The sequence below is a fragment of the Leiobunum rupestre genome, chromosome 4, assembly GCF_980474605.1.
Source record: "Leiobunum rupestre chromosome 4, qqLeiRupe1.1.hap1, whole genome shotgun sequence".
In the NCBI taxonomy this organism is placed as follows: Eukaryota; Metazoa; Arthropoda; class Arachnida; order Opiliones; family Sclerosomatidae; genus Leiobunum; species Leiobunum rupestre.
The window spans coordinates 14643944-14716032 of record NC_143387.1 but is presented as its reverse complement, the minus strand read 5'-3'; the positions used below and the strand labels follow the sequence as shown (position 1 = coordinate 14716032).

General features: G+C 38.9%; 3 protein-coding genes across 3 annotated transcripts in view; 1 reads left to right on the top strand and 2 right to left on the bottom strand.

The window, feature by feature from the left end:
* Positions 1 to 22293: 22293 nt before the first annotated feature.
* On the bottom strand, positions 22294 to 23271 carry LOC149946446 (uncharacterized). Its single transcript, XM_090170761.1, has one exon. It carries the CDS (start codon positions 23269 to 23271, stop codon positions 22294 to 22296), a length of 978 nt encoding a protein of 325 aa, XP_090026887.1.
* A 2515-nt stretch (positions 23272 to 25786) lies between these two features.
* Positions 25787 to 31141, bottom strand: LOC149946445 (uncharacterized). Its single transcript, XM_090170760.1, has one exon. The coding sequence runs from the start codon at positions 31139 to 31141 to the stop codon at positions 25787 to 25789; it is 5355 nt and encodes a 1784-aa protein (XP_090026886.1).
* Positions 31142 to 70569: 39428 nt separating this feature from the next.
* The window catches only part of LOC149946444 (beta-1,4-N-acetylgalactosaminyltransferase bre-4-like), a 3559-nt gene continuing 2039 nt past the window's right edge, over positions 70570 to 72089 (top strand). The window contains exons 1-3 of the mRNA XM_090170759.1: positions 70570 to 70585; positions 71234 to 71454; positions 71937 to 72089. The exon at positions 71937 to 72089 is cut by the window's right edge and continues 47 nt beyond it. Of these exons, the coding sequence (XP_090026885.1) occupies positions 70570 to 70585; positions 71234 to 71454; positions 71937 to 72089 (390 nt within the window). The remainder of the gene's footprint in view (positions 70586 to 71233; positions 71455 to 71936) is intronic.

Genomic DNA, 72089 nt, shown 5'->3' with positions numbered 1-72089 from the left:
AAACGTTTTATGAAACATTTGCAGGAAAACCTATTTCAAATCAAAGACGTTCGACTGTAATTTATTCAAATTTTATACGTACATATTACAGCTTTCCTTATAAAATATGTCCGTTATATTTACAGAATTGTTTTTCAAACAATTTACAAAAACCACTGTAAGTTTTACAACGATTTGTATAATGTACAGTTGAACCAGTCAACTGTTTCTGTGAAAGTGACAGAAAAAACTTTGTTGATAGATTGCAGGAGCATTTCTGAAATTTCATCAGTAAGTTATAAAATTATCAGAGCCCATAATAGAACATACAGACGAATATTGCTTTTCGTAAATACCATTTCACTGCTTTAACCAAATAAGAAAAAGTACCGTAAAATTTGAAAACAATTCAATACTGTAAAATATTTCAGTAAATTCTACCTAAATTTCTCTCAGTGTGAGTAAAGATGTTTGATTGTCTTTGTCGAATAGGAAAAGCGCTAGAGAGCGTTATAGTTTGGCCTAAAAACGCCTAAATGTAAGCTTTCAACGAACATAAGAACCCAGATAGAAAACCGGTTTTAATGGGGTAGTAGGAAATTTTACTTTCAAAAGAAGCCCTAAGGCTAACTCAAATAAGCAGATTCTAACAAGAGTGAAAGACGCGATAGTGCATTACGGTCGAAAGACGACCTAGTGCCTAACGGTCGAAGGACGCAATAAAGCCTTACGGTCGAAGGACGCTATTACTTACATTGCTAGTGCCTTGTTAGCAAAGGAAGCTATTACTTACATTGCTAGTGCCTTGTTAGCAAAGGAAGCTATTACTTCCATTGTTAGTGCATTGTTAGCAACGGATGGTATTACTTCTATTGTTAGTGCCTTGTTAGCAAAGGATGCTATTACTTCCATTGGTAGTGCATTGTTAGCAACGGATGCTATTACTTCCATTGCTAGTGCCTTGTTAGCAAAGGACGCTATTACTTCCATTGTTCATGCCTTGTTAGCAAAGGACGCTATTACTTCCATTGTTCGTGCCTTGTTAGCAACGGACGCTATTATTTAGTAATGTGAAAAGAAAAAAAACCACCAAGGTTTACGACAGTCCCAAGAACGTATCAATTCCCCAATGGCTCATAAGCCTTAAAAGCAAAGGTGAAATAAAAATGTTCGCCAAGAAATTCAAGAATGCGATAATATTATTTAGTGCTACACTTATTTATTACTTCTGGCCATGCACGGCTTCGATAAGTAAGTGTCACACTTATTTTTTACTTCTGGCTTTGTTTTGAAGCCCGCGTGATAAAAAACATGAGCTCATGGCGCCGAGAAAAACGTTTTTAATTTTTATCATTTCATCCTAATATTCCGCCTACCTATCGAAACCCAGATATCAGTTTGGTTTTAAATCTCGTTAATTATCATACTTACCGTTATTATGTTACTTATGCTTCTGGCCATACATGGCTTCGATTTCAACCAAATAACGGAATTACACGAGTTACGTTTCGTGGTTTTTGCTCTCAAATACTTCAAACAAACAACCGAACTACACGAGTTACGTTACGTGGTTTTAGTTCTCAAACCGCGAACGGCCCGCAGATTCCTATGCAAGCGGCGTCATCCGAATCCATTTTTCGATATTTCGTTCTCCCTCCTCCTCGTATAGCGTGGGGGGGACATATGAATTAAAAATTGGGATCGCCTCTTTTTTTCGATCTGGTCGGACTTTGGGCCAAGGTCGGACATGGAGAACGTAGTCCCCAATATTTCATTCCCCCTTTTCCACCCACTAGCTAAAGCATAGCAATGACGGGTTATAAATGATAATAACGTTCAGAAGTTCGGAACAAATCGTGGCGTAAAGTTTTAGTTTTACTTTCAATTGGAATGTATTTTTTTCGGAAATTGGTTAGTTTTGGAAGACCAAAAGTTATAGAATAGGGTTAGTAGCCAAAGAGAAGAAGACGGCAGTTTCGTAATTTTTTAGCCGGTTTGTAAGGAGTGTAAAATTGCGGTTAATTTTCAAAAACAAATCAGACCACCGCAATCTCAATCGCCTTCGTCTTTGTTTAGAAATGACAACGAGCGGCAAGTTCAAACAAAGGTAACTATTTGGCTTTTCAGTGTATGGGCGCCCCCCTCCCACTTTTTATGAGCTATAAATGCACTAATAAAGGTCCTTCCACCTTTTGACCAAGTATGAAGATTGCCCCCCCCCTTTGAAAACTTTCTGCGGGCGCCCCTGTTTCAGTGGTCGCTATAACATATACTAGCCGAGAAGCCCGCCGTTGACGGTTGACGAACGAACCCACCACCCAACCAACAGCTTTTTATTATATAGACTAGCCGAGAAGCCGGCCCTCAGCTAGTTGTGTGTTTCGAGGCACTCCACCCCAGTACGCCCCCCAACCCCTTTTTCCATGGGATAATTTCCGTGGCACCCTTTTCTCCATAGTCAAACAACCGCAGTAAGGCACCCTCCCCCTTTTACCCATGCGAGAATTTTCATGGCACCCTTTACCCCTTAGTCGAACCACCGCAGTAAGGCTCTTCCTTCCCTTTTTTCCCATGTGATAATTACCGGGGTTCCCCCAGTAAGGCCCTTCCTCCCCCTTTTCCCCATGTGATAATTACCGGGGTACCATCTCCTTATTTTTCCCATGTGATAATTACCGTTCCTTCCATTTTTTCCCATGTTATAATTACCGTGGTACCCAGCTTCCCCTTTTTCCCATGTGATAATTACCGTGGTAACCACCTATCCGTTTTCTCCATGTGATAATTACCGTTCCTCCCCCTTTTTTCCATGGTATAATAACCGTAGTACCCACCTCCCCCTTTTTCCCATGTGATAACACCGTGGTACCCTCTCCCCCTTTTCTCCATGCGAGAATTTTCGTAGTACTCCCCTCCCTCTTTCCAATGCGAGAATTTCCGTGGTACCCCGCAAGAATAACTCAAACTCGTAGTCGTACCAAACCCCCCCGTACCCCTTTAAGCCCCCTGTATCCAAAGGCTGAGGCAAAAAGGCCACGGGACTAACGTACGCCGAGAGAGCCACGGGACTTCCAAATCGGAACGACCCCGAAACCCCACCCCACCTCCCACCTCCCCGTTTCCGAAACTCACAGGCCTTCTGAAACTACCCCATACAATCCCCCCATCCGAAATTAGCGGCGGAAAGAGAGAAAATTTCGGGTGTATTGCGGGTTGGTACAAACACGGCCGAATTCTCAGGGGCGACAGATTTTGAGCATTTTTGAAACTGACATTTGTGTCACTTTTGAAAATTTGTAATAAAGAATTTAAAAACCAAATCGGAAATCAAAGCCGACTCGATGTCAAAAAGCAAATCGCAGCTTACGTAAATAAATGGCACGCGACCCTCGCGCGATTAACGCGCGCGCGAAAAGCGTCAGAAAATCGAGAAATAAATCTCCAAAATCCGTTGACGGTTGACGAACGAACCTACCACCCAACCAACAGCTTTTTATTATATAGACTAGCCGAGAAGCCCACCTTACAGGCGGGCCCTCAGCCAGTTGTGTGTTTTGAGGCAATCCACCCCAGTACGCCCCCCAACCCCTTTTTCCCATGGGATAATTTCCGTGGCACCCTTTTATCCATAGTCGAATCACAGCAGTAAGCCACCCTCCCCCTTTTACCCATGCGATAATTTCCGTGGCACCCTTTTACCCATAGTCGAATCACAGCAGTAAGCCACCCTCCCCCTTTTACCCATGCGATAATTTCCGTGGCACTGTTTACCCCATAATCGAACCACCACAGTAAGGCCCTTCCTCCCCTTTTTTTCATGTGATAATTACCGAAGTACCTTTTCCCCATGTGATAATTACCGGGGTACCCCCTCCCCATTTTCCCCATGTGATAATTAACGTTCCTCCGCATGTTATAATTACCGTAGTACCCACCTCCCCCTTTTACCCATGTTATAATTACTGTGGTACCCACCTCCCCCTTTTCCCCATGTGATAATTACCGTTCCTCCCTTTTCCCCCGTGTTACAATTACTGTGGTACCCACCTCCCCCTTTTACCCATGTGATAATTACCGTGGTACCCACTTTCCCCTTTTCCCATGTCGTAAATACCGCGGTACCCACTTCCCCCTTTTCCCCAGGTGATAATTACCGTGGTTCCCACTTCCCCCTTTTTCCCATGTAATAATTACCGTGGTTCCCACTTCCCCCTTTTTCCCATGTGATAATTACCGTGGTAACCTTTTCCCCATAGTAGAAACACCCCAGTAAGGCCCTTCCTCCCCCTTTTACCCATGTGATAATTACCGGGGTACCCCTCCCCCCTTTTCCATGTGATAATTACCGGGGTACCCCCTCCCCATTTTTTCCATGTGATAATTAACGTTCCTCCCCTTTTTCCCCATGTTATAATTACCGTGGTACCCACCTCCCCTTTTCCCCCTTGTGCTAATTACCGTGGTACCCACCTTCCCGTTTTTCCCATTTGATAATTACCGTGGTACCCACCTATCCCTTTTCTCCATGTGATAATTAACGTTCCTCCCCTTTTCTCCATGTGATAATTAACGTTCCTCCCCTTTTTCCCCATGTTATAATTACCGTGGTACCCACCTTCCCCTTTTCCCCGTGTGCTAATTACCGTGGTACCCACTTCCTCCTTTTTCTCATGTGATAATTACCGTGGTACCCACTTCCCCCTTTTCCCATGTGATAATTACCGTGGTAACCACTTCCCCCTTTTTCTCATGTGATAATTACCGTGGTTCCCACTTCCCCCTTTTTCCATGTGATAATTACCGTGGTACCCTCTCCACCTTTTCAACGAGAGAATTTCCGTGGTACCCTTTTCCCAGCAAAAATAACTCAAACTCGCAGTCGTACCAAACCCCCCTGTACCCCTTTAAACCCTCTGTATCCAATGGCTGATGCATAAAGGCCACGGGACTAACATACGCCGAGAGAGCCACCGGACTTTAAAATCGGAACGAACCCGAAACCCTCCCCTTCCCACCTCCCCGTTTCCGAAACTCACAGGCCTTGTGAAACTACCCATACGATCCCCCCGCCCTCCGAAATTCGCGGCGGAAATAGAGTGTTGGATACGTCCGTGACTTATATATATCTATAAAAAAAACCTTAATTCGATGTACTAAAAAAATATAAAGGTGCAAAATTGGGCTGTAAACCGCACAATTGGGGTATTTTAGATCGATTGGAACTCAATGTTAAATCGTTTTCCAACGAATTGGATTTCGGTCGAATGGGCCCAAAGCAAAATTATTGCATTAAATTACTATTCTTAATTACTATTCGAAAGGAAAGGCTTTCGAGTGAAAAACAAAAACGCGCGCGCGTTCAATTTCTTGTGGGGTGTATATTTTTTGCCCTTTCAATGTTCTTGTTTTTATATTTATTTTTAACAGATAATGCCAACATAATTTTGAGCTCCTTAATATATACTTTTTAAAAGTAGTTTTTTTTAATGTGTACTTAGTCCACGAAAGTGATTTTTTTCAGCTTTTTAAAAATATATATTTCAGTCCGTTGAAACCTTCTGCAATTAACTCATAAAAAAGGAATTTTTTAATTTTCGGTCGGTTAGTACTTTCCTTCGATTGGATAAACTTCGGTAGAATAATAAATGTCTGTCGTAATACTCTGTAATTCTTTGAGATTTGCCTGGAAAATGTATGGGGATGAGGTTAATTTATCGCCTGGGCCATCTTTTATCTTCTAAATTTTATGCTGAAAATTTTGTTATGAGCCCATGTGGAAATCGGTCTTAAGACTAAACTAATATCCTAAATTAGACCTATTTTATTTAGTCTTGGCAATGAAGTATAGATTCCTAGATTCTTAGCCTTGGTAATGAAGTTACTAGTGTGGCGAGTAAGTCTATAGCGATAAGAAAAGTAACGTTTATACCAGTGATTTTCTTCGACGCCTCGAAGACGACGTGTCTTTTCAACCGAGTATTTCTCTGTTGGGGTTCTAATAATTGTTAAGGAAGTTTCCTAGGCCAGTGGCAAGTAAGTCTATAGCGATAAGAAAACTAACGTTTTTACCAGTGATTTTCTTCGACGCCTCGAAGACGACGTGTTTTTTCAACGGAATGTTTCCTGTTGAGGTTCTTATCCTTGGTAAGGAAGTTTCCCTTGGCAAGTGGCGAGTAAGTCTTTAGCGATAAGAAAACTAACGTTATACCAGTAATTTTCTTCGACACCTCGAAGACTACGTGTCTTTTCCACCGAGGTTTTCTCTGTTGGAGTTCTAATCCTTGGTAAGGAAGTTCCTCTTGGCCAGTGGCGAGTAAGTCTTTAGCGATAATAAAACTAACGTTTTTACCAGTGATTTTCTTCGACGCCTCGAAGACTACGTGTCTTTTCAACCAAGTTTTTCTCTGTTGGGGTTCTAACCCTTGGTAAGGAAGTTCCTCTTGGTCACTACTAATTATCGTACAAGAGGGCATCAAGCTAATTAATAAAGCCACTTTGTAAACATCATCAACTCGTTATATGTCAACTAATTCGTGGTCCGGTTTTTAATATAAATATACCACAAGGGTTCCTAGCCTAAGGAATAAAATATCCATTTGACCGTGGTGAATGTCTACCAGGGATTTTCTAAGATGCCTGAAAGACCTACTTTAACCACAGAAAACAACCAAACCACAAGAGTTCCTAGTCTTGGCAATCAAATAACAGTTTCTCGTTGCTGAATACGTCTTTAGTGGTAAGCGCACTAATTTTTCTACAGTCGATTTTCTTTTACATGCGTCGAAGACAACATGCTTTTCCAGCGGAAATCAAGTATTTTATCATTTCGGAAGTTCTGGGAAATAATAACGGCGGTCAGGTGGTCAAAGACCAGTTTATTTATTTATGAATTAAAAATTTGGTGGATCACTGGTCACCGTGTCTAGTTAATTAATTCGTAAATAACAACAAAATAAATAGGTGACGAGATTAATAATTCGAAACATGACAAAAAATGGGAGTTTTTATTAATTCTAGGCTTCTACCTCAATCTTCTAGTTTAGCTTCCCCTAGTTTTATAATTCATAAGCTATTGATTCACTGTTCATAAGGACCAGTTTAATAATTCATAAGCTATTGATTCACTGTTCATAAGGACCAGTTTAATAATTCATAAGCTAGGGTTTCACTGTTCATAAGGACCAGTTTAATAATTCATCAGCTAGGGTTTCACTGTTCATAAGGACCAGTTTAATAATTCATCAGCTAGGGTTTCACTGTTTATAAGTACCAGTTTAATAATTCATAAGCTAGGGGTCACTGGTCACCAAGACGAGTTGTAATAATTAAAAATATTGGGTCATAAAGACCAGTTTAGAAAAAACTTTATTTCCAAGGCTGGCTCAAGTAAGTTTTCGCAGAAATTTAGTATTTGGGCCATCTCTTGTATGAAAGAAACTAAAACAAAGTGCTCTTTATAATATTTAGAGGTCGGTAACGGTTAATCATTATCCATGATTAAATTGATTTTTTTGGGGAAAAAATGTAAACAAAGAAATTTACCGGTTAATATTTCGAAAAATGATTAAAAAACATGTATTATTCGTAAAATTTGAGCTTTTTATCGAAAAAAACGTCGTTTTTCCGATTAATTTTACAAATTTATCAAAATATTAATCGGATAATACAGAAATATAAATTACTTGATCAAAACATTTTACGAATAATTTTGAGAGCTTTATCTATTGAATAAAAGTTAACCATCCCCGACCTCTAATAATATTTTGTATATAGTATATAAAATCTTCTGCATTTGTTTTCGTAAATAAATTTATTCTTTGATATTCAGGGTACAGAAATTTATAGTTTCAACACGTGGAAATACAAAAGAATACATTCAACATTCACGTTTCTTTCGCAAAATATATTTTTATATCAATAATAAAGGAAATAAACTAGTATAAATTGTTGAGCTTTATTCTATATCTTATTTTTAGCGTACAATTTCATTTGCAAGACAAACTGTTTTCAACTTGTGTTAATTTCTTTACCTTCCAAAAATTGATATGGCAGCACGATAAATTTCAACAAAAAGTGGGCTTAATCAGATTGTTTTTTTATTATGTTGGTACCGAATCTCAAGTCCAGATGGCGATAGTATTGCTTTTAATTAGTTTCTATTTTTAATACTAGGTGGCAGCACATGCCAAGAACATCTTTTTTTCCACTTTTTTTTACTTGTTTTGATAGAGCCTAGACTTCCTTTAAGTTTAATTCAATTTATAAACATTAAACATGTTTTAGTATAAATTGAAGTTAATTACTTTATAGAAAGCTAAAGAACTTTCGCCGAATCTGTTTCCGAAATACGTAGCAGCTTATCAAGCATCGGTGGTTCTGTGGTAGAACCCCCGCCTGTCATGCAGGAGGGCTCGAGATCGAAACCAACCCGATGCGATCGCAAATTTACATTAAGTCTTATACCGTGAACATTTGGTACAAACCCGGCCATTTGGACGTTGAGAAGTTTAACGTAACTTTACCCTCAGCACCCGATCCGTTACAATCGTTAAAAATGCGTCACGTACAATCACAAATGGCAAAAGAAAATTATACTACACCCAATGACAACAAAAGGAGAGCGCTTTTCGAAAAACCATTTCCCTAATTCTAAGAAACTGCGTACGGAGCGATTACACTTTGCCAGGAAAATGCGTACGCGCTCGCAGCCCAGACAGACACACACCCCACCCACAGACACGGTGATTGTATAACCCCTCCTAGGGGCTATGTCCCCTCGGAGAGGTAAAAACGGAGTTTACGCGTAGATTTTTGCGTATTGAATAAAATTACGAAGAAAAACGCCTATCCGTTGCCATTGATCGGAAATCAACGGCTAAGCGGAAACAAGTTTGGATTTGATTTTGGGCGATTACCAACTTCCCGTTCACAATCGAGAAGACGGGATTTGTAACCCCGGACGGACATTATCAGTTTGTCACAATGCCGTTTGGTCTGTCGAATGCGGGCGCAGTATTTTAGAAGGTGATAGATTCCATATAAGGATCATTGCAGTGCTTCCACTTTGAGGGTATTTTACCCTTTTTCGCGTAAAATTGACCCCGAGAGGGATTTTTTTTCGAGGTTGAGGGTAATGGGTAAAATTAGGGTATTTTGAACATTTCATGGGAAATTTAAGGGTATTTAAATTTTTTTTTAAATAATCTACCATGAAATATAATTTCCCTTTTTGACAAAGTGTAACTAAGTTGGCCGTAAGTGGAAAACGGATTTTGCTTATGTCGAGACCCTTTTAGGTTCTTTCTCTGTTGTCAGCTTTTGCCGATTGGGGCAGACAAATATATTGTTTTCGTCCCTTAGTAAGCGAATTGCATACCTACCATTAATATTAGTGTCTTTTTCTTTGTAAAAATTAAAGAAAAAACTGTGATAATTAAACTACATTTTTTATGGTGTTTTTTATGGGAATTTTCAGGGTATTTTTAAATTTAAAATGGGTAAAAGTGGGTATTTCATTGTTTGATTCTTGTGGGAATTTTAAGGGTATTTTTGAAATTTGGAAAGGGTAAAAGTGGGCATTTTTCAGCTTATGTCTGAGTAAAATGATCTTTTGGAAGTGGAAGCACTGGATCATTGAGATACGCTATAGCTCCGACCTATATGGATGATGTTCTCATTCCGTCGGTGGATGTCAAGGAAGGACTCGAAAACTAACGTCAAGTTTTAGATGTCATACGAAACGCTAAACTCACTTTTAACTTGAAGAAATGTAGATTTTTACTAAGTGAAATCGACTACCTCGGATTTGAAATAAATAGCGGAAAGTTGATTGCGTTCAAAACTTCCAAAACCAAAAAATTTGCACGAGCTTCGGCGTTTTCTCGGACTTTGCAGCTATTCCCGACGTTTTGTAAAAGGCTTCGCGATAAAAGCCACTGTTCGAATTTAAAAAACCCACGGTTTTTTTAGGTTGGACCCACCTTAAAAAACCCACAATAAAGCCCACTTAAAAAAAACCTTAAAAATGTCGAAAAAATATTACATTTATAGTTTAATAATTAAACTATATTGAAGAATTTAAAGAATTAAACTTTAATTCTTACATGAGTACGCCACTACTCCCGGCAAGTTTTAAACTTCTGTAACTTTAAATCAATATTTAGCAGAACATGGAGCAGACGATACTTTACGTCTACGAAAGATAAGAATAAGGGCAAGAAATAAGTAGTGTTAAATTGAAAATAAAAAATAAAAATGAAGTAAATCATCGATTTAATGGTATCATTTTAGGTAAAAAATCCAATAAAACCCAAAAAAACGCAATAAAACCCCAAAATCCCAATGGGCTTTGTTTTTTTTAAACCCTGATAGAAGCGGAACCACTACGATTTTGCGGGAAAACGTTGTTTGGGATTGGAATGCCGAACAAGAACGGACATTTGACTTTCTCAAGGTCAAATTTACGGAGAGACCCATTCTCGGATTATATGATGTTAACGCAAAAAACGGAGGTCCATACCGATGCGAGTTCCGTTGGATTGGCGTCTGTACTTTTGCAACCAGCTACGGACGGAAGGTGGCACCCGATTTGCTTCGCTAGAAGAAAAACCACAAGGGCCAAATACCATTCCAGCGACCTCGAAACCCTAGCCGTCGTTTGGACTCGCCAAAATTTCAGAGTTTACCTAAAAGAAATCGTTTTCAACGTCGTAACGGATTGTATTTCTGCGCGTTGCACCCTTACGAAGAAACACCTCGTTCCACAAAAAGGCTGACGGTGGCTAAGATTACAAGAATTCACGTTCTCGGTAACGCATCGATCAGGAAATCGAATGGCCCACGTAGATACGTTAAGCACAACACCATTGTACGAAGCCGAAGAAATTGATGCGACTGAAGGCATTCAAATTCTCCATGTGAAAGTAACTCACGAAGATTTCCTTATCGCCGCTCAGAACGTGGATACGAGGATCAAATTAATTAAAGAACAGATACAGAAACCTGGAAAACCCTGAAAGGAACAAAAGCGCCTCCACGGCGAATATGAACTGCGAGATCGAAAGCTTTTCCAGAAAATTCTACTTGCCAACGAAGGTCAAGATGAAACGCTACTTTGGGAAGTACCGGACAGCGCTCGTTGTCACGTATTGAAAAGCAATCACGACGACATAAGACACTTTAGGGTCGACAAAACTTTTGCGAGAAGATTAATGATAAGTTTGGGTTCCCCGGTTTGAAACGTTACGTTCGTCGATACATTTCGTTCTGTCTCGAAAGTTTATATAACAAACGACCTTCCGGTAAACGATGAGGCATGTTACACCCGATCGATAAAATAGTATTCCCTTTCACACACTCCATCTCGATCACCTTGAACCATGCGTACGGAGCGTGAGGGGAAACAAATTTTTTATCGTAGAAATTGACGTTTTTACAAAGTTTACGGGAATGAACCCTATGGACGAGTTAATTGGAATTTTTGGTGAACCCAAACGCATCATACCTGACCAAGGAACGCCTTATGCTTGTTTTCCACTGGCACGCGCAACGACGCGTTTCTCAGCTTTGAAACGTTCAAATGTTTTTACGCGCGTAAAGAAAATAACATTATGACGTGCGCTAGTGGAAAAGCGTTCGAAAACGCTTGTAAACAAGCTAACATTACACACGTTCTGAACGCGTTGCGGTAATGGCCAAGTTGAAAGGCTGAACCGTCTTTTAACCCCTGCCTTAGCAAGTATGATAACGTGCGAAGATGACAAAGATTGGGAAACGCATAGCTCGCAAATCCAGTTTGGGTATTAACAAAACTCTTCACGAGGATGCCATTTTCCCTTATCTTCAACTTTTCGTCTCGAAATCCGAACGACAACGTCCTCGAAGATGCCGTAAAAGAAACGTTTGACAATGAAATACTTCAACTCCGAGAAGATGCAATAGAAGCAATTCGAAAAGACCAAGAGATGCAATGGAAGACGTATAATGCTCGAAGAACGAAGGCAGGAGACCGCGTGGTTGTGGAACGAAAACCCCAAGCCAATGGAAACCCACGAAAAACGGCGGCAATTTACAAAGGCCCTTATATCGTTGCCGATAAATTGAATTACGATTGGTATATCGTCGAAGATCTGCTGGAGAATCAAAGAACTCAGGCGTTTTACAGAAACACGGCTCCAATGGACAACTCTTTCGGGGGTTCGGGCGAGGAATCCGAACACGAAAAGGAAGTCACAACCGCTATTCATCAAACGGACGAACCACAAACAATATCGAAGTTATCACGCCAGAAATAGAGGACTCTAAAGAAAATCCTCTAAGAAGAAGTTCCAAGGCTAAACCAGGAGTTTTAAAATTACTGGATGGCCGAGTGTTAGCGGTATTTTTGTGTTACCTAGCATTCTTTCTTATAGCGTTGTTTAAAATATAATTAGCACGAGATCCGTCGCGAGTATAGGCGCGATTAATTCGTTTGTCAGTTAGTTGTCTTTTGCGCAACGTCTCGGTAACACGTATCGTTGTTGTGTTCAGGTATTTTCGGAATATTAGGGATATTAAACCATTTAAACTCTTAACCGAATCGTATAATTTATAATCGCAGTGATCGCTTGAGAATTGGAGCAACGAAGAGGCGACTCTTACAGTACAGTTTTGTGAGGAATCTCAACAAGACTAAATGAACTAATGCATTCAATTCATTTACGTACGACGAAATTTACGTAAGGTTCAATTTAAAATAAAATTTTCATTTTTGTTAATTAAATAAATCATTAACGGGTTTAGCCAAACGAAGTCTGGTAAATGTGGAAGTTGCTTCTCTGAGGTTAAGGTGAGAGATAGCAAATGAAACAGCTGAGAGATCTAAAAGCTTCGCCCAAATTTTAAAGATATTTTTCTAAATTGTATTAACAAAATCAAATTATTAACAGAATAATGGTTTTTAATTATTTCTATCATCCTATTTAAATACCTTTCTAGGTGTACAACTGGTTCACGAAAAAACTTTCTCAGAATTAATTCATTGCGTTTTCGTTAATTAAATAATATATCTGAAAGGTACAGCTTTTAAACCGAATTCCATCAAAAGAAAAACACTAATGCTGCATGTAAAGACAGCGCCGAGCTGTATTTCCAAAAGAGTTGAGCTTCTGCCTACGCGTTGCATTGGGCTGTTGCACCTTTAGAAATCTATCTTAAATTGCCCTATTTCCATGGTCGCGTCACTCTGTTTCAAACAGATATTTTCCGCTTACACTAAGCAAACCTGCCACTAGAGTTAAGAAATATTTTAATGCTGGAAAGTAGCGTAAGCAGATTTTGAGGCTTTGGTGCCCCAAAACAACGAAATAGCTAGTACTGTGAAGCTCAGTATCTGCCTTGAACCCAATTCTTCCAATTTATTATTCATTTGTTTTTAATGGTGAAGCAATAAAGACATTAGCAAATTCCAAAAGTGCATTATTAAACTAACAGAAGACTGCTTAGTCCTACCAAAAGAATCGAGCTTAATTGACACAGTTGGTCAGATATTTTGTTCGAGGCGAATGCCAATTCAAAGTATTTTCCCCGGTGATAGTGCTTCTTATTTTGGAAAGCGCACAAGAGTGAAATACGAGGGTCAAGGAAACGCAATGGTACTTTAATTGTTGAATACACGGAATGTTTACAATTTCTTCCATTTAGTAATAATTTGTTTTTTAACGGTGAAACGATAATGACCATACCTGATGTCATAAATAGACTTGGGTATTAGGTGTCAAAAGACTTACAATGGATTTAATAATACCTAGATAGTGGACCTCTCGGATGACGCTACCAGTCTCCAACTTAATTGGCTGGAGAAGTAAGCCTGCCAAGAAATCTTTGCGGACTCACTGTGGAGCAATCGGAAGCGTCGCCGGTAACTTTACCCACTTTTAACCCTTCGGGTTATAGGTCGCCACTTTCGGAGAATTCCTTAAGTGGACGACGCGAGCGAGGATAAGTGATCTTCCCCAGCAGCGAGGGCCCAAAACAACGAGATAACTGTCTGAAGAAAAGGGAAAGGTTGCTTTACATTAGACCGCGAATGTGGTTTTTGTACGATGGAGCGCCACCAAATTTTTGCCGTGTCGTAAGAGATCATCTTGATGCAACCTTTTCTTTGAGGTGGGTAGGACGAGGAGAAGCCATTAAATGGCCAGCACGATCTCCCGATTTGAACCAATTCGATTTTTATCTGTGGGGACATCTCAAAGACTTTGTTTAGAAAACCGAAGTACGAGATATCCCCAGGTGCGTGGTTCAAGGCTGTATACCGGCGTTCCTGCTTCCTAGGAACAAAGGTTGGCCAGGGTGTGAAAGCGAAACGGATAGCTTCCATCACATTCCAGACCGTCCGGTTATCCTCCCCGAGGTGACCCTGGAAGGAGTTATACTCCTACAGATGCCGTGCTTGTCATCTGGAGAAACTGACTTAGCTTTCGGACTGCGAGTTTAGATTGTCTATTCCCTCTCGCCAACATGGTGTAGGTTAAACCATGTTAAGCTTCTAATCCATAAACCCAGGGCTAAAATGAGTCAAGCGATGGGATTATCTGGTTCATCTTTTGACGGGTAATACCCTCTATCGCAGGGTCTGAGTGAAGCGAACAAACTTCTTAAGCCTCTCCTCGACCGTCCAGGGCAGTAATCGATTGATGCTGCTTCCTCCCGAGGTGACTCCGGGTAGATAGTTTTCTCTAGCTAAACTGGCGGATCTAGAGTAGAGTTATTTACTCGATAAATTCTGAGCTAAGCATGTCATTAAACTGTCGTGCTCTCCGCATAATGTGTTTATGGGACCAACTGCATGTTCGGTCTGTTAGGTTAAGTCGCTTCGGCGTATGGGTTTCTTAGATCTTCGGAGCTAGTAGTTCCTGACAAGGGGAAACCTATCTTCGTTACTTCGGCGGCTGGTTCCTTAACTCCTCGGAGTTAGTAGTTCCCGTCAGGGGCGAACCAGGTCGTCCGCAAATCGCTTTAAGGACATCCCAGAGGTCTTGCTTGTGTTTGGGGTCTTATTTTTAAGTTGAGAGATCTTCGTTGGAGTTACAACAAGGCTACTCTCCGGGGTACAATGGGCCGGCAACCCTCCTGGAGAGGGTGTTGTAAGCTTGTTTTGGTGCTTGGTGCTTATGAGCCTTAGCGTTAGGTTTTTTGGTTCCACCGAAGTGCCGTCGTTTGTGGTGGGTCTGGCACATAGTCTAATCCCCTTAAAGTCCACGCACGGGGATACATGAAGTACTGTTAGTGACAGCTACCTTCCTTGAGTATTTCATGGGGATTTTAAAATATTTACGAATACGTATAATCCCCTTAAATTCCACGCAGGGAGATTCATGAAGTACTGATGTGGTAGCTCCCTTCCTTGAGTATTTCATGGGGAGTTCAAATAATTATGAACACGTATCATTCGCTTGCTTTTCTGGCGTGACAGACTTCCTTCCTTGGAATCGTATTTCTGGTGTTTTTGTCTTTTGACGACCTGTTTTTCAGGTAATTAGGTTGGACATGCTGTTTTCGCCCTTTCGTTTGACGTGAAAGGCATTCTGTTATGCATGAAAAGGAGTCCCTGGGAGTTGAGGGGATAATGCGCTGTGGAACAACAATCTTCAACGCTCTTCTTTGGTTTCGGCCTGTGTTGGGACAGATGGTGCATGCTGACTGGTACTGCATCAAGCGGCTCTCCTTTTGCAGCTCAGTTGCTAAGGAGTAGGTCAATCGGTATCCATGGTAGGTTTATGGCGCTGAGTATACATACATCCTATCTCTGGCTTTCAATTGAAAGTCCAATGGTGGGGCTCCGTGGTGGGTGGGGAGGGATGTGTGCGAAAAATTAAGTCTTTTCACATGGCTAATCACATAAACCAGTCAGAGGTATTACTGAAAACCAACTAACTGGTGAATCAAGTAATTCTAGTTCAGGTAATGAACGCAAGCGCCCCCGTACTGAGGGTGAAAGAGTGGAAATAACTGAAGATCGTATAGAATATCAGCTAGCTGCTGAGGTTGTCCTCAGAGTTTGACTCTATCCTTACAAATGGTAGTAATAAGATCACAATTGGCATAGGCACCAAAATAAGAACAGTTTATAAACAGATCGAGACATTGGTCATTGCGAGTAATTTGAAAATAGCTCAGCTGTTGGGTTCCAGCGAGCAAAAAGACCGTACAATTGCAAAACAAGAGCACCGAATACCATCTTTCGCCGAGATAGCCTCAGAAGCTGATCCCACACTGGCAGAATCTATGGGACCCGCTGGGCGACCGCGTCTAAAGTCCAAATCCAGACAACAATTAAACAAAAATTGCGAAAATTAAATTACCTCCTAGGCAAGAAAATGTAGTCTTGCTTTACCCTAAAGATAAGGAGGAGACGGCAGATAATTTTAGGCACCGTCTCGAAAAGGAGTTGAATTCGAAGGACCATAAAATTAAAACAGTTAGACCCTGTAGGGGCCAGGGTATGGTCGTCCAGCTCAATTCCATAGAGGACGTCGAGAAATTTAAGCATACTATTGAAGACTCAGCAAGTCTTAACGACAACTTAGTTTTGCGTAATCCATCCTTGGGAAGACCAAGGATAATTATTTTTAATGTCGATCCCGCGACCTCGAAAGAGGATCTCGTAAGCAGAATAATTGAGTACAATCATTTTGAATGTGAGGAGAATGAAATCACAGTCAAATATTTTATTAACACTAAAAAAATGGTAGATAAGGAACCAGGAAAGGATTGGGTCCTGGAGGTTCCTAATACCATTCTAAACGTTCTTAAACAAAACAAGAAGAAACTCCGTATTGGGTGGAAAATACACGGTTGGAGGGAGTATCTTTTTATCCCGAGATGTTTCAAATGTATGGGTATTGGACACGTTCTGGCATCCTGCGACGAAGTTAATAACATGTCTGTTCTCTTTGTGGGTCTGAGGAACATAAGTTCACAGAATGTAGCGATGCGATCAGAGGTTGCATCAATTGTGTCAGAAGCAATAGGGATAAAAAGACTAAATTCAACACGGAGCACTCCTCTCTGGACAACCTCTGTCCACTTTACATGAGGGAACTGCAATATTTGCGATCGAGAACCGATTTTAGAACTAAGCCCAATGGACAATAAGATCAAGCTGGTTCAAATTAATCTTGGCAGAGGGAAGGTTGCCACATCTACTCTAAGGCAGACTTGTCAAGAGGGCGGTATCGACATCGCAATTATTCAGGAGCCTCATGTGATGGACGGTAGGTTGGCGGGTCTCCCACTCTCATCCAGGGTGGTGTGCTCCGACGAGAACCCAAAGACAGCTATTGCCATCTTCAATACGAAGGTCCATGCCTTTAATCTTCTCAATAACGACTATATTACTATTGTAGGTATAAAGGCGGGGGAATTATCTTTTCTAGTGGTCTCCATTTATATACCTCCTCCCCCGTCGGAGGTCTTGAATTTTATCTCTGACAAAATTAGAAACTTTGCTGGCCGTAGAATAATAATTGGCGGTGATTTCAATTCTCATCATACTCTCTGGGGCTCAAGGGACAATTGTCCTAGAGGTGTTGCCTGTGTTGACTTTGTCGAGTCTCTGGATCTGGTCGTGTTGAATGATCCTGGTTCAGATCCCACCTTCTCAAGCACCAACGGAAATAGTTGGATAGATCTAACGCTAGCCACTATGAATATGTTTAATATGGTCACTGGTTGGGAAGTGTCTGATGATATTACCAATAGTGACCATAATTTTATTTTCTTTAATATAACCGTAACGAACTCTGTCCATGGTGAAAGGTATATCAATTTAAAGGATCTGGACTTGGATCGTTTTCGTGACCAGATCGTTCTGCCTCTTGAGGCTCTTAGTGAGGTAACATTTGTCTCTAGAGATCAGATCAATGATGTTGCGTCCTCTATTGGGGAAATTTTTTAAGATGCAAGTAAGGCTAGTAGGAAGCGTAATGACTAAGCCAAGACATATAACTCGGCTCCCTGGTGGAACGAGGGTCTTGGCATAAAGCGAAATTTAGTACGCACAGCAGGTGGCTAGGGATACCTTGTTGAGGGAACGCTAAAAACATGATCTCTTGACTCTTCAACAAGAGTACGAGAGCCTCATCAGTTCCTCTAAGGTGGAGTCTTGGCGAGACTTCTGCTCTTCTGTGTCGAAGGAGGATCCTTACTCTCTTCCTTATAAATTGGCAACCAGCAAGGCCAAACGTAAAAATATGGTCTCCTGTGTGGAACGAGAGGATGGCACACTGACTGAGGGACTCACCGAAACATATGAGACTATTCTTAATTCTCTTTTTTTAGACGACTCGCAGGAAGATGACCTTGAAGGCAACAAGGAAATCAGAGAGTCAGTTGAAGCTCCTTACGTCGAGTCAGACGATGTAGAGTTTAAGTAGATGAAGTACTCAATGTCATTGATTCCTTCAAAAGGGGCAAGGCTCCGGATTTCGATGGCATTACTATCGAAATTTTTAAGATTATGTTCTTGGTCTGCCCCTTGGTTTGTGTGCGCCTCTACAATGCATGTTTGACTCTTGGGCACTTCCCTGGAATTTGGCCAGGATTGCATCGATTTATAAGGAGGGGAGAGATAGGCGGAATGCTCCATCATACCGTCCGATCTCTCTTCTGTCTGAAGTGGGTAAGGTTCTTGATAAACTCTTGTCAAGAAGACTGTACTACTCTATTCATAATAGAGGTCTTACACTCTTAAAAATGAATAGTTAAAAAAATTGGGTTGTCTCACTGCAGCCCAAATTTGGGTTAATAACAACCCAACATTAGTTAATTTTTTTAAATTTGTTAATTTTTTATGGGTTGTTTTATTAAACCAAAATTAGGTTAAAAATTTGGGTTGAAATCCATATAGAATCTTTGCAAATCTCATTTGGTTTCAAAATTTTCAACAATGGTTAGCTTTTTCCTACCGATTCTCATATTTGTTGAAAAGTACATATTTTGTTACTTTAATACTTAAAAATAAAATGTATTGAAAATACAAAAAAATGCATAAAAATAAAACAACGAAACGGACATAGAAATTTTCAGTATGTACTCTCTCGAGGGAGATCGTTATTATTTGTAAATTTCAGAAAAAATCGTGAAATGTTTCACGGCTTTTGAAATGTTAGTTTTGGAACGCTACGTGGTAGACGAAAAGTTACAAGAAGCAAGTTGTAGAGCATACTCGAAAACCTTGAATGGAATTGGTCTGGTGGAAATCGGACATTTCGTAACTGAAATAATTAGTCATGAAAAACAAACACGCTGGTACTAGCACGTAGCGTTCAAAACCTAACACTTCTAACGTCGTGATAAATTTCATGATATTTTTAAAATTTACAAAAAATAATGATCTCCCCCGAGAACGTACATACTGAATATTTAAAATTTCTAGAGTGTATAGATTTTGAGAAAAATTCCTGGGCCGATCAAATGATGACATCCTGTATACGAAAAATTAAACGTCCCTCTTAGATATGAAGATTTTTTCATGGATAAATTGTAGGAGTAAAAGTTAAATGGAGGACACACATGGATTATTATGTATCAAGGCAAAAACTGCCTCGAGTTTTCGACCCGCGGGTCTTTGTCTAACTAACTTAAACGAAACCAATTTTCTTATATATATCGTTTCGTAAAAAACCTAAAAAGTTATCAATCGTTAAAAAAATTTATTTTTATTTTAAACAAATGATAACTTTGTAGGTTTTTTACGAAACGATATATATAAGAAAATTGGTTTCTCTCAGACTAGTTTAAATAACAACGACCTGCGGGTCAAAAGCTCAAGACAGTAATTTTCTTGAGGATTAGTAATCCATGTGTGGCCTCCGTTGAAATAATATTCCTGTAATTTCTCCATGGATCCTTTTTTTGTTATAGTCGATAAAAGCATCAGGTCACAGGGGACCCATAGATTCTCCGTAGCCTAATAGAAAGGAGCGGGGATAGCGGCACAAATGCTTATGGAGGAGAAATGGTGAGGAGATTGAGAAGTTTGAACAAAAAGATAGCGAGCACGCGCAAGAGCGGGGGAGCACTGTCGGGGAGGGAGAGTATGAAAGGCCAAGACATGATGCAAGGAGCAACTATTAGGGCAAAGCGGGGGCAGGTAAACATAAAATGGGTGAGATCTCCCAGGACGGCACACGTCCTGCAGAGAGGGGTAGGTGACCTATGGAAGCGAAACAAGACCGCCGGAGATGGGAAACGATCCACGAGCGCCAGAAACAAGGGCGCTCCAAGGGGCGACGAAGACGCAAGTTCCATAAGGTCGGGTAACCAGGGGAGGGACAGACCGAATATAAGAAACGACCCACCGAGAGCGAATCCCAGTGGGTCTGCCAGGACGAGAGAAGGCCCGTGGCAAGGATTTTCCGACACTGAAAGCCATCGGCGGGGGAAAAAACAAATGGCACAGTCGGTGACTCCACCGCAGCACGAGCAGCCTGATCTGCCAACTCATTCCCGAGAATTCCGACATGCGCCGGAGCCCAGAGGAAAGTAAAGAGAGCCTGGGGGAAACCACGAAGGCGGCCCAACAGAGGGAACAGCAGGGGATCGGAGTGATCAGGGCGGCTGAGTAACGCCAAGGCCGAACGGGAGTCGGAGCAGATTACTGCTTCCAGGATGTTGTGATCGAGAAGCCATGAGCTCGATCCGGCAGATTGAGAGCATCGCGGATGTACGAAAGGAGCATGTGACGTCATGATTAAAGACATGGAATGCGAGACCGGAGTAGGCAGCCTGTGGAAGGCGAGACCCATCCGTGTAAACTACACACATCGTATCCGGAAACTGGTGAAGGCGATTCAAGAAGTCCGCCGCGAGTGCAGGAGGCAAGCAGGTGGATTTAGCATGTCGGCACCAATCAAAGTCAAAGACAAAGGGGGCCCTATTCCAAGGGGCATACATCGGCGCCAAAGGCTGGCGCAGGAGCGATTGGAAGACTTCAGGAACACTATGGATCAAGGCAAGATGAGCCAACGTACCACGAAACGAGGTGGACGTGGTATTGGTAGGCGCCATCCAGTCGGTAAGACAATGAGTTAGAGGACAAGACTGGCAGTGAACGCCATACCTCAGGGTCAGGAAATCACGATGGAGGGATAGGGGTGGAACGAAAGAAACCACCTCCAATGCCCCAACAGCCGTAGAGCGAGGAGCGCCAGTAATGAGACGAAGGCAAGCGTTCTGTAAGGTGTTCAGCACGGCGAGTGTTGTAGCAGATGCAGTGCGATACACCACGGCCGAATAGTCTATTCGGGAGCGGATAAGCCCAAAATAGAGAAGGCGGATGTACTTGCTCGAAATACCCCAGCGGGAACCCGCCATAGTACGGAGTAGACTCAGCAAACGCAGACAGCGCGTGCGCAGCAAAACACTACCCCAAGGTAACGAGCCGTACGAGCGAGGGGCAAGTCATGGCCATCCACATTGAGGGTGAAGTACTCAGCTGGATTTCTTTTGCGAGTGAAACACATAGAGATACACTTGGCTGGAGACAGGGGGAAACCCCGACGTCGGAGATAGTTAGAGGTGGCATTAAGCGCGTCTTGCATGTGGTCATTCAGGATCCCTAGCGACTGACCCGTGAGAAAGAGCACAATATCATCAGCGAACATAGCAACCTGGATGCCAGGAGGCAAGACCGAGGGCAAATCATCTAGGAGTAGGCTAAAGAGCAGAGGGCTAAGGACCGCGCCCTGCGGAACTCCACGGAGCAGCGGGAAAGAATCGGAGAGAGAAGTGCGAATACGCACTCGAGCAGTGCGCCCAGATAGGTAGGATCGAAAGAAGCTGATAACACCGGAATCAAGGCCCAAAGCCGTCAGCTTGCGGAGGATGAAGTCATGATTGGCGTTTCCAAAAGCATCCTTGATGTCTAAGAAAACGGCAACACAGGAATTCTTGGACAAGACCTCATGGCGAGCAACACCACTCAACAGGACCGCATTATCAATACTTCGGCGGGCCCGCCGGAAACCACTCTGAAATGGCGAGCGCTTTCCAGCCGATTCCAACCACCAATCAAGGCGGCGCTGAATGAGGCGCTCCAAAATCTTCCCCAAGACCGACAGGAGAGTAATGGGTCGGTAGGATGATGGGTCCTCGGGACTTTTCCCGGGCTTCAAGAAAGCGAGGACGATGCCGGACTTCCAGGAGGATGGCATGTAGCCATTCAACCAACAGTCGTTATAAATACCAAGGAGAATTGTGAGGACATTAAGGGGGAGGTTTTTTACCAGCAGGACCGAGATCCTGTCAGCTCCCGGCGCCGTGTTTTTCGGTTTAGACACACCAATATGAAGCCGACGGGGCAGTGACTGGGTCGGGGACACTAAAGCGATCCCCTGCCGTGGCGGCAGTTGAAAAATGAGACGCTAAAACATGAGCGGCGTCCGCCGCTGTAGAGACTGGACCATCAGGGGTCTTCAGCGGAGGAATAGGAGTAAGAGAGGGGGCGGCTTCAAACCATCGCACCTTTTTCCACAATGAATTAATTGGGACTGAACCTGACAAGGAGGAACTGAAACGACGCCAGGAAGCAGTACGGGCACGCCGGACCAATAATTTCGCCCTGGCTGTCATTAGACGAGCAGAAAGAAGGTCATCAGACCGGCGAGTACGAGAGGCGCAACGACGAGCCGCAGCGGCGGCTTTAAGGGCAGTAGAGCACTGTGTGGACCACCAGGGAGGGAGAACGGGACCGGAACCAGAGAGACCGGCACCTCTAATGGGAATAGCCATCGTAGCAGCGGAGACAACTAAGCTGGTAAAAAGCTCCACCGTATCCTCGAGCGACCTGGCAGGAGTCCACTCAGCAAACGCCCTGACAACCAGGGTCCTGTACAGTGGCCAGTCGGCCTTAGCATAGTCCCACTGAGGGGGGGAGTCAACCAGACGTGGAACAGTCATTGAGCACCTTATACAGATAGGAACATGATCACTACCATAGTCGGCGAGTGGGGTCCAGGAGCAGAGCGGGGCTAAAGTGTTGCTGACGAAAGTCAAGTCGATTGTGGAGTCATTCTGTATTACATTACCCGTGCGGGTAGGGGAGCCATCATTGAGCAAGACAAGACTATCGGAATGTTCGTACCACTCAGTTAACAATACGCCCTGGGCATCCGCGGTAGGACTGCCCCATAAGGGATGATGGGCATTGAGATCACCCAACAGAATACAGGAGGTACCCAGAAAAGGTTGTAAAAGGTCAAAGTCAGCTCTAGGGGCCGAGCCGTGGGGGTCATAGATACTAGCCACCATCGTCCAGGTGTTATTGAGGAGACAGGAAACCGCCACCACTTCAAGAGTAGTGAAGTTCAGCAACAAGATGCGAGATTGGGGGATAGAGGACTGAACCAACAAAGCCACCCCACCTCCCTGACGACCCTGCCGATCACTGCGGTAGACGGAATAACGACCAAAGCGAAGATTAATCGAAGAAGAATCAGAGAGGTGCGTTTCTTGTAGGCCCGTAATTACTGGTTTGTAATACTGATATTCCACTGGAGAATGTTGGAGTCAGTGGGATTCATTATCACAAGTGTAGTCGTCCATTCCGCTCACCTCATCGGCCCAAGCGGACTCGGGGAGATTTGGGAGGTCACGTAACGGCGCTAGGACATCGCCATCAATGCATGGGAGATCGGCAAAACAAGTTTTAACAGATGGGAGAATGTAAGCTGCCAGGTTACGGTTGCGGCGGGGGTCTTTAAGGATGGTAGCAAGATCTGCAAGGAAGGTGATAATGGCATCTGTCACAACGGTGGGAGCACCGGAATTCATGGAGGGGGATCCGACAAAGCTGTCAGAGGGGGCGTAAACGGATGAGAGGCGGGAACTGGGGCCAGGACTAAGTAAACCTCCCAGCAAACACAAATCGTCCCTGGGACGTCCCAGCATGGTCCTTAGAGCCCAGCTTGGTCCCGTTCAAAATTCGTCCTACGGGACAAATAACGGACGTCCCATTTTAGTCCTCGTAGAACCAATTTCGCGACATCCGATATTCAGCCCAATCGACGTCGCATGGATCTCCACTATTCGTCCGAAATGTTTCGTCCATCAATTAGGGTTCGGCAAACGGGTAAAAGTTATTATCGTATAAAGTGTATTTAATTTTTCCAAATTAATTTACTCAACACCACAATGTAGTATCGTTAATTTATGAACTATTAACTTTCTTGTTTAAGTTATCAGTTAACGGCTACTTTTGACAACAGGGTAGATAAACGTTTTTACCTCTGTGGGTGGGTCTGTGGGTGGGTCTGTGGGTGGGTCTGTGGGTGGGTCTGTGGGTCTGTCAGGCCTGCGAACGCGTTCGCATTTTCGGTGCAAAGTGTAATCACTGCGTACGCAGTTTCTCAAAGGGTTGGCAAAACCACCGTGTGACGGTGAGCGTTAACGGATGCATTTGCGGTTTGGTTTGGATGGTGTTTTTTCGCTCACCGTCGTGACGGTTTGGTGTATTACGTTTTTGTAATGTTTATGCGTAGGTTGTGAGTGTTGAATTTGTTGTGTTTGTGTTCTGATGGTTGTGCATGTTGAGTCTGTTGTGTTTATATGGGCGTTTTCTCTCCAACTTCTTCTTAATGACTTTGGGACGGACCGAGTGCTGAGTGTAATGCTACCTCTCAACGTCCAATGGCAAGGTTTCCACCAGTTGTACACGGTATTCGTCTTAGTATCAATTTGCGATCGCATCGGGCGGGATTTGAACCCGAGACCTCCTGATTGACAGGCGGACGTTCTACCACAGAACCACCGACACTTGTTACGCCTTATTGAAAATTAGACCTTCAGCTTTATCGGAAGCGTATTTAATAGAGTACGAAATTTTGGTTTAATTGAAATAGAATTGAAATTGAAATTATTGCATCGAAGAAATTCTAATTTAACGTTTCTCTATTGATTAAAAACAAATGCGCCACCCAGGTTACGAACCCAGACCATTCGGCTTGGCAGTCGAGCGCTCTACCACAGAACCACCGATAGCTGCTTAGATTCACTGAAATTAAGACAGGCATCGTAAGCATAATAGGTAATAAAGTCTTTTTTTATTAATGAATTTATGAAGGCCTAATCTTTTTTTTTTAAAGGTTAAATCTTGTTTTAACGCAGTCAGCCGAGATTAGAGGGTTAAAGGGTAGACCCTGTGGGTGGTCCACTTTCTTAACGACCTATATATAGTTCTGTTAATTCAAAGGAGATAATTTAACGTTAATTGCTTTGTGGATTCCTTCCGCGATCGGATCGGGTTTTATCAATTTGGGAGAGCGACTACAGCTTAAACCGCGTCAGCCGACTGAAAAACTAACGGGTTTGTTTTTATAGCGCGAATTATTGTGGAATAGCTATTACGAACTTTAAAAGTGAAACACAAAACTATTTATTAAACGAAATACAATTATGTTCTATACGGGGGAAATAAAACGGACCTTTCGGCTCCAAGACAACTTCTCTAGCCTAACATTTAAATATATTTTTCGGTTAACATATCCCTTTTTATATTAATTTTCACGTGAGCGAGCGCGCCTTCTCCATCTACCTTTTTTTCTCATGTCACGCGTTACGCTCCGCTCACGGTACATTTTCAAATATATAATCTAAATGTGCCTGAAACTCGGCTTAAAATATATATACAACAAAATATACATAATTATGATGATACAAACATTGAAATACCCCAATTCAAACGCGGAATAATTAACACTCCCCCCAAAAATGATACAAAGTGTTATTTTTTTTTAAAGTGAATTTTTTTCGCGCACGGTTACTTTTCCTAGTCATTATTTACTTCTATAGGATACAAGATTGAGATTGGTCGTTTTATCAATTTTCCGTTTGGCATTCGTACCATGCACGAACGGATGTAACCATCGGTTCGGTTTACAAAGGTTTTCGTTATTATTCCAAGCTTCCACAAGCTTCGGGGTGTCTTATCGCCGTGGACCATAACCACGTCATTTTCTTTCATGGATAACTCTTGACCCACAAGCGGCGAGTGATAAGCCGATCTAAGTTCCTTCACGTACTCGTTTTTAAAGCGATTCCAAATACGTTCCATTAAATTTTCGCGATATTTAATCCTATTCTCAAAATCGCGTTGCGATTTTGGGAGATCTCCTTCTTTCGGACGTTGTGGCGGTAAATTCGTCAGGCAGTCGCCAACTAAGAAATGAGCCGGCGTTATCGGCATTGGCTCTTTCACTCCGCTATAAACGTAGGTGATTGGGCGGGAATTGGTAATGGCTTCGGTTTCTGCAACCACGGTTTCTAACTCTTGATAAGTGAGACTGGTCCGTCCCAGGACCTTCCTAAGAGTTGTTTTGACGGTTCTGACCATCCTTTCCCACCAACCGCCAGCCCAGCTGGCACGGTCGGTAATGAACCTCCACTGAATGCCTCGATCTCCGTAGAACTCGCGAGCTTCTTGACTGTTTATATTCTGCCATATAAGTTTGATATCTTCATCACCTCTCTGGAACGTCTTAGCATTGTCCGAGAATATGATGCCTGGAATACCTCGTCGACTGATGAACCTTCGTAGCGCAAGTAGGAATTCATGGGTGGTCATAAAAGGAACTAGCTCGAGATGTACTGCTCTGGTTACGGCGCAAGTACATAATATAATGTAGCATTTTTCGGATTGATCTGCGATTTTAACGTACAAAGGACCACAAAAGTCGACCCCGGTGTTCTGAAATACACGGGTTCGGTCGACTCTTTCCTTCGGTAAAGGTGCAATAGGTGCGGCGCCCGGCTTCGCCTGCTGTCTTCGGCATGTTCTACAGTTCTTGATGACCCTTTTGGCTAGTTGCCGCCCGGAAATTATCCAGTATCGCCCTCGTGATTGCGAATAAGAACTTTGAATTCCCGAGTGGAATACTTCGGCGTGGCTACGGATCATAATCAGTTCGGACAATCTGGACTCCTTTTTAAGAATGGCGGGATGTTTTTCGTCTTCGTTCAGGTTTGTTTCATTCAATCGGCCTCCTACTACAATAATACCATCTGAATTTAGAAATGGGTTCAAAGTAGCGATACACGATCCCCTGTCGACGGTTTCGCCCTTTTGCATCGCCTTGATCTCTGCTCCAAAGTCATGGTATTGACTGCATCGTACCCAGGCAAATTCCGCGTCTCGAATTTCTTCGGCTGAAATTGGTCCGGTTAATAGTGGTTTGTTTCTAAGTTTAAAATCGACAAATCTCCTAACGTAGGCGGTAATTCGGAATATTTTCTTCACGGAGTTGTGTCTTTGAAGATTAATTAGTTTTGATAAGCCCCTCTCTTCGACGTCTTTACAATTGACCAATAGAACAGTTTTCCTTCTCTCCTTTTCTAATTCTCCTGGATTCATTTTCTGGTTCTGCGGATCTGTACTAGGCCAGTTAGATTTCGGCTCTCTCAGGAACGGAGCTCCTTTCCACCATAACTTGCTGCTGGCAAGATCGTTTGCTTTACATCCTCGAGTCGGTAGGTCGGCTGGGTTGATGTTTCCCGCGCAATGACCCCAACTGTTTGAACTGACTAGAGCTTGGATGTCTCTTACCCGGTTCTGGACAAACGGCGTCCATTCCCTTTCTTCTCCTCTCGCCCAGTGGAGCGCTATGGTAGAATCGGTCCATAAGTACATCGGAATGTCGGGGTATTTTAGCGCTTTTTTTACGGTCGTTATCAGGTGGGCTCCGAGGTAACATCCCATGAGTTCTAAACGCGGTAAACTTAACTCCTTGTTTAGCGGTGCGACTCTTGCCTTTGACGTGACAAATGAGGAGTGGATTTTGTTGTCTGCGGTTACGTAACGGATGTAGATTACGGTAGCAAACGCTTTAAGACTGGCATCACAAAATGCGTGTAATTCTTTGTGAACAACCGCTTCTCTTCCACTAAAATAACATCTTTCTAGTTGTATTTTCCTGATGTCCGGCATTTCGGTTTTCCATTCATTGTACTGGTCAGTTACTAGTTTCGGAAGCTCTTCATCCCATGTGGTGTTTTCTTTCCATAATAGTTGCAACATCAACTTGGCTCGGATAGTGTACGGTGTCAGCATACCTAGCGGATCGAAGATTTGCGCTACGGCTCCTAGTATTTGACGTTTCGTTCCCTTTGTCTCATTGACGGATTGAGCTATCTTGGTGAGATCGAATGAAAACTTGTCGTTCGTCGGCTCCCACAACAATCCAAGAATTTTCTCACTTCCGGTACTGGCTCCTCCCTCGAATCGTGCTTCCTTATTTTTCGAGTAGTTTCCCTCTCTCGTCCATCTTTCTCTCAATGCCGGCGAATTCGTCTTCCACTTGCGCAGTTTCATATTAGCGCTCCCTAAAATTTCCGAGACCTTTGTTGACTTTTTGTAAGCCATCTCATCGTCTGGGCCTCCACTCAAGAGGTCGTCTACGTACAGATCTTCGTTAATGCATTTTACGGCTTCCGGTTCTGTATCGGAGTATTTTTCGGCGTGTAGGCGAATTGTGGCTGAGAGTAAAAATGGCGAGGTGGTAATTCCGAAGGCGACTCGGGCCATCTTCAATACTCGGAACTGGTCCTCTTCGATTCGACCTTGGTTTTCTTTCACCCAAAGGAAACGCAAAAAATCTCGTTCTTCCTCCGCCAGAGAAACCTGAAGAAAGGCCTTCTCTATATCGGCCATAATAGCTACGCGGTGACTTCGGAATCGGATAAGAAGATGAAGAATGTTTGGATTGAGATTTGGCCCACTTGCTAGACACGAATTTAGTGAAGGCTTTCCCTTTGCGTGGGATGAAGCGTCGAACACTACTCTCAGTTTTGTGGTTGTGCTCGATTCTCTTTTGACTGGTTGATGAGGGATGTAATAGCCTTCGGTGACGTTGAGTTCGCTTTCGTCTACCTCTACGGCTATGCCTTTCTGCAACTGGTCCTCGACAATTGCCTTGTAGTCTAGGTATAGTACTGGATCTTTTTTGAAGGTTTTTACTAAACTTCTCATTCGGATCTCCGCTATCTGACGGTTATTCGGAAGTTCACTTTGATCTACTCTCCATGGAAGGTAGACGTGGTATCTTCCATCCTTGAAGAATGTTTCTCTACGGAACTGCTCCCAAACATCATTCCCACTGAGTTTCTTCTCCTGTTTATCTTGTATCCCCAGAGATTCTATTTCCCAGAAGGATCTTAGCGTTCGGTTCAATTCTTCGTTGTCGTCCGCTACTCCAACTTTCTTGCAGATTACTCCAACGTGTTTGACGGATACGGCTCTTTTGTCTATAGGACCCTGTATTGCCCATCCTAGTTTGGTATCGATAGCTACCAACGGTCCATTAATTCTTTCAATACGGTCGTTAACTACGTCGAAATAATAATCCGCTCCTATTAGGATTCCAATGCTGGAGACGGTCGGTGTATCCACGGAAGGTTCGTCAGCTAAAATCAATCCCCTTTCTTTAACGAATTTTTCGACTTCGTAACAGTTGACCAAAGTAGCGGTTTTGCATAAATAAGGCACTTCTATAGCTATTATCTCTATTTTCTTTCTCGGGTCTCTCTTGTTTTCTATGGTTAAGCGAACTGTATTTCTCTGGACGGCTGTGGGCGATTCGTTGGCAAAGGTTTCTATCGACACAATTTGACTACCTACCACCGGCAATTTTAGCTTTCTGGCTACTTCCTCCTTTATAAACGTGGCTTGGCTACAGCTGTCTAGAATACAACGAACTACTTCTTCTCTTCTCGGATTATCGGTGCTTTTCACTATTGCCTTAGCGGTACCCAGTAAAACTTCTTTTCGACAGCCAACCATCGCTGAGACGACGGACTTCGAATTGGTGTTAGCCTTGAAATCGTTATCGGTAGTGACTTCATCGGTTACGGCGGCTTTCTCGGGCTTGTGAGCGGGATTCTTTTCACAAAGCGCCGAGTTGTGTCGACCACTGCAAAGCTGGCATTTACGGAATTTCGACGTACACGCGGAAGCTTTATGTTGTGTACGGGTACAGATAAAACATCTCTCCATGGTTCGGATGAGTTTTCTTTTCTCTTCTAAGGTGTAGCTACGGCAGTTCACGGACGCGTGGGTGGCGGATTTACAGAAAATGCAGTAAATTCTCCCCGTGGTAACGGTGGTATTCAGCGCGGCAGCGGTAACAGACGGTGAATTTTGACGATGATTAAATCTTGCGGTTCTACTTTGATCGCGTGCGTCACGTGGTTTATAAGTTTGCGATTTCGTTTCTTCACCTTTTAGAACAGCGCAAGTCTCACGGCCTTCTACCTCACGTTTTATAAAACTCACCAACTCACTCAAATCGAACTGTTTACTTTTATTGCAATCCATACTATATCTTAAGCAAATATCATCTGGTAGACTTGCAATAATAACGGAACACAATGAAACGCTGTTTGCAGTGGTATCAACGCCTAAAGCCTTTAAACTCCTTAAGTTTGTCTCTATCGAGTTGTAAAGTTTTCTTAATGCAAAAATGTTCTTTGAGTCTTCTACTTTAGTTAATGCGCGTATCTTATTCATTAGTTGGTTAATAACTAAATGTGTTTGGCCATATCTTTCTTCTAGCAATGAAACGGCTACGTCGTAATTCTGATCTGATTTTTCAAAACCCTCTAACAACTCTAAAGCTTCTCCTTGCAAATAAGATAACAGATATCGGAATTTTTCTACCTCGCTTAAGCCTCTTCGGTCGTGTATCGTTGACTTGAACTGCGACCAGAATCCCGGCCATTTCGTATAATCTCCTCTGAACTTGTGAAGTTCAAGGGTTGGTAATTTCGACTCCACCCGAGTGGTTGATTCGGTTATCGATGAGCCTTGGGTGCTGCTCGATACACTAGTAGCTCCTAACTGGCGAAGTCTTCGTTCGGCTTTCCTTTCGGCTAAGTGAACTTGGTCATCGTAGGTCCTTTCCTTGTACTCCTTTTTGATTTCTTCTTCATTATCTGGTAGGAGTTCGGTTATTTGGTCGTCCAACTCTCGCAGTTGCAATCTCTTCATCATTAATAGGGAAAGCTGATCTGATATCTCTTCGGCATCCTCGAGTTTCAACCGTCCTTCTAATGTTGTTAAATTCGTCGTGGTATCACTCCTCACAACGGATCGGATGGCTCTTAACTTGGTTAAATCGGATTCGGCTGCCATGATTCACTAACGGATTTCTTGTTAAGTCTCACAATAATGTACATACGATTATTTCTCAAGTTCCAGAATTCCCGGGTTTCGGCACCAAAATGTGGATTCCTTCCGCGATCGGATCGGGTTTTATCAATTTGGGAGAGCGACTACAGCTTAAACCGCGTCAGCCGACTGAAAAACTAACGGGTTTGTTTTTATAGCGCGAATTATTGTGGAATTGCTATTACGAACTTTAAAAGTGAAACACAAAACTATTTATTAAACGAAATACAATTATGTTCTATACGGGGGAAATAAAACGGACCTTTCGGCTCCAAGACAACTTCTCTAGCCTAACATTTAAATATATTTTTCGGTTAACATATCCCTTTTTATATTAATTTTCACGTGAGCGAGCGCGCCTTCTCCATCTACCTTTTTTTCTCATGTCACGCGTTACGCTCCGCTCACGGTACATTTTCAAATATATAATCTAAATGTGCCTGAAACTCGGCTTAAAATATATATACAACAAAATATACATAATTATGATGATACAAACATTGAAATACCACAATTCAAACGCGGAATAATTAACATGCTTTAAGAGCTGGCGGTTAGTCAAGTGGCTCTCTGTGCTTTGTTGATGGTAAGGTTTTTGCTTCTTGTAAATACATTTGGTGTGGATATTTGGATATCTACGATTTCTAACGCAGTCAATGATTTCTTGGGTGTGCGAGTCATTATATGATATTGGAAATTGGACGGCATTGGTCTTTTTCATGTGGTATGTGTCACAACGTCAACAGGAAGTGAACGAGTCGTCCACTACCAGATATCTACGGTATCTTCATCAAGGGCGAGTGTTGAAATAAAATGAGCGTTAAAGATGCGGCAATTATTTCGTAAGCGAGTAATTCCAAAAAGCCTCTGTAGATATTTCTTTCATTAAAATTTGCTTCGTATTATATTTAACTGATAAACTTGTTCTGTAAAAGGGTTTAATTCAATTGTGCATTGTTATAGTACGTCTAACTTACTGTTGTAACTACTTAACTTAAATTAAAATTGGTCGTTTCGTCTCAATTATTTTAATTATAATTAAAATTTTATACCGGGCGGGATAGAAATGGGTTAATATTTTTAACAAATAACTCTAAATTGCGGAGATATATCTTTAAGGGTTATCTCGAGAAATTAATACCACTAGGGACAATTCTTCCGAGGAGAGGTATATTTTGGCTTGCCAACTTGTTCAAATACATTTTTATTCACCAAGAATTAATATTAATAATTTGAACTTTGTCCTTGAAGATTAAATAAAAATGATAAATTTTTTTTTTATAAAAATTTAATATTTTATGCTAAGCAAAATTTTATCAGATATAAACTACCACATAACTTTTAAAGTAAAAAACCAACCGAGTAGTTTTACAATCGTTAAAATGCAGAGATGTATAAGTAAGCAAATTATTTTTTATTCGTTTTTTTTGTGGGTTTGTAATATAAAAATTTAAACTTTAAGCAATTGTATTTTACAAGGTTAATGGTTTGTACATCGAATAATTTCAAAGAATTTGAACTAGTGAACGTTAACTGAATCTATAGCTTCCATAAGTCAGTTAGTAGAGACTGATCGCCGGGAGTAGTGGCTCACTCCTGTAATCCCAGGCGTCCGGGAGGCAGAGTTTGTGGATGGCCGTGTGAGGACGACCACCAATCCCCTAACGGGTGGTCGGAATACTTCCGCCAAGGGTGTCCCCACCCCTGTCCCCACGTATCTCCCCGTTGGCGTGGCCGTTACACATATCTCGCCCTGCTTAATCAGTTATTGTATGTGTGCTGGTGTCTAAGGCCTCGGGTCGACACCGATGTGTGTGTATCTCAAAAAAAAAGTAGAGACTGATCGAAGGTTCCGCTACGCGCTAGCGTTAACATTTCTTGATATTAAGACTAATATCATGGCAGAAGGTCCAGGTCCAGGACGAGAGAACAGAAAAACCCGTAGTTTTGTGTGGGAGCATTTTAAAATTGAAGAAAGAATGGCTCTTTGCAATTATTGTGAAACGTAAGTAAACCAAATTCCTATATTTTCTTTAAAACATAAATAATTGAACCAAAGGTATCAGACCGATATTCCATATACACTTTTTCATCAAATTCGTCGTCACGGCGAGCCTATCTTTCTACTTTCGGCCCTTTACCGCCTCAGAACTCGGTTGCGTCTCGCCAGGTCCGACGAGAGAAAGGGGAACCCTATTCAAATTCCCGGGGCCCATGCGTCCTGAGGGCAGGGCCGTAGCTAGGGCTGGGTGGCCGGGGCGGCCGCCCGGGGCTCCGTGCGCTCGATAGGGTATAGGGGCGCCAAAATAAAACGCTTTTGGAATAATGTCCTGGCTCTCGGTATTACTACTTCTAGGCAAATCACTGAACAGGTTTTATTGAAGCGTCTATTGGTCCATATTATTATATTAGGGGGCGCCAAAATTGTAGCTCACCCCTGGCGCCATTTTCTATAGCTACGGTCCTGCTGCTGAGGGCCACGGATTTGGATTATTTTCTCAAGTTTAACCTGAAAATAGATATTTCTCTTATATATAGGGTGTTTCGGGAACCTATGTCACAAATTATTGAGCGTATATTTTGGGCCATTCCGAGTCGAAAATGTCTAAAGGGCTTCGTTTCATAGATATGGGCTCCCAAAAAACTACCCCAAAAACCCGGACCAAGGGGTGATTATTCCTCGTTTCGGTTTGTCTCTCCGTCGGAAAATCGAGAGCTCCTCTAGTCGCAGTCGCGTATGACGTAGTTGGATCCCTTCTTCGAAGCGCCTTCGATCTAGACACAATAATGAGGCGGCTTACAATCTCAAAACCATGTATAAACTATGTCTGTCATTTTAAAAACTTCAATCGTTTTTATAAGAATTTAGGACTATAAAGGAACTTATGACACACCGTTCAGGACAAAATTCAACCAAAAATATTTATATATTTTTTGTAAATATAAAGCTGTTTTTAAAATATACAGTCGTTTTTGAAATATAAATTACTTTTCAAAATATAAGGCGAATTCGTCTAAGACATTCGAGGCCAGTTTAAGAAATGTACTACCTACCTGAAAGGTACAAACGCACTAAAGTAACACATACCTCACAGGCAGTGGCGTAGACAAGGGGGATTTCCGTGTCACCACCCCCATTAAGCCTACGTTTGACTGTACTAAATTGTCACCCCTCCTCGACCCCCTTTGACGAATTTCTGACTACGCCACTGCTTACAGCCTACAAGGATAGTTTTTTGTTTATTTCCTGCAACTATGTATTAGGAGACAGCAAATAAACCAAAACTTCCTCCTACAATGCAGGAAAAATGGAATACACCCTAAATCATTTCTCCTAAGCATACCAATGGAAAAAGGACAAAACCAGAGACCCTATATTTTAAAAACACCTTTATATTTTAAAAGAGTCTTTATATTTTAAAAACGCTTTATATTAAAAAAGATACCCCCCTATTTACAAAAAATCTCTATTTTTATTGAGTTTTGTCCTGAACAGCGTGCCATAGGAACTCTTATTTGTTTTCATAAAACACTTTAATTTAGACTAAATCCAAAAATAGTTCTCAAGTACAGAAATATTTATCACACAGGCATGTAAAATGATAAAACACCTTTCAATTAAATTATTAATAGTATTTAAGTGACACCTTTCAATATATTAACGCTTTTAATATTTTATACATTCAGTAACTATACATGTATAACGTAATGTGATGCCTTTAGATACAGTTGTTAACAATAGCAGTAATTAATCAAATTATAGATTTTTACTTTTAAGTATTTTAAAGTATATTAATTATACATATTCAAAATTTACATTAACAATCAACTAGAACTTTAATTATCAATTTTATAATATAACACCTAAAATTTAAAATTTTAACATTAGCAGAAATCTATACATACCTGTTACTTTAGTAAGTTTTAAATTTGTACATATTTAAACTTTAAATAACACGCTACTAATACTTTATCACTTTCTTTATACTATATTTCATTTCTTGTTCTTTTTTGAAGGAATGGCAGTGGGTATTCAGAGCATCTTTGTATTGGGTTCATCAATTCTACTCTCAGATCTCTTGGATAATCTTTTTCATAGAAATGTTCTGAGCAAATCCTTGCATATTTCACATTTATTATGTCTTGGGAACGTCCGCAAGCGGTTATCCATTTTTGCCTTATAGTTATTTGAGATGGGACTAGATGGTATGACAAATTCTTCTTCCGTGTGACAATTAAGGAATTATTGCACCCGAGAACCGAGCATTTTAATCCGTGCATTACTGTATTATGTTGAGTTCATGACAACTTCACAAGCCTTTATTAACAAAATTCAAAATAACCGCCTTTAAAATATTAAAAGTTAAGCCTCGGCTATAAAATTCATGTTTTAAAATAATCAAAAATACTATTATTATATAACTATACCATTTAACACTAGTAAAAATGTAATACTATAATGGATCTAATTTATGGGTAAACGATTAATGCTTACCTGAATTTTAATCCACAAAGGAATTTTATGATAGCTTCTACGTTTTGAAGGTGATTTTGGGTGGAATTGCTGTTCATATTAAATGAACTGAAAACCTGAGAGTGTTAATAATTTGCAAATCGTTTAGACTAAACCGTTTTCGGAAGTGATACGAAAAACCAGTAATATATAATTATTAACTCATTTAATAAAATGTAAAACAATTACAGTAACTTTTCCAAATTGGCAATTTCGTACAAAGGATTGTCGAACATTTTCGTAGAATTCAGGCGTGTTACGGATAGTCTCACATCCATAAATAAAGCGCTGACGTAAGTGTTTTGTGGACAGAGTACATAACGATCCAAAGTTTCAAAATTTTATCCTTGACCGTACAATAAGCGCATATCGGCGTATGAGTTATTAGCCAAATGTGCCATATTAGCTACAGATCGTATAAGAAAATTTTAAACCAATTCCGCTTTATAATTTAAAGCATTCGTGACGACTAAATATTATTTTTAGCATTATTTGGAAGCGTATCAGACCTTTAAAACTGTTCGATTTCGTCTTCAAACTCAATTTACCTTATCAAGTACAATAATGAACTTTTGTCACTTGTTATAAATGTTATCGCCTTGCTGATAAAAAACAACTGATCATTTAATGAAAACAATTTGGTTCAAGGCAGAATATCGTTTTCCAGATTTAAGGCTTTGTCCGGGTTTTTGGGGTAGTTTTTTGAGATATCATATATCTGAAACGAAGCGCTTTAGGGCCCATGTTAAATGACATTTTCGACTCAGAATGGCCCAAAGTATACGCTTAATAATTTGTGACATAGGTACCTGAAACAACCTGTATACGCAGCTCTTATGGGACCTCTTTTGTCAGCCCTGCGTGACTGCGTCTCGCTGAGCGTGTGAAGTGTTTTTTAACCCAACGTGTAAGTCGTGTATGTTTTGTTTCGTATCTTTAAGCGCGCGTGTTTTATATTACGAGATTACGTATGGCTTCAGTGCGCGCTCTTTCTTTCTATTAAACAACGGAACTAAAATCCACTGTAAACGCTAGAAACAACAAACCCGTCCAAAGGCGACCATTTGGGCACAGTTTTTATTGCCTAGACGCTTTAGCACCTGCGGCCGTATAATAGGAAGGGGGAAGTTTGGAAATTTGCACCCCCGCTGAACCATGAAACTTTAAGCGTAAAGGCGCGCTCAATGAAATTTGTACATAACCAACTAATAGCGCGTTTGAAGGCTAGCTGTGTTCGCCTTGTGTCTGGTAGTTTGATTGTTGCTCATAGGTCCCTCGTGGTTTGTTTCTAGCCAAATTTTATCCCGTGCGCTAATGTTTGACCTGCGAACTGAGGATGAACAGTTAACTACAGTGCACACAATTCCCTAGTTAAATTTCTCATAGCAATAGGCATAGCTGTGTTTTAGCTTTGTTTTGAGTGTTTAACTAGCTTTTGATGTTTTCACAAGAAAACAGATATCGCGTAATTAAATTTTATTTATTTCTCGTTACGAGTTATCAAAAGTTTCGGATTATTAGTTATTTAATTTAATATTGCCAATAATGAATGAACGTCAACTGAGTATATGAAGGCAGTACCTTGTCCACCCTCGTCCCATTCGTAAAAATAACCACACCTCATGTTTTTCCGACGCTAGTGCGTTCTGTTTCATCCCCGCAGCGCGCTAACCATGCATGGACACTCTATCTCTAACCATGCCAGCCTAAAGTCGCGTTCCCACGTCAATGGACGGATCCATTGTCGAACGCGGGAAAGCAAACTCGCCCTGGGACCTTTTTTTGCGACCAACTTTACCCCCACGTACGTAGCGAGCTCTCCCTCAACGCTAAGAACACTTCGTATAAGCAATCAACGTTTGACGTGCAAACGGTTACGATCGCATTCGCTGAACCGCTTCGTCGAGCAGTTTGAGCTTTTGCGCACCACGTGACCATAAAAGCTCACTCAAAACCAAACGAGCGAACAACGCGTTTTCGTAACGATGCGCAACGTTTCTGAGGGTACGTGAGGATGCAGCTTTATATATCCCGCCGGTGGATAAGGCCGTAGGGTGGCCGAGTGGTTAGCAACTTAGTACTTTAGCCTCGCAGCAAGGAGCCGGGTTCGATCCCAGCTTGTGGCACTGGGTGAAAAATCCGGAACCACTCCTTCCACGTAAGAGTTTGCAAGTTTTCTCCCCACTGGTTATTAAAGTTAGTGGTTAGCAGTGGCATGAGGACTAGCCACCACTCTCCCACGCAGTTTAAAGGGACTATTTTAAATCAGCTAATAGCTGAAGAGAATATTCCGTCGTAGAAGAAAGTAGTATTATTATTAGTATTATTATTAGTAGTATTATTATTAGTATTATTATTATTAGTATTATTATCATCATCTTCTTTCGAAAGTGACGAGGACAGCTGAGGCTATAGTTGGGCTTTAATATTCTCAGTTAACGTCAATTCATTCTTGTTATTGTCATTTCCTTATTATTTAGCGGAAAATATAAGATGAACGAAAATAAAAAAAACCAGGGAACTACTCAATTAAAGTACCACCTCGAAAAAAAACATCCAGAGCTTTTAACCCAATTGGGTAATTCGGAGGTAAATTTAAAACCAAACCTAATCTAATAACCTAAGCGGATAAATAAGTATTTTCTACCTTACGCAGAATAAAACATCTGCCATAGAACGCGCAAATAACTGCCTTAAGCACTGGCTCGCCGAAATCGTTTACAGTTGTCGAGCACCCAAAGTTTAAGGAGCTTATGAAATCTATCAATCCAACTAACACGACCATCGCTGAAAGTTTACCGCAATCGGCCAAAAAATTAAAATCAAGTCTTATGGATAGTTACGAAAATGAAACCTCACAGATTTTGGACATGTTTAAGGTATGTATAAAAATGTGAAATACGTTTTGGCAAAGACGTTAAGCGAGTCAACGTTTTAGCCGCCAAGTGGCCTATGAAAAAATTCCAAACGGCTTCCTTTACGTCTGATTACATTATAGTTACATATAATTTAAAAATTGGAAACAGACGATATACCGTAGTTTCGCTAAGTTTTGGCGTAATACTTGGATTCTCTATGCCAATTAATGGCAATTAAAATGCCTATTAGTTAATTAAAAAGTTATGTATATTTTAGTCTATTCCGGGTGAAGTATCCTTCACTATTGACGGGTGGACATCCACAAATCGGATTCCATTTTTGGCCGTTACTGGGCGCTGGATCGATAAAAATTGGAATCTTCAAAACAAATTACGCACTTTCCCGCGAGGCACACCGGAAAAAATATTTGCGACTCATTTATTTCAATCGTACAGAAGTTTGATTGCAAAGTTAGTGTATCCCATTTTTAGAAGTATAAGAATAGATTTCCTATTGTTATATCTGTAACATTTAGGTTCTCGCGATAACAATGGATAATGCGTCGAATAACGACACATTCAGTCAAGAGCTCGAAAAGAGAAGTGGCGGTGAAGGCTTTCGCTATAGCGAGCAAAATCGCATCCGTTGTTTTGCCCACGTATTAAATTTGGCTGTGCAAGATTTACTCTCGCACTTAAAGTCACGCCCAAAGTACGAGACTGAAGAGGAATACGTAGAAATGAACGATGATAATCTTGATTCCACAGATAGCAATGTTGGTAATACAGTTGCAAAGGTAAGTAAAATGAAGCGAATATGCTTCTTTATTTAACGCGACACAGCTGTACTCGCGAGTTAAACGAGAGCTAAATCTCAGGATTTAAGATACAACGACTAACAAAAATAATACTTTGGTTATTTCAGATCAGACAGGTAGTCACGAAAATTCGATTATCCGTTCAACGCGAAAAACAACTCTCCGAATTAAATATCTCATTCGGTCTGACAGACCTGAAAGTTATTCTCGACGTGAAAACACGGTGGAATTCAACTTACGCCATGCTTAGCCGAGCTGTATATTTGAAAAAGGTGCTAGTAAATTTGCGGTCGTTTACAAATTATGTATCGAACAAAACACTCGTTATTTTCGACAACGCTCTTCCCTTTCGTAACAATGAGTAACTATTGGAGAGTCACCTCCCCCTTAATTACGTACAAACAATATGACCCCCTATCATTTTTAACGTAAATATATTAAAAATTTCATATGAAAGTATGTTTATTGTCATAAGTATGACGTAAAACGATTTCGGTTAATAATAGTCTGTCGTAGAGCGATTGCGTAATCGGAAGTTTTCGAACAGAAAACATGCCTTTTTACAGTAGCGTAGCGTCATATTTTGCACCCACCCGCGACCGTAGACGATGGGTCCCCTAAATTATATCGGGAGGGGGACGATTTTTGTTGGAGTGAGGGAGATTTTTGGTAACTGATGGATAACGATCATTTGGCTTGAATTAAGTCCTTAAAGATTTAATTAAAATCGTAAAAATATTGATCAACTTCTGAGCTATATAAAATACACGATACAGGCCTTCCTTCGCTGGGAAAAGGAAGCTGGTTCAGAGCGGCTTTAATTTGCATCTAGGCTAAGTAGATATACATTTCAAAAGGGTCCTTTATCGTTCTGCCAATTTCGAATGGTAATCAATACCAGAGAAAACGCGTTTACGTTTCAAATGATTTACGCAGTCATTGGTGAAACAGGCTACTATTGAAAAGATTCTCGTTGAAAGAATAGTGTCATACTTATGTTTATTATGTTATTTATGGTATGTCATATTTCTCGTTCTTGGTTGAGCTATCATGTTCTTAAAATAATTGAACTTATTTGATCGTTTTTTTGAAAGTATGTTAAATAATATTTCAGTTAACCTTTTCCCCATATCCCCTGTAAACATATAATATTAGAGATACGAATTGCGAACCAACAGAGGCGCATACTGTCTTGCGTAAGTTTTTAATGATGTTACATAAGTATGACACTTTTTGTTCTTCACATGCAAAACGTTTCCTGAGGGCTAGTCAGCGCCGTTTTGCGTCCGCATCGCTCTCGTGTCTCACGTAGCCTTTAACATGGCCTCGCAGCCCTCACTAGGGGCCGTTTTTACAGTGATGACGTCACACAGTGAATAGCTCTTAGTAAATTATTTCTTAGAGACACACTTATTGAAGAATATTATAGAGTTATGGTGTTGCTAATAGTTGAAGTATTTACAGTCTTTAGAATCAATGACGGAGACGGAAAAAGACTTCCGGAAGTTGGCTTTAACTGAAGTTGAATGGGAAACCTTGAGTGGTCTATTAAATCTTTTAAAGGTTTCTAAAGTGATTTTAGCCTCAATTATGTGAAAACGTCAATGTCTTCAGTCTTGAATATTTTAATTTTTAGGAATTCGACGTGGCGACAAAGCTGTTCTCTTCAACTAGGTACCCTACCATTTCAATGGTAATGCCAGCTTACCTGTGGCTTCTTGACAGGCTAGACAAAGGGCCGTATGATCCGGTTTTAGAAAGTGCCTGCCGTATTGCGAGGGATAAATTAAAACTCTATCAAGATGCGTCAAGTATCGAGGCATTTTGCCTAGCAATTGGTAGGAACATTTAACTTTTTCTATTATCTCTAAATACTAACAAGAATGTATTTTGTCTTATCATCATTGTCTTTTAACATCATAATAGAAGTATGACAGAGGCGGTCATACATTTGGTCGAAACGATATTTTAGGTTGGCTGACACTTAAAGGGAATATAATTCTGGTATGTATAACATCCAAGGATTGCAAGCTTAGTCGCTCACTTCCTTGGCTGTAGAAATATTTGGGGCTGGTGTGTCAATCGTCGCAGGGATATTTGGAAAAGTTAATGAAAATGAAGTCTTCGACGAAGAAAGCTTTGCGTGTTATATTCCCTTTAAGACGATAATACTGTATTTAGCGAGGCCGTCTTTTTCGGAAATATACCGATTTTTCGCAATTATAGATCGTATTGCATTTTTTTTAGCACGGGCGTTGGGAAAATAGTTTTTGAGAAGGGACAATAAAATATTTATTAAACAATTACAGCCTTGGACCCGACCTTGAAGATTGACTTTCTACAAAATAATTACGATAAAACTACTGTCAAATCTTTCAAGGCAATGATTTTGAACGTGTTCAATACATTCTACGAAGGCAGGTCCAATCAAGCTTCGACCGCTCAAGCTTCGACCGCTCAAGCTTCGACCGCTCAAGCTTCGACCGCTCAAGCTTCGACCGCTCAAGCTTCGACCGCTCAAGCTTCGACCGCTCAAGCTTCGACCGCTCAAGCTTCGACCGCGCAAGCTTCGACCGCGCAAGCTTCGACCGCGCAAGCTTCGACCGCGCAAGCTTCGACCGCGCAAGCTTCGACCGCGCAAGCTTCGACCGCGCAAGCTTCGACCGCGCAAGCTTCGATCGCGCAAGCTTCGACCGCGCAAGCTTCGACCGCGCAAGCTTCGACCGCGCAAGCTTCGACCGCGCAAGCTTCGACCGCGCAAGCTTCGACCGCGCAAGCTTCGACCGCGCAAGCTTCGACCGCGCAAGCTTCGACCGCGCAAGCTTCGACCGCGCAAGCTTCGACCGCGCAAGCTTCGACCGCGCAAGCTTCGACCGCGCAAGCTTCGACCGCGCAAGCTTCGACCGCGCAAGCTTCGACCGCGCAAGCTTCGACCGCGCAAGCTTCGACCGCGCAAGCTTCGACCGCGCAAGCTTCGACCGCGCAAGCTTCGACCGCGCAAGCTTCGACCGCGCAAGCTTCGACCGCGCAAGCTTCGACCGCGCAAGCTTCGACCGCGCAAGCTTCGACCGCGCAAGCTTCGACCGCGCAAGCTTCGACCGCGCAAGCTTCGACCGCGCAAGCTTCGACCGCGCAAGCTTCGACCGCGCAAGCTTCGACCGCGCAAGCTTCGACCGCGCAAGCTTCGACCGCGCAAGCTTCGACCGCGCAAGCTTCGACCGCGCAAGCTTCGACCGCGCAAGCTTCGACCGCGCAAGCTTCGACCGCGCAAGCTTCGACCGCGCAAGCTTCGACCGCGCAAGCTTCGACCGCGCAAGCTTCGACCGCGCAAGCTTCGACCGCGCAAGCTTCGACCGCGCAAGCTTCGACCGCGCAAGCTTCGACCGCGCAAGCTTCGACCGCGCAAGCTTCGACCGCGCAAGCTTCGACCGCGCAAGCTTCGACCGCGCAAGCTTCGACCGCGCAAGCTTCGACCGCGCAAGCTTCGACCGCGCAAGCTTCGACCGCGCAAGCTTCGACCGCGCAAGCTTCGACCGCGCAAGCTTCGACCGCGCAAGCTTCGACCTCTGAAACTTCCAATACCCAACCTTTATTCGTTGACGACGGTCACGACACTGAGGGAATATATGCCTTTTACCCTAAGCGACCGGCTCGGATAGTTCGTGGATCGGAGATTTTGATATTTTTAAAAGATGACCTACAACCACCCAAAACTAACGTACTACAATGGTGGAAGGTCAGTATAAAAGTGAAATACAAAATCTAATCTATATTGACAAAGACATCGAAAACTAAGTAACAGGCCAACGGCGGACAAATGTAATAAAAAAAACTTAGTTGCTTGCGCCATTGTGGGTGGCAATGTTTTATATATCTGAAAAAGCATGGGTGACGTCGGGCACGTCATACTCCTAGCTCCCTATAGTCTTATACCCCCCCCCCCGAATAGTGGGATAAATTGGTGGCGATTTTCCGTCGAAGCCGTGCGATTTTCCGTTTCTTAGTTTCCTAGTGTCTGAACTTCCTCAGATTAGATAACGGTATGCAATTCCAAACAAGCGATGTTACGTTATATAATTGAAATCTTGATTACAGGAAAATGAAAAGAGTTACCCTTCAGTTGCCAAAATGGCTCGAGATTACCTCGCTATACCCGCGACATCGGTTCTATCAGAAAGAGTGTTTTCTGCGGGAGCAAATTTAATTACACCAACCAGAGAAAACCTACATGCAGAAACCATCTCGGCTATGATGTCATTAAAACTTTGGTGGAAGGATGCATTGATGTAAATGCTGACGCTTAATATATTAAAAACGAAAATAAAATTTAATTGAATTGAAATTATTTATTATGGTGCGACCTAAATATTAATTACCGTTCTATCGGTTAACGTTTCACCTTTAGCTATAAAATAACAATTTTGTGCCTATGATACGACTGTCTATTCTTATCTAACCGTTAACCGATCGCCTATTTCTTACAATCAATCAAAAACGCATTTAACAACAACATGCATAATATTTATTAACGGCAGTGTAAAATAATGGTACCAATATTGAAAAACAAATCGATAAGAAATGTTTTGTTATAAATTGTTAAGTCAATTTCTTGTTAAAAAACGTAAACGTACTAACACCTATTGATTAAGTTAAAAAAATCGGCGTGGTACCATTTATAGTGGTTTTTTTTTAAATATATTTCAAAGAATAATCTCCAAAACATTATCTTTTCTATATCAAAAGAAAAAATATCCGAAGAAAATTAACTGTTTTTCTCTGGTTAATCATAGTTAACCACTCATTTTTACGTTAATTTTAACGGTTTGCCGAACCCTACCATCAATGCTATCTAGAGGTGCGATTATCAGCAATTAATTTTAATTTTTTTCACCTGTATTTGTATTTAAGCTGATAATGATTAATGAACCACAAAATATTAATTTTATTAAGAATATTATTATTTAAATTTACGAGTTTATTTAACGTGAATTAATGAAATTACGTATTAGATCAAAACTACTTAATTATTTAATTAATTTTATCTGTTCTTAATTTTTATATTTTTTTATATTATTATTTTCTTAATTTTTATTTCCATTATTTTCATTTGATGAATTATTTCTACAATCACAGCCAATTACTGCGAAAAACCTGATCTAAGTTGGCCGAGCTAAAGTCCTTTTAAAATATCTGGTAGCCCAGTTTGTAGTTTCTTTTGTACGATGCCATTACTCGATAGTTTGGAATCGGTCACCATAAAGTCCATAATACATTCTACACAAACGTTAAAAATTATAGCATAGTAATCTCTAGTATTGCTGATAATATATCATAAGAGTAAGTATTTTATTAAAAAACTGTTTGATTTTTTTAATGATTTTAACTCGATTTTTTTAATGTGTCTTTTACAGAGGTAGGAAGAAAATATGTTTGATCAAAGTCTATTCATTTTGAACCTGTACATGTTTCAATTTAACTTTTATAAGTTTATTATTCATTACTCTCACTGAACGGTTCGCCTAAAGCTTTATTTCATTTTGTTATATTTTATATATTGGATTTGGAATTCCAAAAGTAAGATTTGCGTTGAATTCTCCGAATGTTAGGGAAGGTTTGCTGTTTTTAAAGTTCATTTCAGACCTGTACATGTTTCAATTTTACTTTTTAAGTTTATTATTCATTACTCTCACTGAGTGGTTCGCCTAAAGCTTTTTTTCATTTTGTTATATTCTTTATATTGGATTTGGAATTCCAATGTTAAAGATTTGCGTTTAATTCTCCGAATGTTAGGGAAGGTTTGCTGTTTTTAAAGTTCATTTTGGACCTGTACATGTTTCAATTTAACTTTTTAAGTTTATTATTCATTACTATCACTGAACGGTTCGCCTAAAGCTTTATTTCATTTTGTTATATTTTATATATTGGATTTGGAATTCCAAAAGTAAGATTTGCGTTGAATTCTCCGAATGTTAGGGGAGGTTTGCTGTTTTTAAAGTTCATTTCGGACCTGTACATGTTTCAATTTTACTTTTTAAGTTTATTATTCATTACTCTCACTGAGTGGTTCGCCTAAAGCTTTTTTTCATTTTGTTATATTCTATATATTGGATTTGGAATTCCAATGTTAAAGATTTGCGTTTAATTCTCCGAATGTTGGGGAAGGTTCGCTGTTTTTAAAGTTCATTTTGGACCTGTACATGTTTCAATTCAACTTTTTAAGATTATTATTCATTACTCTCACTGAACGGTTCGCCTAAAGCTTTATTTTATACTGTGATAATTTATATAGTTAAATTGTAATTCCAAAAGTAAGATTTGGATGGATATTAAAATTAAGCTTCGAGAAACAGTAATTTCTAGAGTACATTTTTCATCCGATAGTCTTAATTTTTTTTAAGGAATAGTATTAGATGGCTTAGTTTTATTTTGCTTCTGATTTAAAAATTAATTTTATTGTTTTTTTACATTTGTATAAGGAAGTTTATTTAATTTTTTAATAGTTTAGTTCGAAATTTATTTTGTTATATAAAAATTAAATAACTATATAAGTTTTGTAATTTATATGTTAACTGCTAATACTTGCAGAGTTCGTGTTATTACAATCAAATTGTACACTTGTTGCTGGATTTTTCCATTATCTTGTATTTTAATGTTTTGAATAAAATTTTAATATCAAGTTTGGCTTTTTAAATTATTTGTACAGAATACGATATCCAATGAACGTCCTTGTTTCATCCCTATTGAGCCATGAATGAACCAAATTAAAGGCCTAAAGACATCTCTAGGTTTTATAGAAAGACATCCAGGGGACGACCGCAGTAATCGCCGTTGGACGTCCGAAAACTCGTCCACGGGACGTACTACGGCTATAGACAAACCGGACATTTGGACGTCCTTTGACGTCCAACCGACGTCAACCCCGGATTTTGGGATGTCCTACGGACGAAGGCAAGATCCAAGTGTGACGTCTATCGGATGTCCATAGGACGTGTTTGTGTTTGCTAGGCTAGAGTAGGCCTGGAGGATGAGTAAGTAGGGGGAGGAGGGAACTCCTGAGGGACTGTACGGAAAGACGGAGGCGGAGGACCAGCACGGGCAGCAGCAGCGTAAGTGGCTGCCACCGTAATACGGACTTCGGAGAAAGTAATTCCCTTTTCAACTTGGGTCTGCTTAACAATAATCTCCCTAGAATAAACAGGGCAGGAACGAGAGAAACTGGGATGGGGTCCTTTGCATTGAAGACAGCGGGACTCTTTTTTGCACTGGGCATGATCTGAATGGATCTCGCTGCATCGAGGACAGCGCGGCGATTCAGGCGGTTGACGGCAACGCTTGTCAGAGTGACCATACCTCAAACAACGACGGCAACAAAGAGGCCGATCCTCAAAAGGCAATATATAAAAAAGCTCACCGTAGATCTGGACACGTTCTGGAACGACAGAGTTGAACCCGAGGAGGAATACCGTACTGTTCTGTCCCAGACGACAACAGTCCACCAAGGACCCGGCCTTGAGGGAAATTTCCGCTTTTACCTCAGCATCGGAGTAAGCGGGAGTGACATTAATTATCTTACGTCGTTGAAGAGGAAGGAGGTTCGGCGCATCCAGTAACTTAACTGGGATACCTCCCAGTTTCGTAATTTTCCGAAGTTTACCAGCGTAGATCGAGTTGACTGGAGTAATGGAAACTCTACCATTAGCCAAAAAGCGGATATCAGAAGCATCAGCTCTGTTGAAGGACTTCGACTGGACGACATCTTTTGCCGACAAGACGAGAGGCTTCGAAGGATCGGAGGCGACAAAGATGAGAAGAAGGGCGGACGGGACATGACCTATCTTCACGGGTGGACCCGCGACAGATACGTCTTCGGGGCGAGACCGCTTAGGGGGCATAATGTCCCGCTAAGGGCTTGGAAAAGAGAAACCCGCAAGCGCTAAAAGCAAAAACGGGAACACAAAGATAAGGAGGTAAAACAAACAAGACAAGTTACCTTCTTGCACCGGCCGCAACTCGATGCAGGGGAAATAGAATAGGAGCGGCCTAAGCCTAAAGAAAAACTGGCCCTATAAGGAAGGGAAAAACTTACTGCGCAGTTAGAAATCGAAAAGAGAAACCCAACAACGCAGCCGTAAAAAACAAGCGAGAGCCACGGGGAAGCTAAGCGACGCAGCAAAAAGAACGAACCGACTCGATCAGAAGCTCCGTTTCGGCTTCCTCCATGGATCCTTTAAATGACTCATATCTAAGAGGGACATTAATTTGGTATTATATAGGCACACGAAAATTTTCAGGTCAAAAATTTACCTACCTAGCTGCCCGGCAAATCACGCGATTAAAATTCAACCCAAGGCGGGGTAGATTTCAACCCAAGGCAAAGGTCGAGTGGGGCCTGGATTATAGAGCCTTGAGAGTGGTATACAAAGGTTGTATTGAGCGTATTGTCACCTACGGTGCTGGCGCATGGTGGCGCGAGTCAGATAACTCTTTAATGGTTCGAAAGCTCAGGTCAATCCGACGAATAGGGGCGTATCGTACAATATCTACCGATGCGTTGTTGGTAATAACCAACTTAACCCTGATAGAAAACATTGTAAGTGAGGAAGCAACCATCTTAGGTCTTTTTACCCTCAGGTGGGAGCTAAACACTGTGATTACAATGAAATAGGTGGAAATTTTCTTTACCCGGGCGACCCTTGGGCAAGGCACCCAGCCTCTCGTGTAGAGATTTCTAGTGGAGACGCTCTTCCCACTAATGCAGGTTTAGAGATCTTCTCCGATGGTTCGCTATCGGAGAAGGCTTCAGCTGCGGCATTTGTGGTCTACTACAATGGATTGGAACTCGTGTCTAAGACATTTCGTCTAGACATGCGGTCTAATCCTAGTATTTCTTATATTGAGCTTTACTCCATATTGAAGAGCATTTAGTGGTTCGCTAGAGAGTGACCCCACGATGAAGAGGTATCTATCTTTATTGGTAGTTTATCTTCTCTACGAGTGATTGGAAATCCTTCCAACCGTAATGGAATTTGTGCTAACATTATAATCACGCTAAAAAAGGTTGGTTCAAATTCTACCCATTTTGGGTCAATTGTTACCAAAATTTTGGGTCAGTATTTCACCTATCAATAATTTGGTTGGGTAAAAAAATAACCCAAAGTTGGGTAAATTAACAACTGCCCAAAAGGTTGGGTAAAAATAAATAACCCAAAATTGGGTAAATTAACAACTGCCCAAATGGTTGGGTAAAAATAAATAACCCAAAATTGGATAAATTAACAATTGCCCAAATGGTTGCGCAAAAATAAATAACCCAAAATTACGGGCTTTGGTAAAAAAAATAGCGCAAAATAAAGGGTTGTGCTATTAATTTGACCCAAATAATTAGGTCATCGTATTTACTAAATTAATTGGGTCAATAGTCTAGTGCTGTTGTTAACCATCAACGGCTTAATTTCAAATTTACTATTCTTCATTGTAAACCACAGCTGACGAAATTATATTTTGATACTTTGTTTTGGGTAAGAAATAACCCAAGTATGGTTGAAGTGGTAAATTTCAAAATAACCCAATTGCATACGGTAAAACATACTAACCCAAAATATCCATAATAACCGAAATTGTGTCAAAATTGACTCAATATGGGTCAAAATATGTTTTGGCCAAATGTTTTAACCCAACCTTTTTTAAAGTGATATAGAATCGCCCTTAGTTGGGTAAAAGCACACAGTTGTATTCGAGGTAACGAGAGAGCGGATGCGCTGGCCAAGGGTGATCCCTTCTATTAAACCCGATAAGGGAAGCATTAAAAATATTTTGAGGGGCATTACCAAGAGGCATTGGCAGAGTTGTTGGAGCGACAGCAATAAAGGCAATGTGACAAGGAATTTTATTCCTAACGTGGGCGACAATGCGATCAACCCTAACCACTTCTCAACGCAATTTCTCAGTGGTCACGGCAAGTTTCCTAGCTACTTGCAAAGTTTAGGAGATGTGCTCAGTCCTGCCTGTGTTTGTGAGTCAGACACAGGCGATTCTGAGCACTACTTATTTAATTGTCCCCTCACTCTCCATCTGGTCCCTAGAGGCAACCTTGGAGGTATGAAGCTTGCAGAAAAGATGATTGTATTCGAGAAAATCATGCGCTTCATAACCAGCAACTTCGAGGACGTATGCCCGGGTTGATCGCTGGTTATTTTTTATCGCTTTTAATTTTACACCGCCGTTTTATTTTCTTTTAATTACTTTATATGTGTTTCTTGTGTCGATCTTATAACATTTTAATTTTAATTAAAAAGAAAAAGTGGGATGCGTGATGATTCATATTATGTGATAAGGTACAATTTAAATTTTATAACTTGTGGTACCCCCAGTATTGCCTAGCGGAACGGGGGGTATATAAATAGCATAATCGGATGTCCCCATGTGTGAACCATACTCGACATTCTATAACATTTTGGGAAAGGTAATTTGAAGTGGAAAAATTGGATATTCTAGTCCTCAGCTGTGCGAAGGTGGGTTTCGGACAGCCCATGGTGTCGCCTTTTGTTGGGCCGTGACGAGGGCGTTTGTTTGCTATATGTGAGGTTGTCACGATGGCTGTCTCATTGGCCGAACGTTGTTTCGCAAGCGCACTTTCTGTCCCGGCCTGTTTAGTCTCGTAGGCCGCCGTAGTGCTCAGGCGAAACGGCGGGGTACAAATACATATTTCATGTCGACGTCTTACAGCAGTGCATAATTGATGGATGTGAGTCTTCGTCGATATGTACGCCGGAAAACTTTCGAAAATTTGTGGCGTTTTGGCGGGAATTCTAGGATAACGTGATCGTCGGCCATATTTTCAGAGTGAAACGTTCCATACATATATCAACGTTGAAAAAGATTTTCGAAAAATGTGTCTGGCAGCACTTCTCTGAGTCGGATAACGCCCCCGAAAATCCATTTCGGCATTCTGGTATCATCGACTTAGACTTTACACCACAAATCTGTGGGGTGGCGGAGTGGTTAGCACTTTTGCCTCGCAGCCAGAGGAGCCGGGTTTGATCCCTTCTATAAAACATGTTGAGGGTAACGGTAATAGTTAGTGTAGGGAGCTGTTGGCTCGCGTGGCATGAAGGGCTTGCCACCAACCTCCTACGCATTTTAACCCGGCCACCGGAATTAATGGCTTTAAAAGTCGCTTGATGACTTAGGCCTAAGGTGGTGCCTTGGGTGTTAGCCTAGCCATAGAGAAATAATAGAGGAGACGTTAAGAGGGGGGATTTTGCTAAGGAAGCGCCATGCTATTACTGGGGGGAGTGTTTTCGGGAGTAGACGTTCGGAATTTTCAGTATTTGGCGCCCTCTTTCGAGCGAGGTTTTTCCCAATTGCGCAATATCAATGAGATATTTTCAAAATCTCAAATGTAGCGCTTTTTCCACATGGTTCACCCCGCGCGGTTCGCAATTATGGATCATAGTTACTGTAAATCGAGCAATTTTAAAAAGCCATCGAAGGCACAACAGAGGAAAATTGATACAGGTATTCTTATGAAAACATTTAAACCGGCAAATTTGATATTTACATTATAAATATATTTTAAGGAATTGGTTTCATTAAGCAGTTTTTAACAAAAAACATGAAAATCATTTTATCAAAGGCATCTGAAATGCAAAAAGTTACCCATGTTGGGAGAACAATTTCTTTCATTGTAAGTATATGGAAATATTTATAAATTTAACAAATAGCAGCACTAATTGTTCGTTATTTTTAAAAATAATGCAATCAATGAAATTAAGAAAAAGAAAATTGTAAATTTGAGCGATGAAGCTTTGGATTACCTTTCTATATTTGCTGAGAGCAACACTGGTCTTTTGGACAAACCTAGATTTTCTTTTAATTGTCATGCTTTATTAACTAACCCAAATTTTCAAGAAGAACTAAGAGCTTCATTTATTTTCATGTACCCTTTCAAGAATCTATCGAAACAAGACCAAGCCCATTTAGTTGCAATATTTTCAAATCGATTATTTAATGAAATAAACCAGATATATTTGGACACCAAAGCTAGCAACGCTCCACCAACCATTCCAATCAAAGAGCTCATCAAATTAAGTGCAGCTGAAATACACCAAAAGGATTTAAAAACTTTACACCACATTGCTGGCTATACTATGAGTCAAATAATTGGACTTTACGAGTGCCCTGCATTCTGGAAAAACTGTTTGATAAGAAAGAGCGAGGCAACAGAAGAATACCATCAGTGGAGTATAATGCAAGATAGAGGTGGTCTTTTATATTTGAATAAATTGGCGTTTGAGATGTTTAAAAAAATTTGTGATATCATAGCTCCTTTCGTTAAACCCAGTGAACCATTTAAAGACAATTCTAATAGGAAGAAAACAGTAATTGACATTCTAGATAAAGATATATTTATTACCCAAACTTGGGATAAGCTGTGGGGTGACAATGCAAATTCAGTTAATGCCAAATCAAAATGCTTTAACATATTGATCAACTGTCACATGAAGGGGTTGACCAGAAAGGTCAAGAATATTTTTCAAACCTTAAAAAGAGACTGTTTAAACAGTAGTAGTATAAGAAAAGAGCTGAAAGTAATAACACCAAAATGTAAAAAAGACGTTTCAGTTTTCAAAGCTACCCAAATTTAATAAAGCGTTAATGACAAGAAGCATCAAGAGCTTCTTTTCGTCTTGCGGCGCTCTTCTTCTTAGTTAAAGAACAATTTCCAGTTGTAACTTTTGGCAATAGTGATTTCATGAGTTTTAATCTTTTGGCGCCTGGACCATATTGGTCCACAGTTGGATTTTATCCCGCACCACAAGACGCACGCTGCTTGCTAAAGTAATTTTCTACTAAGTCTTGGTTGATTCTAGCTGTTAATACAAAAGGAGCTCCTTTGGCAAGAAGAAATTTAACGATTCCAATGGTAGAAAAAACTGTAAATATATAAATGTATATCAATAAAAATTTTTGAAAAGTAAATTAGTCATTTACAAACCAGTGATTCGTAGTCCTTCAATTGTTTCTTTACTAAACACATTTTTGACTTATCAAAATCTTCCTCTACATCTAGCTGTTCTACTTCTTCTTCCCAGGTATCCAAATAGCCGAGGAATTCCTCTTCAAGCCACTAAAATGTAAAAATGTTAAAGTTTCAATTACTAATAAATTAAATGTAAAGTGTTACTTTAAAACGCCATTCATCTGGCCTTGTGTAAGGTGCCAAAGCTGGTTTCCTTTTGTGAATGCAATTTGAAAGATTGGATACATTTAGCATGTCAAAAAATGTGTCGAACAACTGAATAAAATTTATAGCCTCCGAGGCCTCATCACCATGGCATTAGCAACAGAACTACTCAGTACTTGCGTGGCAAGCCTAACTTTCATACAACTAAAAGCATTGGGGTACACGTGATTGTACGTTAGTTTAGGGGCAAGTCTCAGAATGGAAGAGGAATCTTTTTCATATGTGTTTACAACATGTTTCCAAAGAATGGATTTCCCATTTTTTTTTCAACAAGCGAATTGGTCTATAAATACCGTCTTTATGTTTTTTCAGTTTGCCACTGTTCGCAAACCCATTTTTTGCAGTTTTCAGGTTATGGCAGACATCCGAAACAAAAAAAGTGGTTCTTTGTTGTTAAAGGGATTAATACATTTGTAGCCAACTTTAAAATTATTTATCTTCTGGTTCAACTCTGTACAAATCTTGATTAACTTCTGGTTGGAAGTGACCTTGTCGCAAACTAATGACAGAATCCTGAAACCAGCAGCTTGGAGATTTACAATTGCTTCCCAAAAAAACGAATACAAATCATCGGCAGTCAAATTACCACATGGGAAATATGAATACGCATATTTGAAGTTCGTTGTTAATCCTCTAACCATCATTTGTAATACGTGAGAGGATAGGGGTATATTTGAGCTAGTTTCTTTCATTCCTTTTACTCTCGCTTCTGCTTCTGTGACTTTATTCCGATAGTTGTTTAAGTTGATAGCTCCAAATAATTCACCTGAGCTACTGTTAAATACAAGATCTTGTTTGACCTGGATTTCATCAATTATCAAGGATAAATATTTCTGATGATCTTCTAGTTGTTCGATGTTAATTTTATTTCTCATTTCAATAAGAGTTAAGTCATTGAAGCCGCTTTTAGTGGTTAGGTCTACAGAATAATTGAAAAGTGTTCTCTTTGACGGAAGTGTGAAAGCTTGTCTTATGCTTTCATATGCGGAAGGAGACTTGGCTTTGATTGAAAGGCACCATTGAATTATGGCAGGATGATATTGCTTTGGGCGAGATTTTTTAGACAATATTAATTTTAATTGCTCTCGCAGCAACAACTTCTGAAAAATAGATTTGTTTTCAAATGGATTTTTAAGGATTATGTCTTCAAACTCCCTACTTTCTTGTTGAGACATAAATATTCCTTCATTTTTAAAACCTCTTTTAATTTTGGCTTCCAAAACCTTTATTCTATTTTTAAATGCCATATTTTTCTTATTTAGTTTCTTGACCTTTTCTCTAACTTGACCATTTGTCATGTAGCGCAAATTCATGTTTATTTTAACCATGTAATCAGCCTTTTCTCTTCTTTTTCGGTTCTGTAAAACCTTTTTAGTTATTTGGCAAGAAGTGCAAACTATAGCTTTTCGGACCGTAATGATTTGATCACATTTTTCAGATCTGAGAGAATTACTCAGATTACAAATTTTTATAGATTTTAAATATTGACCCTTAAAATTGTCACGCAATTCACCTTGAATTCCTTGACAACTTTTCAAGTTATTAAGATTGTTAAATACTTGTAGCAAATCTTCAAAACACAAAATTACGCTATAATCTGTTTTAGATGTGGCGAAAAAGGCATGATTATTTCTGATTATGTCATTGCAGAAAAAAACATTAACTTCTAAAATTAAGGATAATTCTACTTTAACTAATCCATTATCTGAAGTTCTTTTAAAAATCATCTTCTTAATAACTCGAGTAGAATTTTCTGACAAATGTGACAAATCTTGCAATATCTCCATGCACCAATTAAAATTATCCAAGTTATTAGCTTGATAATATAAAAAATCTTTAGCAATTATTCTAACAGCCTCATCAGGTAATTGATAATAGATATATTTCTATCATACGTATCAGAACTAGGGGTGTGCAAAATATTTGGTCAGACCAAATAATTCGATCGAATACCAAATCGAATATTCGATTCGTCGAATCGAATAGCGCTTGGAAACGTTCGCGAATAATCGAATTTTTTGATCAAATAGTCGAATATTCGAAAAGATAGGGAAAAAGTATTTGGTATTTTCAAATAGTTTGCAAACTAGTCGAATAACCGCGGGTCTTTTTCTAATTTGTTGAAGATCAAGGTCATCCTAGGAGAGCGTAGTGAAATTTTCGAACTAGTCCTTATTTCTGGCCCCTTTTTTAGGCCGCAGCGCCAAGGACCATATAAAGAGTACATGTAGCTTGCACGTCTATTATCCATACCGTTTGTATTAAAACTTCTTAGCGAGAGGCAGAAGCTGTTTATTCTAGCGCCTATGGGCTAGATTACTCGCGTGTTCTCTTTTTTTATGGAATTTTCTAGAATAGCAATGTAAAACTAAAATTGAGTCTAAAACGTAAACCAAGTCCAAAACAAAACTAAAAACCGGGAGGAAAGTTGAAGTAAGTATCTTTATGGATTTTTCTGTTTAGAATTTTTGAGTTAACCAAATTAATAATTATTGATATAAAATTAATATAAATGCAATTTTTTAATTTGTAACAAAAGATCTGCTCCCTCGCGTTTTACATATATTTAAAAACTTGAAATTTTAATTAAGTTTTTGCAAACTATGAAGTATGTAGCATGTCCTTTGATTTTAATTGTGGTTAGTAGTTACTAAAGGTTAAAAGTCGCTTGAAGACTTGGTCCTGGAGTGGTACTTAGGGTATTAGCCTAGTTAATTATTATTATTATTATTTTGCCATGGTACCCAATTAAAATATGTATGATAAATTGATAATTGATAAGTTGATATGCACTATATTTTAGTAGGTTACGATTAACTCATTTTGATCAAATCGAAAAAATTGTTCGAAGGAAGGTTGAAAATAAAGACATTTCGTACAACAATTAGAATTAATTTGAATGATAAGTTAGAGTTTACCACAGTGGCGTAATATAAAATTATGGGCCCGCCTGCAGCCTGAGACAATGGACCCCCTTCAGTGTTTTTTATTAAGAGCCTTAGAGAAGGCTAAGTAAAATTAAAAATTTAAAAGACCATCTTTTAGGACGGGCCCGTCATTATACCACTGATTTACCAAGCTCGTCCAGGGAACTTTGTTCTAGGCTATACTGTATTTGGTTTAATATTTTACTATTTTCAAGTAAAACGAACAGTGATTTCAATTACTTTTTTTGACAAATATGCAAACTATTTGACTATTTGAAAACCAAATACGTCGAATAATTTGATATTCGAAATACTATTTGGTATTTGATCAGTTAACTGGTCTAAACTTTTGCCCTAAAAATATTCGACCAAATTATTTGACGTTATAAATATTCGATTTGGTATTTGCTGTGCTTTGTAAAAAATATTTGATATTCGATTCGATCCCCAAAAAATGGTATTTGCACACCTCTAATCAGAACCAATTGGTAATATTTCATTTATATCTCCAAGGTAATCCTTTTCCGGTGTTAAACTTGTGCCAGGCTGCTTTTCTAGTGCTTGAATATGTTTTGGGCTTGGTTCCGGTAAATTTTCCAATACAACTTTACAGGAGTCATCTTCAGTAGATTGAATTTCAATATCGGGAAGCTTGTCACATTCCTCTATTGCAATGTCAGATACAGTAGGTTTGGAATGGCAATGACCTAAAGCTTGTGGAGTCTATTGAAAATACGACTAATTAAAATTCAATATTGAAAGCCAATCATGTAAAATAATAACTCATTTTCAGTGAATGGACCTGGGATTTCTTCTGGAGGGTCTTCTAATGCTTTCTCAGCTACAGCAGTTCTGAAATAGCTATGATCTAAATCTCGTGATGTCTATTTGAGGAACACTAATTAGAATTCAACGCTTTTATTCAATGAAGGCAAATTATGTAAAACAATACCTTATATTCTTTCACCGGATCTGGAAATTTTTCTGTGGGGCCTTTACCACCAATGAAATGAATATTGCAGACATAGTGATGTGATTTAACATTTACTGTTTGAATATCAGTACGGTTAATAGCATCAAGCCATTTTAGGCATTTTTCAATGTTTAGTGTTGGTTTTGGAACAGGGTAAAAGGTTATATTCACTGATTTCTTCGAATTTTCTTGGTTCTTACACGACCGAAACAAACAGTATTTTTCCCCATTACAAATTATTACTTTTAAAATAATTCAATAAATAAGTATTAATAACTTGTTACTAATAACAAATGCTAGTCATTACTAATACTTGAAAGTGTTAGCCTTGGCCATAAAGAAACGTTTTGAAATAACTCCTTTCGCTATTTTTATTCAGAGAGGGCGCCAGCTGGCCAACGTTTTGTAAAAAGACCCCTTTTATTGTCAGCCCCCACTCTCCGGCTAACCTCTACTGGCATAACAGCAGTTACGCCAAAAAGGTTTACTTAACTACTCCTCTATTATTTCTCTATGGCCTAGCTGATTGATATTATTAATATTTGAAAACTTTGTACCATCATTTTGTATTTTATTAAAAAAAATAACTATTTCATTATGTGTCCTTGGTTTTTACGTGCCACTCACTACTAGGGCTTAGGTAATGTTACCATTAACTTGAAAAATTAAATAATTATAGTCAATCTTTCCAGCTTAAATTTAGTAAGTTGAAAATCTGGCGGTGCATACTTCTGAACTATCTCTCAATGATCTTTTGATATTTAAAATGAGATTAAAATAATAGGTTAAATAAAAAAACATATAATTTAAAAAAAATTCTTTAAGAACACCAGTTAGTTTGTAACATGAATTTTAAAATTAAGTGATTGAAAAATACATGAAAGGTAAACGATATTTAAATAACTTATTGAACTGCGTTGCTAGATGTTTAAAATTAGCTGTGTAACTTTATATAACTCCAACACATGATGAAACTTAAATGTGCTGTTACATAATTTATCAAATACATTTATGGACGTTAATTCACTTGTATAAACCATTGTAAAATCCTTACCCGGTTAATTTATTCTATGTTTAAACATGATGTTAATTCAATACATAAAACCCCATTAAAATTACGTTATTAAAACATATTTAAAGTTAAATAATAAATTTTTACACAAAAACGAGAGCAAAACTGCAGGAAAGACTTCAAATAAGTACTGCGTTTTTTTCTTAATAAATTTAACGGTCATATTACCATTGTTTTCCTTTTTTGTACTACTACACGTTTAAATGTTGCATTATAAAACTTTGATTTGTTATGATTATTCGAAAATACGTGGGACTCACGAAGTTCAATATTCATATATATCGCTTGATGTTTTGATAAAGCAGCCTTATTTACGCGCTTTTTAGACCCTGATGAGTGTAGAAGTATTTACATCCACAAATTTAATTTGAAAATCGCACTATTGGAATGGTAACTCTTTTCTTTGATGCCAGATTTCCGTTAAATATTCATAAGCGAGTTAAAAGTGACAATACAATTCACGCAAAGAACGTTTAGTGAGTTGGCTAACATTTGTAAGAAACCAGGATACGAGAACAAGTGAAAAATAATTGGTATATAAAAACGCAATGGTAATTGAGCTCCATGCGTTCGGTTTCCTGGTCATATACCCTACTCTAGCAAAGAATTGAAAAGAGCCAACTTCAAGAGTAAAATTGTTTTCTTAACCTTGTGTGATCTCTATACAAGCCTACTTTCAAACGCAGGTTAGACGTCCGTGTTACTGTAACTTTATAAATTCATTTCATTCAACAGGTAAGGCCTTTATTTTATTATCTTTTCTTCTGAATTCCATAATTTTTTTGCTTTATTTTTGGTTATATGCAGAACTAACAAGGACAATCATCATTATGAAGTATAAGTACCATTTCGAAATCTTCATTTCAATATGGTTTATTATATTAATTGGATATAAAATAGGTAATTATTTACCTTTTATTTTATATCATTTCTTAAAATAAAACTAGGAAAATTGTAATGTCTATGAAAGACTATGGGGGCTCGATGCTTATCATAGAAACGGGTGTGGTTTACCGGGTAGATTTCGCCCGCGACTTGCTTAACTAGACTCGGCATTAAGCCTTGTCTAAAAATAAGTTAACCTACATCCTTTTGCGTCAGAATACGCGATTTTAAGCGGAACTAGGTCAGTTTCCCAAAGAACAAGACAAAATATCCAGATCTACAGTGTAAGAACTAGTCGACGTTTTTGAAATTCATTTGTTGATAAGTTTATTTTCTGCGTGAGTGCCCTCGATTTTTTTTAGCGCGTGGCTTCTTAGCGACGGTAGCCAGACAATGAATTGGAAAATTACCTTATGTTAGACAGAGTTTAAGCATCGCCCGTTTCTGGAGTCGCTTTCGCTACGATATTCCAACTGTGGGGTGGTGGAGTGGTTAGCACTTTCGCCTCGCAGCAAGAGGAACCAGGTTCGATCCCAACTTGTAGCACTGGGTGAAAACTCGGAACGACTCCTTCTGCGTTGAGTTTGCAAGTTATCTCCCACTAGTTTAAGGGGTTTTCCACCCAGGTCTTCGGTTTCCCTTTCCATTAAACTTGTTGAGTTTAAAGGTAATAGTTAGTGTAAGGAGCTGTTGGCTCGCGTGGCGTGTAGGGCTTGCCACCACCATCCTACACATTGTAACCCGGCCCCCTGAATTAGTGGCTTTAAAAGTCGCTTGAGGACTTAAGTATTAGCCTAGCTGATTATTATTATTATTATATAATTATTTACCTGATAAAACTGATTATTCCTGTAATCCTGTGCATCCAGGGAAATTTCCAACGCGCCATGTTTCAGGTTATAGCTCTCGCACAAATGTCGCTTACAAAATAAAGTAAATGTCGTATTTTAAATTCCGTATTATTGCCTAAGCAGATAAACTCGCAAAAGAGCATTTTTCAGTTAAACACCCAACCTTAATTTCATAATGCGATAACTATCTTCGGAATTAAGACTTTAGTATTGTTTTAAATGTGTGCCGAAATAAATAAATAAATTTCAATTTCGAATTGGTATTAAGTCTATTAAATATTATTATTACTACACATCAAACCTTTAACAATAATAATTAATTTAATTTGGCCCCTTGCAATGGATTCCCCAAAAAGAAATCGTAAAATATAGTTTGTTTTTACCTAACCTCAAAATATCTCTGAAGTTTAAGTACTTAAATAAAGACTTGATTTGAACGTTGAGAATTTTATTAGTAAAACATTTCTCATTTGTCTTAAATATTACATAAATGGCTAACTAAATTAGAAAGTTTTGCACCAACTTCTAATTATCACCGAAACCTCCTCTTTTCAGGACATTAATTTAAAATATTTCGTTTATGTCTACCTCGTCAAAGTGCTGTCTGCGACATTTTGAATTGTCCTTTTGTATCTGCGGCTGCTCAGTCTTGGACAAATAAATGGTCTGACTCGAATCTTTTAGAGCAGCCCCGCTTGTAGCGGCACGGCTTACGGCATAAGAAAGATTTTCCCCAAATATTAAGGACGGGTGCAATATAAACATGATACATTTTAACGTGTGCTTTGTATTTTAAGGACATTTTTCAATATTTTCTGGTAGGGGGACTTGCGGCGATGCAATTTTAACAATTGGGCTTTCGCTTATAATTCGGGTCCTTAATTCCCGCAGCACTCAGCACATTCCAGGCCGCTACTTAAATAAAGAAGAAATTATTATTTCCGGGTGTAGAGGCCGAAGACACTAAAACTCGGACGCGACAGTTTTGATTGAAAAATCTAAATTAGATTTCGTTTAAAGTCCCAACACATTTTATTGCATTTAATTATATGAATAGCTAAATTATAAATTTTCATAGATAAATTAATGTCTTTAGAAACAACTAGTGTTTGTTATATAAGTTATACTAGCTTTAATACCCGGCTTCGCCCGGAGTCTTAGTTTTACTGAATTTGATCTGATTTGTACGTAAGAAAGGTAAACGCTGTATCAAAAACGCAACGAGCGTAGCAAAAACGTAATACGCGTAGCAAAAACTTAACACACGAGTAGCAAAAGGTCCTGAATTACTTAAAAATCCTAACTTAACCACCCCTTCTATGAAATCCCTTTCTTTCACACTAAAACCCCTTCTTCGAATTTCACACTAACCCGTTAAAAAAGTTTAAAGGTCGGGACGGGCGCAAGGAACTCAATTAAGGAGATATGGGAAGCAAAGGGGTGGAAGTCGAGAGAAAAAATTGTAAGCCGAGACCAGCCGTGTAAATAGATAACGGAAGCAAAGAGGCGAAAGTCCAAAGTCTAGTGAAATAAGAATAAAATTGAATTATATTAATAACCATGTCAGGCCCTGAACATTGAGATAAAATTTCAAAGCTCTAGATCGAACCGTTCTCGAGTTTTTAGGAACATGAAATACAAATAAATAATAAATAAATAAAATTACAAACTTTAAGATTTATAGTTATAGATTAAACTCATATATGCAAATTTAATGATTTATTTTTATTTTCATAAACTGAAACTAACATATAGACTGCCCCAAACTAAATTATTTTATTTATTCTCAATAAAACTGCAATCGCAATTTAGATTTTCAAACGAAGCTATTTTAAAAGAAAAACCAATTTCTGGTTGAAAGATCTAATCTTATCGTTCGCAAATCTGATTTACTCCATTCGAGACAGCAAAATTAGAGTAGCAAAATAAATTCGTCATCAAATATTGAGACTGCTCAAATACGCAGGCATTTTCGGAACTATTCCTTCCGCGTTGAGTTTGCATGATATCTCCCCTTTCACTTTCCTTAAAAATTTGTTGATGTTTACGGTAATAATAAATGTACGAGGCTGTTGGCTCGGGTGGCAAGAACGGCTTTCCACCACCCTCCTACGCGGTTTAACCTGAATACCTAAATTAAGGCATTCAAAGTTGTTTGATAACTTGGGCCTATGATGGTACCTTGGGTTTCACCATAGCTGATTATTATTATTATAATTATATTATAAACTTCATCATTATTTTGTTATATCCTGTAATATAAATTCTGAAAGTTCTCGATATTAGTATAAATGGTTAATTTATTTTATAGGTATTCACGATTTCCTTTTGAAATTATCAACCAAGCAATTGTGTCCCCTAAAGCCACCCAATTTGGGTAAGTATCTTGTTTTAATTAACATTTTTTGACTGCTTCTAACTTGAGAATAGTTAGAACACAAATATTCTCATTCATTTATTCTCAACCGTGCTTACTATTTTTAATCGATATTATTTGTATAAAAAGTTAACTCTAGTCTACAATATGAAATCTTAACCCAGCTTTATACGTTTCGTTAATTAATTAATAATTGATCAACAGATTTAACTTAAAGTTCAAACAGCGCGGAAATAAAGTTAGCTAATTTATCTGGCAAACCTGTAAACCTAGTTTCTTGCTAGTCATACCGAAATAGCGAGGTATAGTTCTTGTGAAAGGTGTGGCCAACTGAGCTAAAGAGTCATAAATGTCTAAAGATATCATATGATCGCGACAGAGCTTTGTTTAATCTCGCAATTTTTTTAATGTTTCTATGTATAATAATTTATGAGATATTTTTAACTAATTTTTTATTTTATTATAAACCAAATACATAACGTAACTTTACCGACACCCGTATACCAATTACGGCAAATAAAACAGTACGTCTTCTAAAGAAGTAGAGGTGTCAATGAGCGAGCTGAGTCGAGATTTCTAGCTTGACTCGAAAATGGCTCGGCTCGGTTATGGCCCAACTCGATACGCGCTCAGCTCATTTAGGGCTCGTTTCGACATAGGCTCGATTAAATCTGACTAGGCTCGAGTTCGGCTCGGGTGACGTTTTAGCTCGCCGAGCCATATTTGAGTTGCGATCGACTCATGTATAGCTTGTTTCGATTAAGACTCGTCTCATCTAAGGCTCGCTCAAAACATAACTCGCTCGAAACGGTTTCCGGGTAAAATTGCTCGGTTCGATTCGGGCATCGCTCATTGAACCGAGTGGGTTCGTGAAAATAAATAAACACTTAAACACCTAAATGTAAGGTAAACTAATTATTATCCTGCAAATTATTATCAGCCGAATTCAAAAATACTTTGAAATAAAACTGAGTACAGAGTAGTGAGACGTTACTGGCTCTTCGTTTATAAAAACGCGAATAAGTAAAAAAGAGAGTCACTAACTTGGGGAAATCTAAAAGTTAAATTATGGAATAATACGCGGTATATATGTTTCGGCCATCTCGTGACCTTGAAGGGTTTACCCCCATTTCGCCCAAAATAGTTCTCCCGATTCCAATTTCTCCCAATCCCATTTCTCCCAATTCCCATTTCCCCCAGTCCTATTCGTCCCAATCCCATTTGTCCCAAAATAGTTATCCCAAATCCCATTTGTCCCAAAATTACACTTGGTATAAACATGAATCTAAGTTTTATTTTAATATGCAAGTACATCAAATTTTGCCCATATGAATATGGTAAACCTAACCTAACCTAACCTAACCTAACGCCAAGTCAATTCACATATGGGCCCCTTCCTATTTTATTAGACAATGTCGTCAAAAAATATAATGCTGTCAAAATGTTACGCTGTATTTTTTCGACATATCGACTCGTACCGATGAGATCTAAAACCGCGCAATTACCATATATTTCGAAAATAATGATTGGGAGAAAGGGTAATTCATATTTTTGGGAATATTGATCGTTGGGAGAAATGGGAATCAATTTTTTTGGGAAACTTGATCGTTGGGAAAAATGTGAATACATATTTTTGGGTTAAATGAACTCCGGTTCGGAGAAATGGAATTGGGACAAATGGGACACCATGTTTTTGGGAGAAGGTAAAATTGGGTTAAATGTCAACATACCCCTTGAAGTCCTATCGGCCAGTTCACCGCGTATTATTACCTAACGTAGTTGTTTCTTCGGTTATTGCGCGGTGTTTCTTGTTCGCGCTGTTTATCAGAGCCAATCGAATGTTTCAGAATGGTGATGATCCTGATTAAAGCGTTTACGCTATTTCAGTATGTAGTTACTTATAAATAAAGTACTATTATTTTGAACCTCAAATCAGTGCAAATGCAGACCGAGTAAAAAGACAGTTAAATGAAATAAGGAATGGTAAAAATCCACCGAAAATTAAAAATAGAAAGAAGTTAGACATTAAGTTGCCATTTTAAAAGTAAAATGAGGAAGAATTGTCGATGCCTAAATATAATTTTTACAATGAACTACCGTTTTTTTTGTTCAAAATCGAAACTAGTTCAATGCGAACATTTTAATAATATTGTAAAATATTCTAACAAGCTTGAGGCAACCAAGAATTGCTATATAAATCGATTTAGGATAAACGGTGGTTGGAGTTCTTTATTCTCTTCAGATTCGGCAAATAAGGCCGCTTAACTCAGGGCCAGCTGACGTTTAGAGCGAGAGGGCGTTGGCTCCTCGCGAATTTTCTCAAGAAACAATATGCCGACCTAGTTCAGAACTAGGAACTTTACACCGCACCTTTAGGTAACCAGTCCGGCCTTAGCTAAACTAATTAAATGTATACATTTAATTTAGTCCTCCAGGAAGCCACATTTTTTAAAACTGTTTATTGTCTTGGGTTCAAAATTAAGACTAGCTGTAAAAATGTTTCTTACATTCATCACCATTCATGATTATCGCTGAGCAACCATTTGGTCACCCCCAAAACAACGCCCCTGATTCCGAAGTTATAATAACAAATGATATCAACCTAAGTTCCCTTTTTATAAAGTTGTTCCAATATACGTTCCTTTAACCTTACAAAAAATTTGGAGCTATTAAATAGCGAGCCAACTCATGAACCACTCACGAAAAAACTCGACTCATAACAATTTTCAAGCGAGCAGACTCGGCTCGTTTTAGCTATCAATTTCTTAGCTCGTTGTTCGATTTGCTCGTCAAAAAACTAGATCGACTCGTTGCTCGCTCGATATGACTTTGGCTCAGCTCACGACTCGGCTCGTTTTCCGCTGGTTAACGAGCGAGCTCTAAAACTCCGTTCGATAATTTTTAGCTCGATTCGACGCTCGACTTGTTTACTGCTAGCTCGACTGACTTCGATTCACATTGAGCCGGGCGGAGTTGCGAGCCCTCGTGAGCTGGCTCGGTTCGTTGACACCTCTACAAAGAAGAACCCGACGAAAAAGTGTCCAGAATTGGGGTCGATTAAGTTGGCCCCCACGTTTTTTATTCCCGGAAAAATTCTCGATCAATTTTATGCAGCCACAATGCGAAAAAATGTGACAAGAAAAAGAGATGCGACTTAACAATTAACCAACATGTCAAAGCGAAGAAATGCGACACATTTAATTTTGAATGCGAAAAGATAGTGTTTTAGAAAATTAAGGGAGAAAGTGGCTGGGCTAACCTAACAGTAGCCTACATATTAATTCATAATATTAATTAACTTTAATATAAAGAGACGTCAATGCGAATTAATTTGACACTAATTTAACGAATGCGACAAATTAGATTATGATATAATAGAATAAAGAAAAAATGGGGCTAATTTAATGGTATCCCCCGGAACATCAAAGATTAAGTAATCCCAAAAATTATATTACGTCGTGAACGCGGAGCAATGCGACAATCATATTTATAAATGCGACATCAATAGAAATAGTTCTTCCTAAACGGATATGAATGTGACCAGTAATAGATAAAATAAGAAAGGGTGCTAATTTAATGGCAGCCCCCAAAATATTAAAAAAATAAGTTATCAAAAAAATAAATTACGTTCTTAAAGCCGAACAATGAGACAATAATTTTTCGAAATGCGACATCAATAGAAATAGGTCTTCATAACCAGTTTGAAATGTGACCAGTAATAAATAAAAATATAAAAAATAAGTTATAAAAAAATTTAATGGCGTCGTTAACACGGATCAATGCGACGACACCCTTACTCAATGCGCCAACATATAATGCATGTGAAACTAATAAATGCACTCTGGTTTTAATTTAGAAGCGATTCATTTATTCTAGAAAGCTGATAGCACCGATTACATTAAGGGTTTCTAATTATCTCGATACGAATGTATTGGAGTTTTAAATCCAATGTTAATCAGCAGAGCTACCCTACACTAACTAACTAATGAAACTAGTAAGAAATCATAACGTAGTAATTTAAAAGACAAACGTTTATTAAGAATGAATACTTTACAAGATGAACGACATATTAGGAGTGACGATAATAATAAACGCTGTAAGCGAATATTTATTTATATTTTTCAAGTTCAAAGACCAAACCCTTAAAGAACATTTCCTCGAAGAAGCAAAAAAAAACAAATAATCTTATACGTCAGAACCTACATAAAAATTTTCCACAAGATAGATTTTTTATAAACGAGGTACTTCCATCACAAACAAAAAAATCCTCTATGAAACTAAAATATAATATATGCAAAAGATAAACGCTTCAAGTACGTGTGGGTGAGCAATGGAAAGGTTCTACTACGAAAAGATGACGGTACAAAAATTTACAGAATAGACCATCTTAAAAAACTTATATAAATATTATGTGACTTTCTTTGCCTATCTAACCCTATTTCATTAACATGAATAAAAGAGACGTATTTAATATGCCTAGCTCTATTTTTCATGATTTTTTCCCTTAAATAACCCCAAAGCAACAATGTTGTCAATTACTTAAAAATAATGATTATAAAAATTCTTTAAAATTTATTCATTGAAATATTCGAAGTATATATAAAAACTTCGATGAAGTTTGAATCCTACTGAATGAGATGGACCTAATCTTGGTTTTTTTAGCTGAATGTTGGCTACGAACTGGAAACCCATCTAGTAACTCAATTAAGGGCTATGTACAGTACCATAACAAAAACTATACAAATCAGAATAACGGCATAGTGGCTTTTTTTAAAGAACATATTGATGTAATGCCAAAAGATATATCAATTGGTGATTCAAATTGTCTAAGGTTTGATATCCAGATAAAAAATGAAAATACTTTTAGAGTGATCTGTGTATATTGGTAACCAAATAATAATATAACTAATTTTTTAATCGGACTAAATGAGAGGTTGCACGAATTTGAAAAAACTAATATCCAAAATACTACATGTATATTAATAGGCGATATAAATATAGATATTTTATCAAAGCCAACAGAACATTGGGTATTAGAATATATTGATATCTTATCTATACGTGGCTTTTTACCCCTTATAAAAAACCACACCAGGAAATAAGGAGAAAGTAAAACTTGTATCGATCACTGTTATCTAAAAACAAAGTGTGATATTGAATCTATAGCTGTAATTCTAGAAACGTATATTACCGATTATTATCCGATAATTCTGAGCTTAAGACTAGATGATAATGATAGTCGAAAAATTTGGAATGTTATCAATGAGGCAATTTTGAAACCTATGAAGTGTAGCAAAAACACTAAAATAAGAACTGACGACGGTGAAATTGATGCATATCAAAACGCAGCCCTCTGTGCAAACGCTTTTAATAAGTTTTTTGCGAATGTGGCCAAAAATATGGGGAAATTTCTAGAAGAAAATTTACGAGTGCCAATCAATTTATAAACTTAGACTCACAAAGGAACATAAATTCTATATACTTATCACCAGTAAATGAGAAGGAACTAAAATATTTTGTAAATCAGCTTAAAAATAACTGATCCCCGGGTCATGATAATATAGATGCAGTTTTAAATAATACAATTGTAAATTATATTATTACCCCACTTAAATATAATATAAACCTTAGTATTGTTAAAGGTGTTTTTCCTGACTTATGTAAAATTGCAATTGTAACCCCTGTCTTTAAATCTGGAAACCGTTTTTGTCTAAGTAACTATAGACTTATTTCAGTCTTATTTCTAAAATTTTAGTGAAATGTCTAAATAGTCAACTTGTATCGTTTTAAGAGAAAAATAATATCCTCTCAAAAAACAATTTGGATTTCGTAAAAATTTGTTTACTAGTGATGCTATTTTTACTTTTACTGAAACGCTATCTATCTAGATAAGGGCCGTAAAGCCTTGGCTATATTTCTGGACTTAGCCAAGGCATTCGACACCATTTCTCACAACATTTTAATGGTCAAATTGGATAAAATTGGTATTAGGGGTTGTGCTCTCAGCTGGTTAAGTAGTTATTTAAAGGACAGGAAAACAATTGTCCATGTAAACAATAACTATAGTGAGCCCCAAATTGTAAATTATGGTGTACCGCAAGGTACCATTCTTGGTCCAATATTGTTTTTAATTTACATTAATGATTTTTGTGAATCAGAAGAAGCAAATTCCCTAACTTCATTTGCGGATGACACTGTCTTATTATACTATGCAAATACGCGGGAAGAAGTCTACGCAAAAGCAAATAATGGTTTGGCTAAAGCAAAGCTTATTTTAGATCACAATCTTCTAAGTTTAAATCCCACAAAACGCCATATATAACATTCACATTAACTAAAAAACAACAACCAACAGCCAAAGAACTAAAAATGCATACATGTAATTCCCCAAGTCAAGACTGTTATTGTACTAAAATTGACCAAGTGCATTCAATTAAATATCTAGGGTTAATTGTCGATTCCCAACTAAAATGGGACGCACATATTACTAACTTAACTAAAACCATTAGATTTATTTCGTATAACATTTATAAGCTAAGTAAATTTTTCTCAGTCAAACTGATCAGGGTAGTACAATCATTGTTATCATATGGTATAATTGCATGGGGAAATGCATATGGTAATGTTTTAAATCCGTTACTTGTACTACGAACCTGTTTGCTACATGTATACTATCTCACTCTTAAACGCGGAACTAAATGTTTTTACAATTCAGCAATTATATGTAAATACAGTTCTGACGTATAGCTTTAAATCTTGGTTAAAAATAATGAATTACAAAATCTTAAAAATACTAGGTTTCAAAGTAACTGTAATTTACACATTCCTTATATGTCCACGAGTTTTGGACAAAGACATGCTTTGTATATTGGTCCGAAGATCTATAATAACCTAAATCTTGAAGTTAAATGTATAACGAATTTAGCAGAATTTAAAAACGAGTTAAGAATTGGATCTTAAGTCAAGATATAAATATGATTCTTCTATAATTATGATAAACTTGTTATCTATTACTGTTAAACTTCTACTGTATAAAATAGCTGTCCACGCACAAGACTACTTAAGTGGATGGCTATAAACCTGCGATTCATTTACGAAATTTGTGAAAATTATGTTGTAACTTAAATAATAATAAAAAATTATGTCACATTCATTTTATTCTTATCGCATTCATTTGCATTGATGTCGCATTCATTTAAGATGATTTCGCATTCATTTAAATGGTGTCGCATTCATTTAAAATGGTGTGCCATTCTTTCAAAATGGTGTCAGAAGCAGTTACTCAGATGTAACATTCGTATCGAGATAATTAGAAACCCTTAATGTAATCGGTGCTATCAGCTTTCTAGAATAAATGAATCGCTTCTAAATTAAAACCAGAGTGCATTTATTAGTTTCACATGCATTATATGTTGGCGCATTGAGTAAGGGTGTTGTCGCATTGATCCGTGTTAACGACGCTATTTAATTTATTATTATAACTTATTTTTATATATTGGGGGTGCCATTAAATTAGCCCCCTTTTATCTATTACTGGTCACATTCCTATCCGATTACGAAGAACTATTTCTATTGATGTCACATTTGGAAAAATGAGTGTCGCATTGGTCCACGTTAACGACGTAATTAATTTTTTTATGACTTATTTTTTATATTTTGGTGGCTGCCATTAAATTAGCCCCCTTATTTATCTTTTACTGGTCACATTGCAAATTGGTTATGAAGAACTTTTTCTATTGATGTCGCATTTGGAAATATGATTGTCGCATTGGTCCTCGTTCACGACGTAATATAATTTTTGGGATTACTTAATTTTTGATGTTCCGGGGAATACCATTAAATTAGCCCCCTTTTTTCTTTTGTCTATTATCTCATAACCTAATTTGTAAGCCCCCCCCCCACTTTCTCCCTTAATTTTCTAAAACACTATTTCTTCGCTTCGACGTGTTGTTGCTAGGTTAATATACCCATGTTGATTAATGAAATTAAGGGGCTGTCGTTAACTTAGCCCGCCTTTTAATTTTATTAATATTTCATTAATGTTTAAGTCGCATCTCTTTTTTTTGTTGTCGCATTTTTTCGCATTGTAGGTGCATAAAATTGATCGCGAATTTTTCTGGGAATGAATAACGTGGGGCCAACTTAATTGAAACCAGAATTGAGGAGGCGGGAGGTGGTAACAGTGATTATTTGTTGGATAAAGACTGACAAATAAGCCCTTGTTAACAAAATGAAAAAAGAAAATTGGTAATTGATATTTTCATAACATTTATATTTAAATAACGTTTCATAATTTTGAGCAATTAAATTTTTTTAATTCTTGGTGGCCAAATACTTTTAACGAAAGAGCACTTCGATTGTAGAATTTTTAAATTTGTGTTTAATAACCTAAGGTGAGTGTTAGACTAAGAAAGTTAAACTATCATTATTCTCTTTAAGCGTTTCCCTACGTAAACTATCTATAATACTGGTCTTAGATGAAAATTAAGGTAATTGACAGTAAACTAAAATAAGTACAAGTAAATGTGTAAATTCTATGACGAAAATTCTACTAAAGTGGACAAAGATATATAATTTGGTAAAATGAAGTAATTTTGGGTAAACATAAATAAAGATGAATGCGCGTAAAATATGTTAAGATAAGTAAATTTTAGTAAATTCAAACATAAATTGGTAAATATATCGATTACATTGGGTAAAATCTAGTCAATACTAAAAAATTAAGAAAAATATGAATAACTTAAAATAAATGTGTATAAATAAAAAATTAATAAATTAAAATAAATGCAAGTAAAATGCAATCAAGTAAAGGTGGGAAAATGATACTAAATTATTAAATAAATTTTGGGTAAATATGAATAAATTTAACTAAATGAGAGTAAAATATGGTAAGATCAAGTTTAAGTTTTTAATCTTAATTTTGTCGATTTTACCCAAAAATAGCTAAGTGTACTGAAATTGGATAAAATTTAAGTATACATTGGCCAGAATTTGGTTCTGCAGTCTGACCATGATTATTTACGGTGTCCAGTCTGAAATTTAATTTATGTTTCAAATTGAATTTCTGCCGTTTCACTGTTAATGAACTCATACAATTTAGTTTAATTTACTGTAACTTAAAATTAATAAACACATTAATTTTACTCAAATAAGTTTTCAATTTCAACAAAATTATTCGCGTTTGTCCAATTTATTATACTTGACCAATTACCTTAATTTACTAGCAATTGAATTAAATTAATGAGACGCTAACCACTTGCTCTAATCAGGGTACACTCTGTTCTTCGGTTTCCTCTTTCCATAAAAACTTGCAGATGTCTTAAAGCAATAGTTAGCTAACCGCAACCTTACCACGCAGTTTAAATCCCCCTGTCTCGTTGTTAAAATGGTCTCAGGCCGGTTGCATTTCAGGTTATAGAGATAACTTAATATTTTTACAAAATAAATACATTGCACTTTTGATTAATACTTTATTCTTATTGGGTATTAGCCTAGCTGATTATTATTCCTTATTTGCCATTTCGATTCGACAGTAGGGAAGATTTCGGTAGAAAATGACTCTATTCCAAAATCGGTGCTAAATGCGTTGTACCTGGGAGGAGGACGCTATCAACCAAACGAGTGCCAAAGTCGCCACAAAGTCGCTATAATCGTTCCCTTCCGAAATAGATACGAGCATTTGAAAATACTTCTGCGAAATTTGCACCCTCTCTTGCAGAAGCAACAAATTGAATATGGAATATACATCATGGAACAGGTATTTATCAATCTACCTACTTAACTTTATAAGCATTAAACTTTTTTGGTAGAAATTCCAAAATTGTCGTTTCCTATGGAACGATAAAGTTAGGGTTTTCAATTTTACACTTAACCGCGTTACATCAAAAATTAGTTTCATTAAGAATTCCATTTTGGGCTCCAATAGAGAGTCAAGTAAGTATTGAACCTCCGTGAGGTGGTTTCGATTAGTACACGGAGAAAGTAAACGTTCACGTCTTTTAATATTTTAACTAATTTTTAAATAATTGTACACTTTGTACAAAACCAAATGTTTCGGGTAAACGAGAAAATCCACGAAACAAGATGATCTCCAAACCAAGCAGTCGATAGCTTATGGGTCCACAAGTATGATTAAGCAAACCTTAAGGCAAACGTTAGAGTAGATCTTATAATAGACTCAGCCCTCCGAACAGTTTGAACTGTTGTAATAAAAGCATTTTCCTTCTGTTCCGTTAACAGGCAGGCAATGTATCGTTTAACCGCGGATTGATGAAAAACGCGGGATACGCTGTCGCCGCGAACGATCACGACTACGATTGTTTCATCTTTCACGACATCGACCTCATTCCGGAAAACGAACAAAATCCTTACAATTGCGAGAAAAGTCCGAGG

Bases quoted from the DNA above. Each gene is read 5' to 3' on its own strand.
- LOC149946445 (XM_090170760.1), bottom strand. From the start codon at position 31,141: ATGGCAGCCGAATCCGATTTAACCAAGTTAAGAGCCATCCGATCCGTT.
- LOC149946446 (XM_090170761.1), bottom strand. From the start codon at position 23,271: ATGGTGGCTAGTATCTATGACCCCCACGGCTCGGCCCCTAGAGCTGAC.